The sequence below is a fragment of the Microcebus murinus genome, chromosome 11, assembly GCF_040939455.1.
Source record: "Microcebus murinus isolate Inina chromosome 11, M.murinus_Inina_mat1.0, whole genome shotgun sequence".
In the NCBI taxonomy this organism is placed as follows: Eukaryota; Metazoa; Chordata; class Mammalia; order Primates; family Cheirogaleidae; genus Microcebus; species Microcebus murinus.
The window spans coordinates 87,028,935-87,101,023 of record NC_134114.1 but is presented as its reverse complement, the minus strand read 5'-3'; the positions used below and the strand labels follow the sequence as shown (position 1 = coordinate 87,101,023).

Genomic DNA, 72,089 nt, shown 5'->3' with positions numbered 1-72,089 from the left:
TGGATGGGAGCAAAGTAAACAGAGAGGAAAGGGGAGGAATTTCAGGTAGAGGTCCCCCCTCCTCAGACCTGACATCTTGGAAAATGTGAGCATTGGGGAGGTTCCCTCAAGGAGCTGAAATTTAATTTGATTTGGGGATCTGTGGCTTAACCCTAAAGGGCCCAGCCCAACCCCAGAGTCAGTTTTATTCTTGCTGGAGAGTGGGAGGTGGCTGCAGTGCAAAGCCCACACATCTGCAGAAACATTTTCTTTGTAAACCAGCTCGCTATGACAACCATTGCATGTGTTCTGGGGTGGGGGCCAGCTGACTCAGGAATTAATCAAACCCTTTTATGCCCATTCTCATCAGCTTTCAAAGGGTCTTTACACAGAACACTCCTAAATGAGCAGCAAATGAATATTCATAGATATATTTTTACCACCAGTGATCCGGAAGGATGCCACTCTCAGAGCCATTTGCTGTTTCTTGGTAGAGTGGCCTGGCTTTGGCCTTTGTGCTTATTGCAGAGAAGAAAGAAATGAGTCAGCCTCTGACACTGAAGAAATAGAATGTCCGTCTCCTGTCTGCGATAAACTTGTCAAAGGCCAAGAAGCCCTGGGGAGAGCCAGAGGGTTGCCAACCAGAGCGCTTGTCTGCCATGCGCGGAACAGGCTGGCACGTGGACTCACCACAAATGACCCGGGTTACTCCCTATGCCCCACGTGACTCTGTTTCTCATAAACTTTTTATTCATTTGCCTTGTCGGATCCAACAGTCCTCAGCATTCTGTTTGGACACTGCCTTTCGGGAATAATAACTCCAACATTTAAAAGTAGGTTACGGCTTGTGAGGGGCTTCCCCCCACATTATCTGATCCCCTTGAAAGAAAGGAAGGGCAAGGATCATGGAGCCCATTGCACACGTGAGGGGGCTGAAGCTCAGCGAGGTTAATTCAGCCAGAGCAAGGCAGAGGCGCACTTAGAACACCTGAACCCCAACTTCCAGGCCAGCGAGCGTGTCCTCTGCTGCGCAGCCCACCTTCCCTCCCGCTGCAACCAGGGTCTGAGCCGTGAGCACTGCAGGTCTCATAAGCTCAAAAACTGTTCTTCTGAACCTCAAATAATGTTTGAGTTCTTCCTCTGAGGGTCAAGGCAGTTGTTCAAGTTCTTTCTGGAAAAGGTCTCCCACAGGGTGATCCTTCTGCAGAGCACTCTCTGAGACCCACAGTCACTGGAGCGGATTTGCCATCTTTGAGGCACATTCCAGTATGCTTCTTGGTGCCACTTAGTGGACCGTCTCCTGCCTCTTGCTTCTTTCTCACGTGGTGTCTTCAGGGCCGCCCTGGCACAGGGAACTGTCTACCCTCGAACATTTCCCTAACAGACAGGCACTCTCCTACGAGGCTCGTGAGGGGCCAAACGGGCCAGCTCTATGGAGGACAATTGGGTTACATTCCTCAAAATTACAAACACATTGACTTTTGAATTCCCAGCAATCTCACTTCTGGGAATTTTCTAATACATATACCTGTATGTGTGTGTGTGTGTGTGTGTGTGTGTGTATACACACACACACACATATATAATATGATGTATATATAAGGTTTTCACTGCAGCCCTGTTTTATAATAGTAAAGATTAAATATAATCTAAGGGATCATCTATAGGAAACCAGTTAAATAAATTGTAGTAGGCCCACATAAGGAAAGACTGTGCAGCTATAAAAATGAATAAGGAAATTCCCAGTACACTAACTGAGATTGCCAGGACATGTTAAGTGAAAAAACAAAATGCAAAACAGTATATATATTTGCTATATTTAGTGTAAGGGATGGGGAATGAGCATATATTTATATTTGCTTGTGTTTGCATAAAGAAACACTGGAGGAATACTCGAGGAACTAATAAAATGGTTACTTTTAAGAGGTAGAGAATGGGATGGATGGGGTGATGGTGAGGGAAAGAGGCTTTGACTTTTCAATGGGCAATTTTTATATCACTGAGTTTTGAAATATGTTAGTGTGTTATCTATTGAAGTAATTAAATCCCATCAACACTTGCCCCAGCCAGCCAGCCAAGGTGTGCCAACCTCTTGCTATGGAATTTCTACCTTGGAGGCTTCCTAGCATGCATTTGAATGGAATCTGTATTCTTAACTCTTGAGCCAAGGGTCAGGCAGCTCACTAAGTCATTGGAACATGCTGCCACCTGAAAGGACCAAGTCAGGTGAGAATGTATCACTCCAAGTCGAAGATATGAGAAAAGTAAGGAACCGTCCTGAGGCTGGGCAGGGGAGAGTGATTGCTTGGAAGACTGATAGGCTGCCCAGCTATTTGAATGACTTTGGGATTTTGTGGAATTCGGGGCCTCACATTTTGGAGCTCAGGTCAATTCCTATCTTCTTGCTATGCTCTGGCTTGGCCCAGGCCTGCGGTGCTGAGCTATGCCATTCTGAGAATCAGTAGACGTTCTCATGCCAGCTAAGCCACAGGTCCTGGCCTTGCCTGGAAAGAGGCCTGGCTTGACTTGGCTTCTAGGAGTAAAGTCTTGGCACCAACTGCTCTACCTCCCTATCAGGAGGATGCTGGAGACCTTAAACCACCCCCAGGGCAGAGAGCTTTCCCAGTCAGCAGCAACCAAGTGCATGCCTGCTCTGGCTCTGCTTAGAGGCGATGAAGTAGTTCAACCTTAACTCCCCTCTCTCCAAACAGCCTCTGCCCTTCTCAAACATGTTCCTCATTCCTTGTTATTGGTATGGTCATTTCAAGAAATCTTGCATGCCTTTATTTTACTAGACAAAATAAAAGTGCACCCTGCCTCACCCAGCAGAACTGGAAGGAAGCCCTGTCATTGTCACTGGTTCTCTGGCCCCACCTCCACTTCACTGCAGGGAGCGGGCAGGCGTGGGAGTGACTTTGTCATTCTTATGATTTTCCTAGAGCGGTGAGAATAAGATAGAAAAGAGCAGATTTTTCCTGCCAAGAAAAGACAGGCTTGCATTCCACAGCTCAGAACATCTCCAAGTTGGCTGCATTTGTTAGGAATTTTGAACCATGCCTTAGCACACCCTAAGCTCCCATGAACATTCAGTAGAGGTTCAGGGACTGAGTGAGGCAGGCAGGAAATTCTGGACCCTTCCTATAGGCACAATAGAAGCACACAAAGGAAGTGGGGGCTTGCTGAGCAAAGTGGCTTAATTTGGCCAATCTGCTCCACTCTGTTCATTTGCCTCTACCATGAGTGACAGAAAGGAAAATTTTAACTGGTTTGTTTTTTCCCTTTACCCAGATAGAAGAAGTATTTGTTTTGCTTCATCTTGCTTCTAGGGAAATGCCTAGATAGGTCAAAGGAAGACAAGATGACTTAATAGAGCCGAATTGAAAGTTTAGGCTCAGATCCAGGCCCCACCCACTGATGGTCTGTGGTCTATGGGGCTCGATATCCTACCTGTGGAATGGGTATAACGGATGTCTTTTGCATGTCTTAAAGATTATGAGAAGAAATGAGCTGGCTCTTCACGACTGCCCTCCTCCCCCTTCCACCCCCATCTTCTCTGTGGTACTGTCACCATGCTCCCTACAAACTCCTGTGTGAAAATACTTGCAGTCCATGCCTTTAAGAAGCTCACTGTTTACAACAGAAAGGAGGCAAAACACATATGCGTGTGCACTCACAAGAAGACACTGAGAATAAGCATACACTATCCTGACCACAAAAATAAAGTCACGTGGTAGGACAGTGAGTGCCTGGACTGAGGAGGGCTTGGGGGGTGGTACCTGAAAGGTGCATGGCAGGGGCCCTGGCCTCCCCAGCCAGGAAGAGCAGGGGGCTCTTGGTGGATGTGTAGGCCCTGGGAGGAGAGGGTCTGCGTGCCGAGCAACCTCCCACTCGTGCTAGCACTTAGCTAATCTGCCTCTGAAGCAAGGAGCCCAGCTGAGATGCACTTTCAGTCCCTCAGAGGCCGGGAACTCTATATGCCTGTATTATTTTTTATTATTGTCATTACTGTCACCAGGTAACCGCACGTGGGAACAGGGCCTTTGTCTGATTCTGCCAGAGGCTGCCCACCCACACCCACTGCCTGTGCAGATCGCTTCTCTTGCCAGAGGCCTCAGACAGGCCGGCCCGAGTCTGTGCCCAGCCCTTCCCTCCTGCACGTCGGGACAGCGACAGCGGCCAACGCAGGCAGCCTGCTACGGTGCGGAACATGCGGCCCTGAGGAACAAAATCGTTGACCCTCAGCTCCAGGGCCTGCTCAGCCACACAGATGAACACTCCTCATAGCAACTCGCACACGCCTATGAAGCAGCGTCCGGTGAATTTCCTGTCAGGAGCCAGGCTAAGGGAGATAGTTTTATCTAGAAAAGCCCCTTCTTGTTTAAAACTGTGGCACCTCACAAGGTGATAGCATCCCATGTCTTATTTTTATTAAGAACAATCCAGGAAACATGCTCCTGACACATCCTGATTCTGTTTCTCAAAAGTTCTGGAAGGATAGTGTAGTCACATGTAACCAATGTGCAGTTATGACATATATATTTTAAAATTTTCTCTCAGGAAAGACTGGCCGTGGGGAATGAATCAGTTTACAGTATAACCTGAGGAATTTGATGACACATTAATTGAACACACATTTCCACTTGAAGAACTGCCCCGTTTCACAGCTTGTCATCACGTGGCCCCACCCAGCAATTTACATTTCATATTCATCAGTAGTTTTTCTGCTATGACAAAGGGTCAAGGGGAGTTCAGTTTATTCACAGACCATACTATCTTATTCTGTTCTAGAGACTGAATCTTCAGTACATGAGGTAGCTAGATGGAAAGTGGGCAGATTCCATTAATCATCTGGAAGCTTCCCTGAAGTTCCTGAATATCTGCTTTATAAACAAAATATCGGTTGGGCACGGTGGCTCAAGCCTGTAATCCTAGCACTCTGGGAGGCCAAGACGGGTAGATCATTTGAGCTCGGGAGTTCGAGACCAGCCTGAGCAAGAGGGAGATGCCGTCTCTACTAAAAATAGAAAGAAATTAATTGGCCAACTAAAAATATATAGAAAAAATTAGCTGGGCATGGTGGCACATGCCTGTAGTCCCAGCTACTCAGGAGGCTGAGGCAGGAGGATTGCTTGAGCCCAGGACTTTGAGGTTGCTATGAGCTAGGCTGACGCCACGGCACTCTAGTCTGGGCAACAGAGTGAGACTCTGTCTCAAAAAAAGAAAAAAAAAAAGACAAAATAATATAAACAAAATATCTAGAGGTCTTCTGGAATTTTCACATTTTCACATAAAAACTCCTTCAGAATCAGTAAGTCTGAATTCTTGCTTAACTTGGGAAATTCCCTTTATCTCCCCATTATCCTAGGGCCTTTACACCCACCACATAGAAGTGCTGCTGGTGTTTGCTTTGGAGAGAGCCTTCCACTTGAGATGGCTTGACAATAGTTGCTCTTAACGTTTAGGCTCTAATCTGTTCTCTGAGGAGGGTGAGTATGAAAGCTTGTTTTTGTTTAGGATCTTGGCTTACTTTCACTTTAAACAATGGGGAAGAAAGGCAGAAGGAAATGAAATGAGGTCATGGGCAGTAATTGGTCTAGGAAATGGCTCCACAGGCCCCTTGTGAAATGGGCCTTCATTTGTCAGCCTGGGAGAGGGAGGTCAGTGAGAGATCTGGAATATTCCATAGCATGTCGTCATAGGAAGAGCCTGACTGGTGGGTGGGCTACAAAGGGAAGTTATGGTCCTGCGTGGTTTAGACCAGGAGTTCCAAACTCCAGTGCCCATAGGGACCAGGCTGGTAACTTAAATAGGGTAGGGAAGACTTGTGGCCAACTGGAGAGTTTAGACCCTATTGCAAAGGGCACCTGAATCAGCTCCAGCCACCTGTCATCCAAGGCTGTCCAGTGGGTCCAGAGATGCTAAATGTCATTGTTTTTCAAAATAAGCTGGAAATCCAGATTTTGCTATGCAATATTCCAATTTATTAAAGGTTGGGGAGCTAAATTAAAAATATTTAAAATTTTAGGAGGATCATTAAAGTATATTTGCAATCAATATATGGCCCTGGGGCTACCAGTTTTCTATCTCTAATTATAATATCTCTGGCTCAAGGCAGGTTGTTCTCTTCACATCTTTTTTTAAGTCTGCGAGTCCCTCATGCATTAGAGGTTTATTGAGATCTGCGTCCCACGCTATCCTGGGCTTGGAGTAAGGGTGGGAATAGAAGAATATAAGGCAATATTCTTGCTCTTTGTTTAAATTCAAAAGAGGAAGCAAGATTAACACACATTCCTTCTTTCCACAAAGGACGTACCTTTTATAAGCTAAGCAAGGCTTTATACTTGTGGATGTAGTTTATTGTCCTCTCAGATTATGAACTTTCCACCCTACAAGGGCTTTCAAGACAAATTAAAGTAATAATAGAAAATAAGAGATACATAAATTACAACAGAGAAATATGATAAAATGCCAAAATGGCAAAGAAAAGTCTGTAGATTCAAGGATAACTTTTCAAAGGGGTGGGGGGACGGTGCAGAGAAAAGAACCTGAGGAAAGGTGTGGAGAATGAGAAACCCAGGTGTGTTTAGGAAAGTCAGGGAGGCTCATTTGCTAGGTGGAATGAGGACAGTGAGGTGGCTCCTGCAAGAGAGAAGATGAGTACCGAGGAGCCTTCACCAGGGTGATGGCAGTGAGAACATAAAAGAAGGGGACTGTGTGAGAGACTGAGACACTATATTAGTGGAATGATAACTGCTTGGAAACCAGGTAGATGTAGGGGACAGGATAAGACAATGATCAGAAAATACTCCTAGTTTGAAGCCTGAGTTCTCAGAAAATCCTGTTTCATGTATGTGTGTGTGTGTGTGTGTGTGTGTCTAGAGCTTATGAGAAAGGTTGGACCTAGAGATATCCATTTTAGAGATATACATTCTTTATTAAAATGATGAAGGTTTAAGGTAAATAAAATTTCTAAGGAGACTGTGGTGGAGAAAAGAACCCAGCTGAAGAGAAAATTTTGAGGAGTACTTGTGTTTAGGTTGTTAAATAAAGATTATCCTACAAATAAAGGATCAAAAAAAAAAAAAAAAAAAAAAGCCAAGAAGGAATATGCACTAACAGCCTCAAATGCAGCTGAAGGCCAAGGACGAGAGAAGCTGATGACTAATCAGTAATCAAGAAATTTCCAGTGAGCAGCTTCAGTTAGGTGGAAGTGGAAAGCAGAAGTCAGAATTGGCTCAGTGTCAGGGGGTACTACTCCCTACAGGGAAAAGGTAAGTGGGAGGTCTTCAGTGGTCATCCCTGCTGCTGCAGACGCCAGCAGTCCTTGCTACAGGAAAGTCGCCCAGTCCTTACAGCCCCTAATTCAGTTTAGAGAGTTTTTAGGAGTTTATGAAGCTGCATTGCGTCAGAGTAGGTGTCCACATTGTACATCCTCCATCCCCACAACCTAAGGGGCTATGGCATGGCATCATCTTGAAACCAGACCCACTGCTGGAGTGTTTCCTGCCCTGGGGGCCAGGAAAGCCTGACTTTCTCCATCCCTGAAGCCCTACTGTCATTCTACTAAGTTCACATCGTGCTTACAGCACAGAGACCTTAGGTGCCCAAAGCCTAAGCCTGACAGAAAAAGTGAGACTCTGGTGTCTGGATTCACATGGCTTCCCACCTTTCCCTGGGAACAGATGGAACTGTATAGTGGGGGAGCTGACACACAACCCTGTATCCAGAAGAGGCTGCTGTATTGCTGGTTGGCATGTCCCAACGAACATCCCAGTGCCCCTGCTCCCAACAAAATCATGTCACCATCATCACAGACTCTTGCAGCCTAGGCCACTGAGGCAATCACAGACATCACTGAAGAAATTGCAAGAAGGCCATACTGCTGAGTTCATCCAGAACCAAAGCCAATGCACCATTACTCTCCCTATGAAAGCTACTCCATAAAATTGGAAACAGCAGCTATTCTGTTGGATGTGGAGATATCAACATAGGAAAGCAAGAAACATTTAAAAGCAAGAAAACATGACATTCTCAAAGGTGCACAATAAGTCTCCAATAATAGGTCCCAAAGGAAAGGATATTTATGAAATGCCTGAAAAGGAATTCAAAATAATCATCTTGAGGAAATCAGCAAGATACAAGAGAATGTAGACAAGCAGTTCAATGAAATCATGAAAACAATTCATGATCTGAATGAGAAATTCAACAAAGAGATAGATAGATATCATAAAAAAGAACCAAACAGAAATCATGGAGCTGAAGAATTCAATGAATGAAATAAGAAAAAACACAGTTGAGAGCTTCAACAACAGACTCAATCAAGCAAAAGAAATGATTTCTGAACTTGAAGACAGGTATTTTGAAATAACCCAAAGGAAAAAAAGAAATAAGACTAAAAAGGAATTAAGAAAGCCTATGAAAGTTATGAAACTTATGAGATAACATTAAGCAAACAGATTTTCATATTATAGGAGCATCAAAGGAAAATGAAATGGAGAAAGGCATAGAACATCTATTTAACAAAGTAATAGCTGAAAACTTCCCAAGTCTTAGGAGAGAAATGGGCATCCAGATCTAGGAGGCTGAAAGGTCACCAGTTAGATTCAACCACATGATAATCAAACTGTCAGAAGTCAAAGGCAAAGAGAGAATTCTAAAAACTACAAGAGAAAAGAGGCAAGTCACATATAAGGGAATCTATATTAGCTATCAGCAAATTTCTCAGCAGAAACCTTGCAGGCCAGAAAAGAATGGGATGATATATTCAAAGTGCTGGAAAAAGAAAACTGTCGGTCAAGAATACTATATCCAGCAAAGCTAGTCCTTAGAAATGAAGGAGAAATAAAGACCTTCCCAGACAAACAAAAGCTGAGGCAATTCATTGCAATTAGACCAGCCCTACAAGAAATGCTTAAAGAAGTGCTTTAACTGGAAATGAAAGGATGACAACTACCATCGTAAAAACATGTGAAAGTATACAACTCACTAGTAGAGGTAAATTTATAATCAAATTCAGAATACCCTAATGCTGTAATAGTCCTGTGTAAATCTTTCAATCCTTTAGTATGAAGATTTAAAGTCAAAAAGGTCAAAAACAACAACAGTTGCAATTAGTGGCTAAGGAACACACAGTAAATAAAGGTGTAAATTAAGGTAACAAAAATATAAATTGGAAGAGAGGGAGAATAAAAGATTAGAGTGTTTTATGTGACCAAATTTAAGTTATTAGATATTGCTGTAAAAGTATTTTTAAAATTTGGTCAACATTTATAATCAGTAGACTTTTAGTAAAGCAGATCAATCTTATGTTTTGAATGAAATTCTATCAAATTAGTTGGTATCTACTCTCCCCAGTAGCTGAGAGTCCCAAACAAAAGACCACCAGCAGGAAACCCACCTACAAAAATCCCTTGGGGCAGCCTTGCTGTCAGGGGTCAAATTGCAGGCACAGTTTCAATGACTCAACCACAATGTGAAGGCTTACAAGGTTTTAGAAGTTGCATACTCTGAAGGGTACACAGCATATACAGAGGCCACACACATACACACACAGGTCAGGGAACAAAGCAAACAGAGCTGGACCTGTGGGCCAATGCACTTATTGAGTCCATCATACAAACAGATTTCCTGTGGGGAGCTCTAATTGGTGTGTTTAAAGCAAGCAAGCACTGGTTCCATGCTATGACTGAGAGGTGGTCACTTTAAGTGTGTCAGCAAATGTCTGAATGGTCTATGTAAAAGAAGCAGTGAAAAGGTGGGAAACCTAGACTACTAGGCAGGAGAGATGCCTACAAAATGTAACTCTGGGGACTGGCTAGGGCCATTTGAGTGGGCTGTAATATTGGAAACTATGTTGAGGGTGACTGAGCCCTAATTTTGGTATGAGAAAGTCCAACTTACATTTAAAAATAGATGCCAAGGCAACATAAAATTATAAGCATTCACTACACCACCATAATGTGCATGGGCCTCATCCAATCGTTTGAAAGCCTTAGGAGAAAAGACTGAAGTTTCCTGAAGTAGAAGGAATTCTGCCTCAAGACTGCAGCACAGAAACTCTGCCTGAGTTTCCAGCCCACAGCCTTAGAGACTAGACTGCAAGATCAGACTGCCAGATCAATTCTTATCTGAAATGCAGGTCTTGGACTTGCCAGTCCCCACAGTTGCATATGCCAATTCCTTAAAATCGATCTCTTTCCCTCCCTCTCTTCCATGTGTGCATATATGTATAGTATATATATCTTTATCCTCTTGGTTCTATTTCTCTGGAAAACTCTGACTAATGGAAGCTCCTTAAAACTCCCAGAGGGGTTCAGGAGCCCTGAGAACAGAGGAGACTTTACCAAGTGTAAGACACTACAGAAGAGATAGTAAAGGAAGCAAGTGAAGGAGGAGTGGCAGAGACAACGGTGACCTAGCTCCTTTTACTCAACCTCATGCAAGTATTGCCATGTGGGAATGGGAGTTTCTGGTGTTATCAATGTGATTAATTTAGTGATGCCAAAAGCCAAGTTACTATGGGAAATCACTATAGGAAGGATTTCATAGAAGGAGTAGATTTTGAGCAACCCTATAGAAATGCACTCTATAGTGGAGTATAGGATTAACTGGGTTCAAAGCCATATAAAGTAGGCACAACACACCCTTTACACTCAAGGACCTCCCTTCACAAAGAAAAATAAATAAATCTCATGAGTTTGAGCCTCTCTGAAGCAAACAAATAAAGCCAACTATATTTCTTAGATAACCAAGAGGTATTTGTTATTTAATCATCACAATGTTTCTTTGTTTTACTGCGTAGGGAAGAAAGGAGGAGTGAAGAGGACTCACCTTGTCATTGACTCCACTTATGTCATGCTTTTGAATCCTGCTGGAGATATTTTTAGAAGCCTGGAAATGAATGGAGCTTCATGAAGACAAGGTAACTTCCTGAAACTTCAACGCAAGTTATTTCTGGCTTCCTACTTTCAAAGGGCAACAGGGCTCACAAAGCAGAGGCAAGAAGGAACAAACAACACAGGTGAAAAGCAAGGCCCTGCACTTGGGAGGCTGGCTTGCATGGCATGTGTGATTATGTGGCAGGAGGTATGGATGTGAATCACGAAATTGTATAGCAACTTCTTTCCCTGAGAACAAGGTTCAATCAAACAGACCAACCTATCATTTAAAGTGACATAAATGCTGGTTAATATTATTGAACCATAGAAAGCTCGACAGATTATGATTTTTTTCTTTCTTTCAAAAAAGCAGCTAATTGCTGAGGATATATTTCCCCCTGCTTTTCAATACATTCTGATGTTACAGTGAATTTGATGATTCATGTAATTGAACAAAAATATGTGTTATTACATAAGAGGAGGGAAATGATTAAGCTATCACTTGGGCGCCTCTCATTTCCTAGTTCATTATACAAAATGCAGTGCACGTTGAAGTTTTCTATTCTCTTAATAGTGAAAAATATCCTTTGGCTGAAATCGTTTCAGGTAAACCATTTTTACTAAGAATTCAGCACACACACAAAAAAACAACAATAATAATGCCCTAACTCTGGAAGCTTTCCTTGGAATATGCTGAGGGCCAGATGGCACTAGGAGCATCAATAAAAGGAAATAATTTCTAATGTAGCAAGTGAAATGCTTATGGCAGATGCTGTTAGCTGCAGGCCCTCATTGGCTACAGACGGGGTCTCTGGGAGGTGTGCTTAGCCAGGGCTCTTTTTTGACCCTGACAGTTTGCCCTTCTAGAAGATTGTGGAATGAAATACAATAGTGGTTCTCACCTTGGCTGCACATTGGAATCATCTGGGGAAATTTAAGATGTGTGCTGATGCCTGGGTCCCATCACCAGAAATTCTTATGTAATTTGTCTGAGTTATGGCCTAGAAATCAGTTATTTTTAAAATTCTCAAGCTATTTCTAACATGCAGCCAAGGTTGGAAGCCACGGCTCTGTTGGAGGACTTAGTAAGGCATGGATTACAGAATGCTAGAACTCAAAGAGAACTAATTCCTTGCTTTATAGTTGAGGCAACTGATAGAGAGACAAAGTGAATTGCTTAAAAATCACGTATCTTTTTAATAGCAGAGTGGTCACTAGAACCCATACCAATATTTTTTCTATAATACTGTACCACACAGGCTTGGATTGATTGGCTACAGAGAAATTAGGGACTTGAAAGTACTTGTGAGAATTGTCAAAATGTTGTATAAATACCATGTAAGTGGTAACCTACTACCTACACACAGGACTCACTACAAGGTCACAGTCAAAAATGTTGTTCTGGGTTGTCGGGTATCTACGTCTAAATGCAGTCAGTTCTCCCAGCTCATCTGCCTTTCAGCTTTATTTTGAAGATACAATGCTTTCCATGATAGACAGGCACCTACAAGGACTCATTAATGCCCTGTGTGTTGTGTAAGTACTGCCCTTTTGTGAGTTTCTTTCTCTTCACTCCACAAACTGCCATTGCATGGCCTTTGCTCAAAGGAAACCCCTGATTGTTGAGTGTACTACATCAGTCGATTGGTCCAACAAGCGGAGATGGGCACCTGCTAGAGGGGAGGATCTGTGCTAGCTGCTTAGAGCATGAAGGTGCATGACATGGTTGCTGCTTTAAGGCAATGTGTGATATAATGAGGGATAAGGTATCATCGTGAACATCTTTCTTTGCTTGCCCAGCATCTCTTGAAAAACCACACCTCTCTTATTCCCAGGTCCTATGTATGTGGGCAGCCCTATCTTCAGATTGAAGTCTGGGCGTAAACCCCAGGCTAAGAGCCTGAGACGAAGGAATGAGCAAGTGGTACAAGCTGAGCCCAACAGAGACAGCCCCAAACTTACTGGAGCTGTGCAGAAGAGGTTCCAGTCTGTGTGATGACTCTAAAACTCCAGCCCCCAGAGCATAGGAAGGGAGAGAGAGGAGCATTGCTCTGATGGCACTGTTGGAGCTTCTGGATCCAGCCTTGCCTGAAGGCCCCTGGACCTCCCAGGTACCTGATCCACAAGCTCCCACACCCTTTCATCCCTTGAAGTCATTTGGGTTTGATTTCTCTTCTTGTCAACTGAAAGAGCCTTAAGACTGGGTGATTTATTGTAGTCAATTTACACCACTTGAATAGTCTACTGTCATTCATCTTTGGGATGTCAAGCCCAGCTAAGGTTTGCGGCAAACAAGCCTAACATGAGTGCTGATAAATTGGCTGTGCTGCCGGACCTCTCTGGTGGGTATTTCAGGATCAATTTTGTTTTCAGGACCTAGCATAGAAACTGCTGGAAATTCTTGTTTGGTGATGTGTAGATTAATTTCGTTTTCACTGGTAACACCCCAATTTGATCACAAAAACTGTTTCCAACAAGACTTCCCACTCTCCTGTTAAATCAAATTCACCACCTGTCTGAATACTACCAGAGAGTTAAATTTGGGCAGCTTTTAATTCATTGCTTCTAATCTTTGGCTCTTAGCATATCTATATATGGGGTGTAGTTGAATATGCGACTTAGGACTTAAGTTAGCTTTTTAGTTCATAATTCTATATTTCAAACTGATTCATAATCCCAGATGTGTCACTGCTGGGATTACTGAATAGGCAAACACAGCCTATGCTAAGGGCACTAGAAAAGACAAGAAATAGTTTCAAAATATATTTGATATTTCCAAAAAAACTATGAAAATATTCATTGAAGGATATATTAGGACTTTGTTGTCTTTCTTACACTCATTTTGCGATCAGAATTGTGTTAATTTTCAACCGTGTATCAGCAGGGAATGAAAGATGCACCTGAAATCAGCTTCCGAAGGTTTTAATTTGTTTCTAAATGCCAAGTGACATAAAAGCAAGGACTAAGAGGAAGAAGGTATGTGAGTGTGGAAAATGAGGGTCCTAAGAGGAAACAGGGAAGGGACATAGACCCTTTAATCATTGGGTTATAAAACCCTTCACAGTAGAGAATGTTCCAGAGGTGTGCTAAGGTTTGTATGATTTTGTGCAGAAAGAGGAGACTCAGTCCTTTTGTAAACAGTTTGAGGTTTCAAAGACTCTTTGGCTCTCTAGTTTATTTAAAACATCCATCTCTTCAGGAATTGGCCCCTAGCACTCCTCAGTAAGTTATTTATGTGGTACTTGACCGCCGCTGCAGGTTTCTACCAAGCCACAGCTGTATAAACAAAGACTATTAACCTATTGGTTGGATTTAGTAGACACTTCAGTCTGTTTAAATCCACTGACATTTCAAATGACTGTGTCTCCAGATTCTTCGCAGAACAACCACTGACGGTGACAGGGCTGTTTCTAAATAGCCCCGAAGACAAACAATATGTGTGTTCTGAAGAATGACGACCAAAGAAATGGGGGCTGGCATTCTGTTTTCACTCAAAATCATAGAATTTTCAAAGGGGGATGGAGGACTCAGGATGGCTCAGAAAGGAAGGAGGTTTCGGACAGTCTTTACATTAGTGATGTGAGCACTTGTGTTTTCCACACGGAGCACATGATTATAGTAGCAAATAATGTATTGGCCAATTACGAAACGTTGTTTCCCTCCCTCTATGTTCTTTCTTAGATAAGCTTTTAGATGACTGTTTTGGCTTGGGTCTGCCCCCAGCCCCTGCCTGGGAGAAGGCTGGGTTTAGGTAGTTACTTGGGAATGGGCCCCAGGATGTGTCGCTGGTGGAGCGGGAACAGCGGGACGGGAAGGGAGAACAGCCAGTGCTAAGTGCATCACCACCCAGTGGGCACCTGGGGCTCTGTTCTTCCTGGAACCTAGAGCCGCTGAGTACAGTGGCTTCAGAACCTTCCCAGGGAGAGTCAAAGAGATGGGGTATTTATCCACCAACTCTCCCCTCCTTGCTTGAGGATTGCCTCTGGAGCTTTGAATCCTGGAAAAACTCCAAGGCAGAGAAGGTGAAAGTCTTTGTGCTTTAGATGAGACGCTGTCAGCTGACAAGGGGAGAGTCCACCATGCTGCAGGCGATGAGATCAAGGGAAGTGCAGGATAAGGCATCAACAGGGGTGGCCACACTGGCCATTTTTATATAGCTGAAAAACTCAGTTGTCGTGAGAAACTATGTTCGTTTTCTCTAGCAGGAAGAGGGGCTATTTGACTATTTCCTAAAAAGAAAAAAAAAAAAAAAAGAGTTCAGTGCAATGGTTTGGGACAGGTTTCCCAGTTGCACCCTCCAGTTGCATATGTTACATGACATATGAACAATATAGTAACAGAAGCATGAGAAAATGCTAAGTGAAATGCTAATACTCAGTGAAAATCAGATTATAAAACTGCACAATTTTCAGGAAGAAAAATTTTTATGTGGGAAAGAGAAAAGACTAGAAGGCAAATTAATATACCAACACATTACTGGTGTTTATCTCTGGGTGGTAAGATAATGGATAACTTTATCGCTTTTAATATCTTTCTTCATTTCCCAAATGTGCTACATTGAACATTTTTACCTTTTTTTTTTTTCTTAAAGTAGGCATGTGTTTTTGGTTTTCCTTTGCATAAACAGATTAAAAGGAAAGCTTGCTAGGTAGACAGGTGTACATGTGCCACAGCAGAGCAGGCTCTCTGTAAACAACTAGACACTCTTGAGCTTGCTGGTTTGAACACGAGAGGCCGGCCGTCACTCAGCTCTGTCTCTGCCATGCAGTTCCCCAGGGCATGGGGTGGGTGCTCACTGCAAGGTTGGCTCACAAGCCTGCTTCTGCATGAACTGGCGAGGCCCAGAGGGAATTCACGGAACAGTGTCTACCCCACAGGACTCCTGCAAGGGCAATCGCTGTTACCTGCTGGGTTCAGGGGGGACCACCGAGAAGGCAGTACCTGGGAGGGAAAGTCCAGGCATCCTTTTTTGGGTCACGCTGGGGAGCACATCCTGGTTCACGCTTCTATCCATTTATTGTCCTACGTTAGTAGCCATTTAAGCTAGTGGCCGCCACAAGACAGTGTATTCGGCCCCGTCTGAGAATAAGCACAGTGCTAAGAGAGAGGTAGGGGAATACCAGTAAGGTCATCCTTAAGGAGAAAATATTCCAGAGGGAAGGCAATGTCACCTATTAAAAAAGATTGTATAGAGAGAATGTGATTAAAGAGCAAGATAACATACAGACAAAATGCATGTTGGGATTTTGGGAGATGGCTGGAGAGGGGAGCTTTAGGGAAGAGTCACTGTGGCCTGGAGTGGTTGGAAAGGGTTTTCTAGAGAAGGGCTTTGGATGATGCGTCAACTGTACAGTGATGAAAATCCGTCTACTCCATAGCATTTAGTGTCTTGGGTCATGTATACCTGATTGCCTAGATTCTGGCCATGGTTCTGCCTCAGATTCCCTGTGTGCCATCATTTGGAGTATGTTTCCCAACCCATAAAATGCCAGTGCTCATAGACACCTGCCCCTCGGGTGTGTTGTGATGAACAGCTGATGGTAAACATCCTCGGAAACTTGGCGGTGCTGTTACTAAAGACTCACAAATGTCAGGTGACTAAATATAGAGGCAGGCTCCAGTGGGTTCCTGAGATGTAAAACACTGATAGTGATAGCAAACTCAGAGCACGCTTGACATGGTGTCCGGCACCAGCAAGTTGTTGCAGGAAGGATTTCTCTTCTGGGCTATGCTAGTTACAAGTTGAATATAGATGGATCAACTGAGAACTATTTATTGAATGCCTCCAGTGTGCTCAGGCCTAAGCTGGGTAATATTAGTGGAATTTAAAGCATTATTAATAACAAGAGTGTTGTTTGGGTGAGTTTGTGGCACACAACCCTGAACTGGAAGTTATAAATCCTCAGTGCAGACACTCAGCTAGATTTGTATCAGTGTTTGCATGGCCCCTCAGGAAGAACCCTGGGAGAGGTTCATTTTCCCTAAAAGGTCTAGTTCATCGCTGAATCTAATTCATCATGTCTTTGAGCACAGGACCCGCTTTTGCACTTACTTGTTCTGTTAATGCAAAACGAATTTGAGGCCGGGCGCGGTGGCTCACGCCTGTAATCCTAGCTCTCTGGGAGGCCGAGGTGGGCGGATCGTTTGAGCTCAGGAGTTCGAAACCAACCTGAGCAAGAGCGAGACCCCATCTCTACTATAAATAGAAAGAAATTAATTGGCCAACTAATATATATAGAAAAAATTAGCCGGGCATGGTGGCGCATGCCTGTAGTTCCAGCTACTCCGGAGGCTGAGGCAGCAGGATCGCTTGAGCCCAGGAGTTTGAGGTTGCTGTGAGCTAGGCTGATGCCATGGCACTCACTCTAGCCTGAGCAACAAAGTGAGACTCTGTCTCAAAAAAAAAAAACAAACAAAAAAAAAACAAACAAAACGAATTTGATGAATCAGGAAGTACTATACCACAGACGACCAAATAAAACAAAAACACAAGAGTACTGATCCCAATTTGCACAGAGATGCATTTTTCCTCATGCTGGGCTCTACCGACAGTGTGGCTGGACCGCCCCTGTGCACTGCACGGAGTAGATACCCATGGTGCCAGCTCTCCTGGCCTTCAGGACTGGGGAGACCCTCTGTCTACAGGAATGAGAAGGGGCTGGTGTTTACTTGACCAGTTCTGGACATCAGAAGGGGCTGTGTGGCTATTTTTGCACAGAATATGCCATTCTACACCAGGCTGAAAACCACCTGAGAAGAGGCCTTGCAGTAAACCTGGAGTAGGAAAACAATAAGCAAACAATAAAAGTGAAACCACGGGAACGCAGCAATAACATTTCCGTGCGGTGATATTTGCAGCACTTTTGCAAATATTGACTTACTAAGTACGAGGCTGAACAACAAACCTGGTTCATATTTGAACTAACCATATAAAGCAAGGGAAATGCGCCCTTAAGGAGGTTCCCGCCTGCTCTGGGATCAAGCCTAGAAATGAGCACTCCTTTATATGCAACCTGCAGTCTTCCCTTGCAGCGTCTCCCAGGCCCCATCTAGGTTCATCAGAGGCTCTCTCTCCCGGCTTATAGCAGCCTTTTCTCCCAGTGGCTGGAGAAATGATGAGGCAAGACCAGGCAAGTGATGACATGTGGCCTTATAAAAACAATTATTCTGTTTTAATATGGAACTGTAATGTTTGCTTTCCATTCTCCGTTTTCGTCTGCACTAAAAGGACTTACTGTGAAGTCCCCTGTCTTCCTGGCAGTTTGCTGATCAGGACCAAAACGGAAAGACAAACCAATATTTGATTTGTTAATCATCATACTATGAGTAGAGTAGACCAAACGATTATTGTAAAAGAACAGGAAAGAGGATAAGATTGAGAGAGAATGCGAGTGGAAGCTTAGAGGAAGCTCTCTGGTGAAGAGGAGGTCCTTTTGTAGCAGAAGTGATCTCTAGGTGTCTGGAGCAGGGAATGTGCCCCATATTTGGTTCAAGAGCTCAAGAAGCAGCCAATCTTCAAAGGAGATGGTTGCGTGATATGCCAGAGGGGATGAGGACACATGCTTTGGGCTTCCCCGTTCCAGCAGCAATTGCTGTGTCTGAAGCCTGGACAGGACACCCATTCTCAGGGTAACGTGTGTACATGTGCACACATGTGCATGTGTGTGCCACCTAGCAGGGTGGGGCTCCCAAATGGAAATCAGGTTGATTTATAAAAAATATATGTAGTCCTTCTCACATACTCAGGTAAAAGCAGCAGCTCTAAGCACACATATAACCCACACATATAACCCTGTTACAGAACCCCCATCTCGCATGCTCAGGAGCTAGTTCAGATTTCGCTGGCTGAAATTTATTTAATCTTGGGCAAGGGCTTCTTTAAGAAAAGGAAATAAAATTTAAATATAAACGTAGCTAGCAAGCTTTGGAAGAAGCCAGGACAGAAGTGAGGAAAGCTGAAACTTGAGCTTCGTTTGTTATATGGCGCATCCTCCTCTGCTGGCATTATTACATTTTGTCCTGGGTCAGCTGGGAGAAAAAGAGCCCTAACCAGCTCTTCTCCCACCATCATGGACATCTTCCCTTCTCTAGAGGGTGCTTCACATTTTCTGTCTTCAGCTTTCCACGCCATCTAAACCAAGGGAGGCTCTGAAAATAGGTTATTTACACAAAAATTTATTTGAAGGCTTATTCTATCCCAGAAGTCCCTTAATTACATTACTCAACCAGGTGTTTTCCTCTAATTTTTAAATAACCTTCTATTGCAGAATGAAAGGCTTTGCTACTTTGATTCACTCTCTCCCTGTCCAATCTCCCTCTTTCCCCTTCTACTGTGTTTCCCTGAAAATAAGACAGAGTCTTATATTTATTTTTCCTCAAGAAGACACCGTAGGGCTTATTTTCAGGGGATGTGTTATTTTTTTTTAAGTGCAGTACAACAATCTACATTTATTCAAATACAGTTAAGTCGCCTTCTTCTGGACCATCATCATAACTCTCTAAACCCTGAATTCCATCCTGAATTTCTTGCAACTCTATTTCCTTTAGAACCATTGGCCCCAACCTCTCATGTCAAGCAATAGAGCTCTCATGGGGCAGATGAGAAGGGCTGCTCGTCTTCTTTACCGCTCTGCAACGAAATGCATGGGTTGTGCAGATACACTGCTGCATAGCCACGCCCATCACTAGGTCTTATTTTCCGGGTAGGGCTTATAGTGAGCAAATGCTTAGAAATCTTGCTAGGGCTTATTTTATGGGTAGGTCTTATTTTGGGGGAAACACGGTATATGCAACCATTAAAAAAAAATTGGCCTCAGCAAATAGTCCAGAACTTTGGGAAGAGAGAGGAAGGGGACCTTGCTGGAATTATTTACCTGATCTTGAAGGGAAACTGATCTGCTCTCTTGAGGATGAGCAGCAAGGACGAGATGAATAGCTCTGAGTCTCTCTCATCTCGGGCACAATGGGTTTCTCAAGATCTGTTGACTTCCTCACAGCTGGAAGAAGACTCCAGTCCACATAAGTGGTGAGCATTTTCTGAATCATCACAATGAAAAGATAAAGAAAGATGAGGGCATCTGTGTGTGTGTGTGTGTGTGTGTGTGTGTGTCTTTTCCTGAGGAAGGCCCTGAGAGTCCAAGTTCACCAAGACGAAAGATTATTTCACTAAAGACATACAAAAGACTGAGCCATAGATTCTGAAGACAATTCCAAATGAAAAGTTGCAAATCATTCTGAGCATGGGGTTTCTACTACTCATTCAAACATTTGGTCTCATTTGAGAAATAAAATGTCATTGTTTTAAAGTTAGGCCTCACATATATTTTGAGAAAGATGCCACAAAATGTTTTATGGTATAGGGTTTTATGTATAAAATATTGTTTTCCTATGTTGACATTTTCTAATCTTTGCACTGGGCATAACGAATAAAGGAACAGCAGGATCTTGCAATAACAAAAGAAAAGCCTACATTTGTTTTCCACATTAGAACTTGCCTTTTTCTTGTTTCATTTTCTTAAAGAAAATCCCAATTCTTTAGAAGAAGATTAGGAGTCCAAGAAACAGGCTTGGCCAAAGGAGAAATAGCTTTATATAGGGAGTCAGGAGACTTGGGGTCTAGACCCCCTTCAGCCACTGGCCAGTCTGGGGACTTTATGTCCCTCAAATCTCTCTGCTTTTATATACTCAATAATGCAATGAGAAGTTGGGCTAGACCATTCCTCAGATCCTTCTCAGCTCCAGTGCTTGTTTAATGATTTCCCTCTGAGAATTCCAAAAGCCTTTACATAACTCACCCAGCTAAGAGTCCATGTAGGGTAAGCACTGGGGCCTCAGCTCTGCTCTCGTCACCAAAGAACTAGCCACGCTCAGAAAGCAATTTCAGCCAAAGGTAGTGTGGAAACAACTTGTTCTGACACAAAGTGGGGAGAGCTGATGGGATTCGTTATCGTGATGATACAAGCATTGGCATGGGGCTGCTGTCCAGCTTGGGGCTTGCCAGGAAACTGGCTTCTGATCAGAATCCTGGCATAATGAGAAGGTATGCTAGAGGGAGACTTAAATCCAAGGGTGAGCGGCTGTGCCACAAACATCGTCCAGCCTGTGGCCAGTCACTCAACTCTCTGGAACACTATTTCCATATATGTGTGAAGTGAAGGTAATAGGTCAGCCCTGCCTTGCTTGTGACTTTTGATAAGGCCAAACACATTTTGAAATGTAAAGGTTTGAAAATTGTAAAATGGCACATAAACAGGAGGATTGGGATAAGCTTTGCAGGTTGTTTCTGCCTCTGGCACCTTAGGGTCTGGGGAGGAAGCTGGGGCTGGGGAATTTTAGCACAGGTCTGGAGGGGGCAGGGAGGGTCTGGAGGGGGCAGGGAGGGTCTGGGCAGGGGGATGAAGGGAGGTGAGGTCAGGACCTAGAACCAGTGAACAGGGGAAGGGCCCCTTCCTAGCAGCCAGCTCCAGGCTGGGGTACCTGGAAGCTCTGAGCCTACAGCATCCATCTCCCCAGTCTACACTGCTCCCAATTCCAAAGGCTCTCTGTTTATTGATGGTGGCTTGGCCTTACTGCTAGAAAATTCCGTTGCAGTATTTCTTCTAAACAGAAAATGCCTGGCTATAGTACTACAGGGGCTGGTAGCCGAAGTTCCACCCAGGGGCTCTCTTCCCTGGTGACACAGCATGAGGACTGGCATGCTGCCCTGAAGGACAGACACCTCACAGGAGGAGGCTCAGACTAGTGAAGTAGGGACAGTTCTCAGATAACAACAAGGCCAGGTAGTAGGAATGATGATAATCATGGGTGCTACTCATGGAGCACCATGTGCCAGATGCTGAGCTAAATGGTTTAAACACATTTGCTATTTAACATTCACACCTACCCTACAAGCTTGTTACATTATTATCCCAGTGTAGAGAGGTCATGGCTCTCACCCTAAATTACTCATCTTTTTCTCATAACAGAATTGAGTTTGAACCTAGTTTGTTTGGACTCTAAATTCTATATTCAATCATTGTGCTATTCTGGTTTTCTTGGGTCCATAGATTCTTACCAAGTCAACCCAAGATTGTCCGGAGTTTAGTAGAATTCCAAAGTAGGACTCAAGCCAGTCTTGGGCAGTGAAGAGGCCAGGATACAACAGTGATCCCAAAAAGTGCCTGACTTGCTCTTTAATTAATACTTGACTAGGATAACAAAATAAAAATAGTAGCTTCTTTAGTGAGACGTAGTGTTACTTCCCTTTTGGCATCATTCTGCACCAGTCCAGAAAGAGTAAGAAGCCTTAGGTGGGACAGAAAATGATTTGCTGTTGACCATTTCGGCCAATAGTGTGGGCTGCTGGCTTGCACTGGCTCATGCCCACCTTCAAGAGTCAATTTTGTGCATCTCTTTCCAACTCCAGTTCGATGAAGTTAGGTTGGTAGCTTGCACTTTGCCAAGGTGGGCGTATTGACACCATGGAAAACGGCAAATGCTGCAGAGCAGAGCTTTATTTCCCTGCAGAGCTGGTCGTGGAACATTTACCTACGTACCACTGATTTCAGCACTATTTGTCATTTTGTTCAATAAATTGTAGGTCCCTACGAAGAGTTGTTTCTGAAATGTGGTGTCTAAAAGGAGGTCTTAATTCTACAAACATAGATGCTATATATGAATTAAGGAATCATTTTAACGTGTAGGCGAAGCTATTTGCTAAAAGCCGCTTAATGACCACACATGCTCTAGACAGTTGAGCAGGAGGGACTGGACCCTGTCGCAGGTCCTGGGGAGCGTCCTTCCCCCAGAGCTGCCATCTGTTCCTGCAAGAGAAAGGATCCGTGGTCAGTTTCCTTTGGCAAGGTCTGGTGGCCTGAATTGTGACAGAGAGACAGCACGTCTGTGCGAATGACCTTTTCCTTCTTGACATTTGAAAATAGCATACCAGAGATAACACGGATAAATGGATGAAAGCATGGAGCTGAACGAATTCACTTGAGGAAAATATTTCGTCAGATCACCTACCTCTTCAACTACATCTGCCTTCACCAGAAATGGCACCTTTAATGCTATCTGTAGTATTACTTCCCATATTTCCAGTGGAAACGGAAGCTAGGAATAGTACGGAGAAGCAGAACTGCAGGTTCCCCCCACACCTCGGTTTGCTGTTACTTCCAGAGGCTCCCTGCTAAGCTTTGTCTGAAATGGGGCAGAGCATGTGTTTTCGGCCTTCCCTGCCCCTTCCTTCCTGTGTCCTCTAGGTGCTCGTGGGGAGGAGGAGGTGAGCCCTGCCTGGCACCCAGTGGGGAGGTGGAACTGTGTCTTAGGCACTTACCCCACGTCCTTTAACTGGAGCTATGAGAGAGTAGCCCTAGACAATCTCTCCAGTTCAAAGATTCTGTGCCTAAATAATCAACATCCGGGCGGTCTGGGGAGCATGTCACTTTTCACGTCCTGCTCCTGAGTGGTGTGAGGGAGGACAGGGTTTCAACTTCCCGGCAGGCCCAAGACCTTTGTTCTTTCAAAGGCTACTTGTTTTCCTGATCTGGACTTAGCAGGCGGAAAGATACATAACCTCAGATTCCAGTAAAACAGCAGCCAGAGCGTTCATGAAAATAACAGGTGATTAAATGACTCCACTCTGTGCAGCCAATAGCTTGCACAATCCAGATATGATGGGGACAGGAAGGTGCGGGGACCGCTGCCTGGCGCAGTCCTGCGTCAGCTGGGCACTGCTCCTCCTCACGTGTGGGGGCTTATATAAGACGCGGGCACAGCATCCTCCCTGCCCGGCCAGTTCACAGGACACAGGATTAGCGGGCGAGAGCCAAGCTCTATTTCTGGAAGGCAGAAAGTTCAGCTGAAGGGTGGCCACTGGGATGATATTCACTTACTCCACTGAAAGAAGCAGAGAGACTCCCAGGGAGCAAATTATATTGGAAGACCATTTGTCCGACAGATAATCCAAGAACATTTGAGATCAGAGTAGGAGAAGAAAACAGAATGAACAAACTGGAAAAGTAACTATTCCTTCTGCTGCCGTGCCCTCCTTTAGCTGCTACACAGATTCCAAACTAGGACTTTAAAAGTATGGTTTCTCCAGCAAGTCTGATGAAATAAGAGTTTATAATGATCTTTGTTGCCCCCTAAACTTACGTTGGAATACACATTATACCTTAGCAAGTACAGCAAATTCTGATATTCAACACCCTGGGGAATCTCTATTAACCCAAATACCAGATCTCCATGCCAAGCTACACATTTGTCACTGTGTTCCTGTGCAGGAAGCGGCATTGTTATTGTGTCTATACTAATCTGTTTCATTCCCTCACAGGCGGTTAATTCCTTCAGGACAGACGGTGGTAGGAGGTATGGTGATAATTTAATATGGCTAATTAAAGAAAAATGATTTGAACTCATATGTCAGCGGTGGTGATGGTCGTGTGTGTGTGTGTGTGTGTGTGTGTGTGTGTGTGTGTGTGTGTGTGTGTGTGTGTTGGCAGAGTGGGTGAATGGACTCTATTGGAAATGGCAGTTCTAAAAGGGGGTAGGTCCAAAGATGGAAAGGGCAGAGCCATGCTGAGATCTAGGAACAGAGGCAAAAACTAGAAACCAAGACAAGTTGAAAGCAGAGACACTCAGGGATTTGAGCAAAGACGAATCCAGAAGACAGGAACCAAATTAGGAAAGGGTTGTCCTACAACAGGAGGAGATACAGAATATGAACCAGGAAACTACACTTTGACAAGACCCAGGACATTCCTGAAGCCCCAACATTAGCAAAGAGAATGCATGCATCAGAGACCAGGTCAATCCTGTTTGCAACAAGTAGGGGATTCTATCACGCAAATACTTCAATGCACCACTTGATATCCGATATGTATTCAGGTGGGCATCTATTGTTTGTGGAAGTCACATTTGGAAACTTCCTTCAGACATAAGTTTTTGAACCCAAGAAAACCAATATCATGAGTTCTTTGTCAATGCCTTTGTTTATCTATTTTACTCTTCCTCTTTAAGCAGAGGAGACCAAGAACAGATTTGTGCCAGGGAAAGGATGGGTTGATGCCTGGGATGCCCATTATGAGGCCACTGCAGTGGTCCAGGCAGAGATGATGGTGGCCCAGGCAAAGGTTAGTGGAGAGGAGGTTGGAAATGCAGGAAAAGGGGCAGATTTGAGTACTATTAGACTATTGCTTGCAAATTCAAATGCCTACAGGATTTTGTATGTGTTTTAAATTTTCTTAATAATCTTTTTAATGGTAAGAAAATGAGATAGAGGGGAAACCTACAACTTAAAAGAGACTTAAACATAGCTGCCAATTGCAATATAGGTATCTTATTTGGATTCAAGGTTCAAGCAACTTGCTATAAAGTTTGAGGTGTGGAAAGTCGATCCATGACTTTTTGTAATATTAAGGAATTATTTTAATATCATTTATTTTTATATATCATTTAATCATATATCATTATATATCATTAATGTAATAATGGCATTGTATTTTTTAAGACAGTCTTTATCTTTTAGGGATATGTACTGAGATACTTAGAGATGATATATGACTAGGATTTAATTCAACAAATATGGGGGAGTGGAAAGGGGTTGGTGGACACAAGTTTGGCTCTGAGTTGATATTTATTAAAGCTGGGTGATGGGTCCAGGCGGTTCATTATATTTGAAGCCAGGTTTTTCTTTGTGATAACAACTTCTAGTGTCATGTACCAGAAACTTTCCTATTGCACATCCAAATGCCCACATAGCAGGGAGATGAAACAGAGCCACAGAAGGTGGGAGTTGCAGAGCAACTTCTTTGTTTTAAATGTATATATCCAGCTCTCTCTGCTAAAAATTGAAAAAAAAAACATTTTGGAATTTATCAAGATGAGTAATGATGTTGTAGGAGAGGCTAATTGCCTCCCTTCTTTTCTTCCTTAGTAACTGAACCTTGTTTTGCAAGTTTCATTGCTACCCAAATGGAACATTCATTCCTCAACTTCCCTTATTATGATATTGCCATGTGATTTAATTCTAGCCAATGAAGTGTGTGCAAAAATATTATGTAGGACTTTCTAGAAGGCTCCTTAAAGGGAGCTAACTCATCTGGCATGTACCCCCTTTTTCTTCTCCTCTTACTCTTTCTTTCTGTCTGGAGTGCAGACGTGAGGTCTAGAGCTCCGGCAACCATTCTGGACTGTGAGGTGGTCTTGAGGATGAAAGCCACACATCTTATGAGGCAGAGCAGAAAGCTAGAAGGAACCCAGTGCTCTTTCTGGTAATTCTTGACAACTCTCTGCACTGCCTACCTCTGCACTTATTTTACCAAGTGAGAATAAAACCTTATGTGGTTAAGCCAAAATTAGGTTTTTAACTATATGCAAACAGGCTTAATGCTAATGAACACAGATAACTGACTATTCATTGTTAATAAAGCACTGTCTATTTGGTATTAGCTATAAAAAATTAAAGTATATAGAATCATTGACTCAGCAATCCCAGAATCAGGACTGCATCCTGCAGATATGCACACAAGAAATGGCATTATTTGCAGGAGCAAGCACTGTAAACGACCTAAGCAGTATCCATGGGGACTGGTTACATAGATGAGCCATTCAGTGGGCTGTCAGGAGGCAGCCATTCAAAGAATAAGACAGATCCATATGTACTGCTATGAAAGAGGCTCAGGTCTTATTAATAAGTGAAAAAAGGAAAATTATAGAAGAGCCTGTGAAGTTTGATGGCATTTATTTAAATTATTTATATATAATACTGTGTGTCAGACAATCCCTGGCTTATAATGATTCTACTTACAATGTTTCTAATTTACAATGGTGTGAAGGCAACACACAGTCAGTAGAAATCGTACTTTGAGTTTTGAATTGTGGCCTTTTCCTGGGCTAGTGATACGCAGCAAGACACTCTCTCGCGATGCCCGGCAGCAGCAGCCGTGCGAGCACGAGAGTAAACAGCCGGGATCCTATAGTGGGCTGTGCTGCCAGATGATTGTGCCCAACTGTAGACCAGTGTAAGTGTTCTGAGCATGCGTACGGCAGGCTAGGCTAAGCTATGATGTTCAGTAGATTAGGTGTATTAAGTGCATTTTCAATTTATGATATTTTCAATTTATAGTGCTTTTATGGGGATGTAACCCTATAGTAAGTTGAGGAGCATCTGTATAAACTTTTATGTTATACATATATATGTGTGTGTGTGTGTGTATGAGCACACTCACACACACACACACACACACACATACACACGCATGCACGTGCACATGCAGGCTTATTTTCTAGAAGGAAACAAAAACTGATAACCAAAGGGAGAGAGGGCCAGGGATTTGGTGCTGTTGGAGGGAGGCTTTTGTGCATGGATTTTTTTTATGGATTGAATTTTCTCTTGGTATCTATCCTTTCATGTATTAATAAATTATTTCCAGTAGCACACACTTGTTCAAGGCCTAAATTCATAGATTAATGGCGTAAAGATTTTGCATTCATTACATTTTCTTTAATATCACTCTCTTAATATTTAAGGTGCAGTCTGATTTCCAGCCTGTACAAATTTAAATGGTACAGTGAAGATATTGTTGGCCCCCTCCAGCCTCCTCTCCCTCTCCTCCCTCTCTTTCATTCCCATTTCTTCCTCCTGCCTCTCCCCCTCTTATAAATGTAAAATGTTACTGAACCTTCTAGGGCCTAGTCTTCCCAGGGTCCGTGCAGAGGATCAAGAGAGACCAGCACACAGAGAGGAGGCCTCCGCCAATGGCGAAGCTAGCTAGGGATTCTCCCTGCCAGCTCCAGGGTAGATACTGATATTCTGCCTGAACACAGAGTCCCGGAGAGCACTCGGTAGCCTCCCACTGGTTTTAGCCAGGTTGTATTTGTTTCTTGCAAATGAATGAGGACACATGTGCTCTGACAGGAGTTGGCGTATGTCCAGAAGTTTGTGTACTCAGGTTTCATATGAAGGCAAAGGTGTATTTTGACTATTTCCTGCAACATGAGAGGTCTGCTTAAGGGAGCGGGATGGAAATGCAGCAGGAGAATAGCAGGACAGCCTGTGCCATGAGGCAAGTACAGGACGGGTGACATTTGGTTCCAAAGGATGTCAGGGGTGCCTTGTAAAGCCAGGAAGAGAAGCTCGCTTGGTGCTTTCATTTTAGGTCAGCTATGTCTGTGGGAAGGAATCTTGATTGCTGGCTGTATACTTTAGTAATAAAATCTAAATCTTGGCAGCCCCATGGCCCAGAAGGATTACTGTAGATAATCAAGGAAACACATGTCTAAGGAGTGGCAAGTTCCAGGGTTGCTTCAGGGACGGGTTCTCATGTAGATCAGTGTGGGCTGATGAAGTCTAAGAGATAAAGACAGGTATATGTGGAAAATATGGGATCTAGGAATTTGTCACTAGAACAACTGTATTAGCCTGAATCATTTTTGTTATGAAATACATGTCCAACTCAAACTGGCTCAAAGAGAGAACCAAGACTTATTAATCTTTATAACTAGGAAGTTCAGTGGGTGATTCCAGGCACAGTTTGACCCAGGGCTTTAGATAGTACCTGAAGGATACTATCACTGCCTCTCAGTTCTGCTTTCCTCTGTATTAGTTTCATTCACAGGTAGGTATTTCCCATAAGGTGGTAAAGATGGCCACCAAGAGCTCCATCTACCAGCTTAGCAACCCCAGGTTAATGCATCTCTATCCCTACAGTCCAAAAATCTCAAGGCTGATTTCTATTGGCCCAGCGTGGGGCACTTGTCCATCTCTGAGCCAATCACTGCCCCTTTGCTATTCCAGACCCAGACCTAATACCCAGGCCAGGAACCAGAGTCACTTCAAACAAGGGGGAGAGGAGGGAGGAGTTCACAGGCAAATTAGTATGTTGATATCAGAATAAGAGAAAGGGTGGGGCAATTAAATGTCCACCATACCAGAGAAGACTTCCAAGCTTCAAACTTTTCCTATAAATGAAAGGGTGAAGAGGAACTATCGATATACCACACAGTGTATGATTCTTCTCTAAATGTTAGCTGTAAGAGGCTCCTAGACCACAACCCAAGGCTTTGGGGCTTACCCCAGAGTCTCTGGGTTTCTTGGGGTTATCCAAGTATTTGGGTTAAAAACAGATTGGGATTGGTACACATATCTATGTGCTTTTAGGAGTATTCTTCACGCCTGGATGAATTCCTGGAATTCCCCTAAGAGAGATAAGATAATTAAAAATTTTTCCTAAGGGCTCTGTAATTTCTCCTGCAACCTGAAGGAATTAGTCTGATTCATTTTTTGTTCCATTATTGCCTCTGTTTTTCACAGATGCATAAACTGAGGGTGTCAGAGCAGCCAGTAAATGGGGAGGTGGACCCAACTCGGGCGTTCTGGCCCCAAGTCAGGTGGGCTCCTCTGTACCCCGCTGTGGGTGGGTAGAGAGAGTCCAAGAACATTGGTTCTACCTTCCATAAATAGGAGGTTTGAAAAGAAGTCTTTGTGAAGTTGAGAAACGCTGTCTTTCGTCCTACACAGATTAAGAGTGGAATCTAAAGAGACTTTGAAAACTCAGTGGAAAATGCTGGATCAGAATGCAAATTAAGCGAGCAGACCAAGCAGGCACAGAGAACTTGCGGCACGGCCGGTGCTTTCCACCGTTTCAGAAGATGAGACCAGTGTGACAACAGTAAGCTTACCACAGAAACTGGCAGTTGCCGGATCTTCTTCTTACTGGAAAAAAGAATATTCTAGAATGTTTCAGAAAAAGCCATGAGGCTCAGACCTATTTCCAAACAAACAAGAGTAAGGAAGAATGGTGTAGTTTGGAAATGTGAAGAAGAAAGAGAAAAGCTTCTACCTTGGTGACAAGAAAAGCTCAGGCGCTGACCCATCTTCATCCATGTGCTCAAAAACTGACTCACGTCTAGTTCTTTAGCAATCCCAAAACTCCCCAAAGACTTTTTTGTACCCAGAGTCAGCATTCTCCCTTCTCTCCACTCCCCACACCATAGACAATTTATTTGAGCTAACTTGAGTGGGTTTCACACCTTGCTGCCAAAGAGGCTCTCACTAAAGCAACCTCTGAGGATTAACCTAGCAAAGGAAGACCCTACAAGGAAGGGAACTTGACCGTGTTCCACAACGGCTCCTGGAGCTCCAGGCCCCTTCAAGGAGGCCTCCACGCCAGCTTCGGCGGCCTCAGAACCCCCGTTGATGCGGATTCTTTCAGGCTTCTTCCCACCCACAGCATCTGGGCACAGCTAACTATATCATAGAAGACATCAAGCTATAAATGACTTTACTTGTTTCTTTTTACCCCCACATTCTTGCTCAAGTTGTCAACTCGTATGTTTGAGAGATATTTTTAAATGTTTGCTTGTTTTTTGCCAAATTGTGGTGACCTCACTCACTGGATCTGTTTATAGATGCCAGCAGAGGAAAATGTACTTCCTCGAGACCCTCCAAGACCTGCATGTTTTCAGGCCCTTACCCGAGGAAGTGGGTGTGCGGTATGTTTTACAGCCATCGCGAAGTTCTTTGCTCTTTTCTGTGAGTCAGAATCATGTGCTGTCTAAAATAGGTGGGACTGTGGGCAGGGCAGTCCAAACACAATAGCAATTTATTGAGTGTATTGCCAGGGAGAGTGTGACCTCTTGTCCAGAGCCTCAGGGAGGCTCCATTGGACTGTCTTTAAGGTCAGATTGAACATGCAAACTCTCTGAGTAGACTAGCTCAGCTCCGCCGTGGAAATCCGCAGATGCAGCTGCATGCTCTGTCTTAGGAGATGCGATCCAGTCGATTTTATCGTGTGTCTAAATAGTAAGGAAGCAGTCACATACCTGTGGCCCAGCTTCCCGGATAAACTGAACCAAGCATGTGGTTACCCAAGAATGCACAAGCTCACTAATGCAGCTCAAGACTGAGTGGGGCGTGTTTGGGATTTTTGTACTTTTAGAACACGTGGTTAGAGGTGAGACGCCCTCTCCCTCTACTATGGTTTGGGTATGGCTTGTTTGGCCCAGACAAACCTCATGTTGAAATTTGATCCCTGGCTTCTGAGGTGGGCTCCAAAGGGAGGTATTTTGGTCACAGGGGCGGATCCTCATGAATGGCTTGGTGCCATCCTCACCGTAAGCGGTGAGTCTTTGCTCTATTAGTTCCCATGAAAACTGATTGCTAAAAGGAGCCTGGCCCCTCCTCCCTTCTCTTGCTTCCTCTCTCCCATGGGATGCTGGCTCCCCTTCATTTTCCGCCAGGAGTGGAAGCTTCCTGAAACCCTCACCAGAAGGAGATGCTGGTGCTATGCTTCTTGTACAGTCTGCAGAACAACGAACCGAACAAACCTCTTTTCTTTACAAATTACCCAGCCTCAGGGATTCCTTTAGAGCAGCGCAAGTGAACTAAGATACCGCCCCCCACACCCGCTTGTGTAAAGGTGTTCTTTTGATGTTCACGTGAGTGTTTGCCCAAAAGCGTGCCCTGATTGGAGGACCAGTGGCCAAGTTCCAGATCTACTTCTGGCCCACAGTGCCCAGCTGGTGTCCAGCTTTAGAAAACCCAAAGGGTAATCACGTGGCTTCCAGCTAATACCTGTGATGGACGGGCCTCTGACATGAGAGCCACGTGATGATGAGCAAAGTCCAGGTACTCTGCAGCTGGGATGCCTCCGGGCACAGGAGTGGACACTCTTTCCAGAAGCAGCAGCAGCAGCAGTCCCCAGAGGGGAAGTCGTCGTCTAGAAGTCTTACAAAAGACGCGTGCAAGAAATTTAGCAATTTCCAAGAATGACATGTGGCAAGTGTCTATTAAGTCAGAGAAAACTTCTAGTGATTACTCATCTAGGAGTGGGGGCAGAAGCTGGACTGACGAGAACACTCGATTACCACCCAGCCTTGCACCGGGCAGACATGGCAGAAGCTTATCCTCCCTCCCCTCTCTCTTTTGGTTCCATTTTCTTGTCCTCCCTCCTGGCTTTCACACACCCACCTTACGCCGTGCCGTCACTCTCTCTGCCCTCTCACACCCCTCATTTTCCCCCTTGGAGGAGTATCAGCCACTATGTTAAGTCTTCCAAGACGATCCTGAGCCTAACTGTGAAATAGAAGACTGTGTCACCTTTTTGTGACTATCATCAGGGGAGGGGGGACCTGTGGGCAATAAGTAGGCTTTACTAATTCCTGGAAACCCCAAATCATGATTTAAGGTAAGCTCTACTTAAGGCAAAGAAAACAGCAAACAGCACATCCTATAGGCGCCCAGTGTTTGCCTATCCAAATGGAAGGACTGTGTCCCTGGAAGAGACTCAAACTGTCCTTATGCATGGCTGCTTTTTGTGACTGTTGGGTTTTTGTTGTTGTTGTTTTATTTTCCTTTTTTGTTGTCGTTTAAAAAATTCGATATTACCCCCCTCCGGTCTCCTGCTTCTGGTGCCCACAAATGTGGAAGCAGCGCTGGCCAGCACTTGGCATCTTGTTGAGACGGAGCAGTCACTTCTGCTTCCTAGCATGATTTCAGCCCCTGAGGGTCCCTGACTGTTGCATTTTGGGGGGATATTTTAAGTAACTAAATACCTACCAAAAAATTACAATGTATATAGTGCTGCATTGCTCAACGATGGGGATGCATTCTGAAAAATGCGTTGTTAGGCAATTTTGTCATTGTGTGAACATCACAGAGTGTACTTACACAAACCTAGATGGTATATAGCCTGCTACACACCTAGGCTGCATGGCGTGGCCTATTGCTTCCAGGCTACAAAACTGTACTGACTGTTACTATGCAGCACACTGTAGGCAATTGTAACATAGATCAGTAGGTGATAGAAATCTTTCGCTCCGTTATCATCTTATGAGACCACCGTCATATTTGTGATCTGTCATTGACCAAAATATAATTATGCAGCACGTGTCTGTAGCTGAAAACCTTCTGTGAGATTGCAGTTGTTATAGCCTGAATCTTACCTTGTCTTCACTTGTAGAAGCTAACTCTGGGCCCAAATTCCATATAAATACAGAAATGTCATCTGCTTACTATATTGGTTAATTTTTTTAACTTTTGAGAGTAATTTCACAGAAACTAGAAGAAGGAAGATTCTAGGATTATTAAATTTATCAAAGATTTATACAGGTTTGCAAATCTTTTTATTTTCTTATTTAATTTTAGAGATAGGGTCTCTCTCTGTCATCCAGGCTGGAGTACAGTGGCATGATCACAGCTCACTGCCACCTTGAACTCCTGAGCTCAAGAAATCCTCTTGCCGTGGCCTCCTGAGTAGCTAGGACTAAAGGCATGTGCCACTATGCCTGGCCAATTTTTAAAAAAAAAAAATTGTAAAGGTGAGATCTCACTATGTTGCCCAGGCTGGTCTTAAACTTCTGACCTCAAGCCATCCTCTCACCTTGGTCTCCCAAAGTGCTGGGATTACAGGTGTGAGCCACCATGCCTAGCCTGCAAATGATTTCTGAAATGAACACATTTGGAGATATACTACATGCAATGTTTCTACTAGTCACAGCCCCATGAAATGGCCAGTAGTGGATCTTGTCCTTATTAGATGAAAACTCCATTAAAACTTCATTTGCTTCAAAGTAATTTACCCTGTCCCCTTTACTGACCTAACTTAATAGTTCTTATCAATGTCCCAGTGATCAAGAGGCATGGTAGAAATTATTTTTCCATTTTTGATAAGGAGAAATAAAAACATTGATTAAGCAGAACTAGAGTTCTAAGTGTGAGTCTGTTTCCTTTCTCCTATCACAATTTCATCAATTTTCTTGCCAGTTCTAAAGATTTTCTTTTAATTTATTCCACCCTCTAATTTCATGCCCTGCCAAGTAATCAGTTTTCCATTCCCCTCCCAGAGAGTCTTTCTAGCCAGCATCCAACTTTACTTCCTCTTTGTTTCTTCTACTCCGTGACTTCTTCCCTCACTGATAGAATCATAGTTAGGTGGGCATTAGCCACCCACAAAACACTGGCTAAGTGGGTATTATGGACTGGATATTTGTGTCCCCACAAATTCATATGTTGAAATCTATGTTGGAGGTGGGGCTGTTGGGAGATGATTAGATCATGAGGGTGGAACCCTTATAAATGGGATTAGTGCCCTTTTAAGAAGAGGCCAATGAAGTAGGTAGATCTCTTTCTGCCATGTAAGGATACAATGACAAGTTGGCAGTCTATGACGCAGAAGAGAGCCTTCACCAGGACCTGCCCATGCTGGCACCCTGATCTCAAACTTCCAGCCTCCAGCACCATGAGAAATAAATTTTCATGATTTATAAGCCACTAAATCTATGGCGCTTAGTTATAGCAGCCCAAACTAAGACAGTGGGATATCTGATAAATTCCCAAAGCCAAAGCCTGTGATAGGAGAGAAGAAACAGACACACACTCAGTTTGCAGCCAAATTCTATATCTTTGTGGCCTGACATTCTCTTCATTAAACACACATTGTGATTGCCTATAAATAATCTTAGCCCCTTTGGAGTTAGTCACCAACATCATGAGTTCTGAATATTTTTTCCAGTTTCCTGACTTAAAATTTTTTTCAGCTTGTGAAAGAGAGGTAGCACTAACACAACATGATATTTGAAGTCCTGTAACACCCTGTCACAATCTTCTTTTTTTCTTCCTAATACCTACTCCCCATCTGTACTCTATTAACTCAATATTCATTCCTTCTCAATATAAGCTCCACCAAGTTTAAGACGCTTTTGTAAGCAATGATACCAGCCACTTAATTTATCCCTAAAGAACTGAGGGCCCTGGACATTTAACCATGTCAATGTAGTCATTTTTACATTATTAACTAAAGGAAATGGGTGCCCTTTAAAGATTTTTTAAGATTAGAAAACAAACGAAAGTCAAAAGGAGCCAAATCAGGACTGTAAGGTGGATGCCTAATGATTTCCCATTGAAACTCTCCCCAAATTGCCCTTGTTTGATGAGAAAAATGAGAAGGAGCATTGTCGTGGTGGAGAAGGACTCTCTGGTGAAGCTTTCCCAGGAGTTTTTCTGCTAAAGCTTTGGCTCACTTTCTCAAAACTTATAGTAAGCAGATGTTATCATTCTTTGGGCCTCTGGGAAGTAAACAAGCACGGTACCTTGAGCATCCCCAAAAACTATTGCTGTGACCTTTGTTTTTGACCACGTTTGCTTTGATTGGACCACTTTCCCCTCTTGGTAGCCATTGCTTTGATTGTGCTTTGTCATCAGGATCATACTGGTAAAGTTACATTTTATCTCCTGTTATAATTCTTTGAAGAATTGCTTCAGGATCTTGATCCCATTTGTTTAAAATTTCTATTGAAAGCTCTTCTCTTGTTTGCAGCTAATCCGGGTGCATCAATTTTGACACCCACTGAGTGAAAAGTTTGCATAACATTAATTTTTCAGTTATAATTGTGTAAACTGAAGCATTTGAGATATCTATGGTGTTGGCTATTTCAGCTGTTAATCATCAGTCATCTTCAATTAGGGCATGAACAAGATTAATTTTTTTCCTCAAATATTGATGTAGATGGTCTGCCACTGTGAGCTTCATCTTTAACATTGTCTCATCCCTTCTTAAAATGAGTTATCTATTTGTAGACAGCTGATTTCTTTGCAGCATTGTCCCCATAACGTTTTCATAAAAAAACCAATGGTTTCACCATTCTTCCATCCAAGGTTCACCATAAATTTGATGTTTATTCTTGCTTCAATTTTAGCAGAATTCATGTTGCTTTGATAGAGGCTATTTTCAAACTGTCTTATCCTTCTTAGTGCCTCAAACTAAATCCTTTCCAGTCATGTTATAATAATTTAGTACAAGTTTATTTTGATGGAAACAATTTTTGAAATCTATGCAGAATTTTTTCATAGTATACATTTTCCATAAACTTTTTGAAGACCCCTTGTGCAACAGAGATAGCAGGGAACTTGATCAATCAGATCAAGACCTAGCCATAAAGTAAAAGTTGTTTATTTAAGCAAGCTTCCAAAAATCTGTAACTAGAGTGGCATTTGATGAGAAATACAGATATAATAAAAAATGTTAATTATCCATGGCGATGACTAATGATAAAATAATGATAAACTATCCATTGCTTAAATATCTCTGTGTAGGAGGAAAAGTGTGATGAGGAGGGCAGAGCCTTTTGTGATGAAAGTTCCAGCTGGTGAGGCTGCCAGGTGGTTCTGAGCCTCTGCTGAACACTATTTTGAAAGCTGGTCCTCTCAGAGGTAGTCAGCTCTGGTATCTTAGGCTAATGGTTTGCCAAAGCTGGGGAGCTTTTAAAATATACCAAATGCAGCAATGCATGACCTGACCCCTGATTAACTAAATCAAAATGTCTGGGGTATCAGTATTCTATCTTAAAGCTTCCCCCATGGTTCTAACGTACAGCCAGAATTGAAAGCCAAAGCACTAGGAGATTGGGTGACTGTATTTTGAGGGTAGACAAGGACATTTCAGAATGGTGGACTGAGAATACCCTAGAGCATCTTCATTCCAGCAGCAAGGGCCTTGACTGATGATCCTCAATAAGAAGTGAAACTTCCAGTGAACCAGAAACTGGGATAAAGTTCCAAAGTATGGGGTGAAGACTGGATTGACCCAAAGACAGCCCAATCCAAGATCTGCACAGAGAAGTATTGCTAAAAAGGTGGAGACTGATCCCTCCACAAGAGTGGAAGACACTGGAAGCAGGAGAGTGTCAAGAACATTCAATATGTAGGTCCTTGGGGCACTGCAGCAGGACAGGCCAGGTAGTTCATCTTCCACTGATACCCTCCATCTGCCCTTAAGCCAAACATCAGTGACAAAGTGTCAGCCTCCTGGCAGGAGTTGTGGCCAGGGAGCCCAAATTAGACAGGCGTGGTCGTGGCACGAGGCTGGCCATTGCCAAGAGGTATCAGACCAGAACAACTAAGAAAAATCTCACCAGTGGCTTGTCTTCCTACTTTCCCTAAAAACAGGCCAGAGGGCAATCCAGAGCAGCAATTTTCTCAAGCAGATGACACCCACCATCAGAGAATGCAGTGTGATGGAACATCTCAACCATAAAGAAGATGACAGTCAAGATTACCACACATTTGAGGAAGACCAACACTGTGAAAGATGAAAAACTCAGCAAAATAAAGGAGTAAGATAAGTAACAGAGCAAACAAAGCAGGAATTAAGAGCAAGCATAAATGCATTTTTCTGATAGATGTGGGAGGATATAGCAGTTACAAACAAATCAGCTTGAGGCCATTGAGATTAATGCTTCTAATAAAAACTAAATAGGTAGATGAAACTGATATTTTTCTAAAATTTAATTTTATTGTAATAAAGACAAATGACTGTATACCTTATAATCTGGTGACTAGTGATGGTTTGTAAGTTTAGTAGTTTACATTTTTAGAATGCACATGATTTTAATATTCCAATAAGACATTATAGAAAGTATTTTAAAGAAGGAAATGTTTTCTGTAATCCTTTTAAAAAGACTTGGTCCACTTTGAAAACTCAACGAGTGAATAATAAAATCAAAAGAAAGAAAAATAAGTTTTTCCTCTAAATACATAAGAAACACTTGCTGGCATTTGTATATTAAGTGCCTGGAGTGAAAGTGGCCAGATTTTCAAAGGCAGTTAATAACAGCTTGTACATGGATTTGTGTCATTTGATTTAGCACTAGGTAAAGTAAGAGGAAATACACAATTCAAGATGAAGTTGTTTCTCCTCCATCTCGCAAATTGCCTCACTGCATATTCGTAACCTCACTAAGGAATCTAAAATAATGATTTTAAAATAGCTGCTCAGGTTATACACACAGTCAGAATTTTTCCCCTTCAAATAGGGTATCAGTGAATACTAACAGGCATCAACTTCTTTGAGAGTTATTTTAAAAACTTCTTCCATAAGTGCAATTACTTGCCCGGTACATTTTAATCTGTCATACAAAGGCTTTTTATTGCTACACCTATTACTAATTATGACTGCTATGTTTCTCAAGGAAATTTTCTCCCTGGTGTGCCTGATCTATTTCTATTTCCTAATGCCAACATATGTTTATTTTATGTAGTGCCATAGTGTTCCCTTATTTGTGCTGCTGCTTTTTTAAAAAACTTTAATTTGTTACTCATCAAAGCACATTGTATATTTGGATCAAAAGGAGAGCTGGCAAGAGCACATTTCTTTACCTGAGTAACATGTGAAAACACAGCTTCAATTACGTTTGCAATTGAAGAAAATTCATTCAACTTTAGTGCTTATCCAAGAACTTATAATGTCAATATCTAATGTATGTTATATCACTCAGTCCACATGTATTTTCAAAAGAAAGCAAGTCACATCAAAGTAATATTTTCCTAAACGCTATTTGATACATTTTTACAGCAAATTGAAAATTCTGAGTATGAAAACTGAAGCTATGTTTAACAATAAAACAAATATATCTTCTATAGCCAATTTATAGGTTTCTTATTTAAAGGCAGCAATAAATTTGCATTCTGCAACTGACCTGTAAATCCAGTTGTTTTTCTCTGGAATTTTATAGATACAGTGTTTCCTGCGCTATCTTTTTTGGCATCAGGCTATGCCAAAGTCTTTGATGAGATGCTTTCCCTGAATTAGTATAATGTAATTTTTCACTTATCCTGAAAAATATGGCAACCTTATCAATCACTTACTCATACTGAACAAAAGTTATATTACTACTAATTATTATTTTAATTTTACTCTGAAAGAATTTTTAAAAGTTTAGACATTTCCAATGTTTTTGAATTGCACACCCATAGAAGATAACTAGATGAAACACATTAGACAATTTCACAAGATAAATCTTAGTATCTGACTCATTTGGTACATCATTAGTAACCAGAATAAAATCAGTAGAAATAAAAGTAATATGATTTTCAAAGAATTTATACATGCTGGATTCTTAGAACAAGGAGCTTCTAAATGAAAAGAAGGAGGCGGTTCAGCTCATCTTGCTAATTACAGGCATTTTTCCTCATGGAGTAACTGATGGTTTCTAGTTTATTTATGGAACTTTTGTTTGTAGAAAGCACATACATAGGGCCAGATCTTGTTGGTTTCTGTTACAGAGAATGTTTCCAACATGCTTTTGGGTTTTTTGGGTAATATTCCAGGGTCCTTTGCATTTGGGCTTCCTAATCTTTCAGCTGCTTAATAAGGGCAGATCATCAACACGGAACAGTTTGGGAGGGTTGAATTGGAGGTTGTTGGCTTGGCCTCTGGCTAGATGAATCCAGCTAACAGTGAGAAGTTACTTGATGACATGAAGGGCACGTGCAGGTTCATCGCCAGGTGTGTCTGATGATCAGGGCGTCAGCCTGTGGAAGTGCCCTAGGGAAACCAGCCGGCGGCCAGTGAGACTGGGTGAGATTGCTCAGCTCATGGAGGGTCAGTGAAGCCATGGCTGCATCTGGAATGAGCTCCCTCTGGTCAGTGAAAGTCTTGGCCAGCACACAGATTTCTGTGTCCCTCAGCATAGTCCCTGAGCAGGTCCTCGCCGTAAAGATGTTCAGTTCGAAGGGTTTGATGGTGTGCAAAGACACGGTGTACTTGTTGGAGCTCAGGTCGGGGGACCACAACATGCAGTATTCTCCGGACCTGGACCTGGCTGGCGCGTCCCTGGGGCCAAGTGGCCAGGGGGCCAGCTGCAGCTCCTTGAGGACACGTGCCCCAGATGGTGCATCCAGCAGGCGACACTCATATTTAAAAATGGATACTACTGAAGAGCAAATCCATGAGTTGGAAGATGAAGCCAAAGAATTTTCCCAGAATGCAATACAAAGGGCTGAAGAGATGCTATGTATGAAAGGACGATTAAGAGACACAAAGTGTAGATTTCAAGAGTGCACAAGTAGAAAATGGAAAGCATGGAGAAACAATATTTAAAGAAATAGTTACAGAACAGACAAGAATTTCTTAGAGTTAAATAGTATGAGTCTGCAGGAATCGACAAATATCTTCGTCAGTGGAACAGTATAGAGCAATTAGAAGCAAATATTGACAAAGGTGTGAGTCAGTAAATAGGTATTCACACTGCACCAGTGAGGTGTAACCAGAACAGCTAGTTTGGTAGGTGATTTTGCAACAGATATTAATTGTTTTTAATTACTTGTTAGTATCCTCTTTAAACTCTCTCACATAACAAGGAAGTTCATATGCAATTTTCACTGCAGCCTTATTTATAACAGCAAAAATTTGTTAACAATCTAAATGTTCACTAACAGAATAGCTAAATGAACTTTAGCCATACTGTGGTATATTGTGCAGTGCCTAAAAAGAGGGAGGCAGATCTCTATGTACTGACATACAAAACCTTACGGAATGACAGTATAACATGAAATATGTTAAAATATATTTATTAATATGAAGTGAACTGGAAAGCCAATGAAAGGTTTTGAGCAGTCTGTTCTTGGCTCTTGGAGTGCTCTTGGCCAAAGAATGACCAGATGTACCAAAAGCAAGTCAAGTGTGAAACAAAGTTTATTGAGGAAGGACAAGATAGATTTACAGAGCAAGAGCAAGATATAGGTTCACAGAGCAAGAGCAAGATACATTTGCCACAGACAACAAATGGACCCCGTGTCATAACAAAAAGGTGCCTTGGTTATGGTCTGGCGTCCTGTTTTCATAGTGTCTAGGCTGGACCCTCCTCACATTTCAAACATCACCATTGAACCACTTTGATGGACAGTTGGGAGTTATAACCTGAGTTTTACAACACATATGGATTTCCCATGAGCTGCTCTGCAAGCCCACTTGGGGGGTGAACCACAATGTGGATTTAAGTTAATGGCATGATAATTAGCCCAAGATTGTTCTAGGTCTCCTTCCAGACCCTGTTGTACCCCTGCATTCTTTTGCAGTTGGCGTGCTGAGTTCTGATTGGCAGACTGGTAGGGTGTTCCCTCCTCCCTCAGGTGTGGCAGGTCCTGGGGGGGGGGGTGGCACCTTTGTCCCCAGGAGGAATCAGAGATCCTCACTGTCTACCTAACAGAAAGACATGGCCAGATTTTTTGTTTTTAAAAGATTGCTGTGTTTGCAAGAGTGGAAGCAGGAGGACCTGTTAGGAGGCTATTTGAACAGACCACCAGAGAGGTGAGAAAGCACTATTTTAATTTTAATTTTTTCAGTTTTCGGTGAGATTGGGCATCTTTTCATTTGTTTATGGACCATGTGCACTTTATTTCGATGCAGAAATTTTATGTTGGCAATTTCTTGCTGATTGCTTTCTTGGGAAAAATGCTGTGGGTTCAGTTTACTCCACAAGCCATGAAATAGATCCTTAGTTCTGTCTTGGGTGGTCCCATTGCACTGCCTTACTACACATCAGGCCATGCATCATATGGGGCCCATGTGTGTAGAGGCTGTTTTGAGACTGCTGAGCCACCAACCATGCTTCCACTTCATTCTCTACCCATTCTTGAACCATCTTATTTCTTAAAAAGATCCGTAAAAATAATGTGATGGTTTGTTCTCATTCTATAAACAAGAGAGAAAGCTATTTTCAGAATAACTATTTTGGGAGTATTTGTTGGGGCAGAGTGGAAATGCTGCTCTAATTTCTCAGACTTTTTTTTTTTTTATCATTTCTGCTATTTTGAGTCTTTAAATTAGTCTTACAATCTTTCTTATTGTTGTATTCAAAACAGTTGCACTGAATATATAAGAACATTTAAAAGGCATACGGACATTTAATAGAAATTTGGCCCATATCCTCTAGCAAAAGAAAAAAATGATGTTATAACTTGAAACCATATTTTGCATAATACCAATTGCTTTACATACATAATAAAGAAGCACACTGTTAGTGTCTTTTAGGATATCTCATTATATACACAAGAAGTGATCCTGTTAAGGCCTTTCTATTCTCCTGGAATAGATTTTAGACTTCTAGTATATTCGACCTTTAATTGAGATATCTAATTTGGTACCAGACTCTGATCCCAGAATATTCCAGATAGAGTATCTGTGAAAAGTTGGAAGTATTTGCTTGGCCCAGGTATGAGCAGGAGAAGGTGTGCTCTGGGACAGCTTGTAGCAGCTGTGGCTGATGTTGGCCTACTGGTACATGTCAGGCTCTTAAAACACACTGGTTCATTTCTGAGGTCACCTCACTCCATTCTCCTTTTCCCAAACCTATGTCACATAAGCCATTTGAGACAAATGGCTCTGCAGCTTGTTCTTACTAGCATCTGGCAAGAGATTCTTTGACAAAGAACATAAAAACCAGTGGCCAAGTAATATCATTTAATACATTTAATCTCATTTAGCAGACATGTCCAATGCCAACCACATGTGATTGTGGAAATTTATGGAAACTTTCTAGGTATGTTCTTCACAGTAACAGAAGGCAAAAAGCATAACAGTAAAGGAAAAACAGCAGGAATTCCTTAGAACAGCCTGTTTTCTACAATATTAATCATTTTGTGGGGAAAATTTTCACGTTAATTATTGCCCATCTCCTAAGGGAGATGTTTATAGCATCTAAGGGGACAGAACTAAAAGCCACAAGGAAGGTAACAGGCTTGATAATCATTCATTCATTGATTCAGCAAACTTTAATTGGGCATTTAACTATGTGACTAGTTGTTCCAAGCCCAGAAACACAGCCTATGAGGAAGAATAAAACCTAAGTGTCTGTCCCATGATAGTGACCATTTAGTGGGTATTATGGGCTAGTGTTTCCCAAAGTGTGCCAATTGCTTTTCTGGGAAATGTGAGATGATTTTAGGTCTCCGTAAGAGAATATTCTCAAGTCCCACCCTAGGGTGTGATAAGTGTGTTTTATTTTAGTTTTTAAACTTTTTTTAGTATAGAAATGTTCAAAAGATACATAAAATTAGAGAAAAGTATAAGCCCGGATACCCATCATCCAGTTTCAACAATGATTAGCATTTTACCAATCTTGTTCTTTCTATCTTATATTTTTTCTGTAGTATTTTAAATAATTACACATTTTAATTTTAACAGTAATGGACACACTTAATGTGTATAAGAAAAAATATATAACCAACACATCAAACCTATAACTTTACAGCATTATTGCTTTGGACAAAACTAAACTATGAATTTAATTTTTAAGATTATTATACAGATATGGAAAAGTTCAAAAAGGCAGTACACAAATAGCAAAAGGTCATGAACTATATTATTAGAGGCAACAAGAGATTGGGTGTTAGTAGGCATTCCCTTCATCTTACCTCCCTTAGTGAGGTCAGAACACTTAGAACAAATTCTTTTTTCTGTAGAAAATGCTTAGTACCATGCCTGGCACTTAATAAGTACCTACAAAATAGAAGCTGGTGTTTTTGGAAGGCATCTTTGATTCCAGAGAACTGATTCTGGCTAACATTCATTAAACCCTTAACTGTGAGTGGCCACTGTGGTGAGAGATTTACAGATATTATCTCCTTCTTTACAGCCAGACAATCATGAGAGGTTATTTTCCCCATTTTTAGAATTAAAAAATGGAGGCTCAGAGAAATTAAGTAACTGAAGACCACAAAGGTAGTAAGTGGTGGAGCTAGCACCCAGATTCAAGCCCATCTTCCTCCAAAGCCCAGGTCATTTCTCCACTGGGCTCCCCAGAAAGCCAGGACCCACGTCCTGACCATGGGAGGCAGCTGGGGAAAGACCTAGACACGTGGAGTTTGGATCCCTGGTGTAAACCTGATTCTTCTGTTTGCTAATGTTGTCACTTTGAACATTTCACTTCACTTTTTCTGAGCCTCTGTTTCTTATATTAATACATAAAGTGGGGGTGATAGTATTATCCAATTTGCAAGCACGAAGTGAAGTCATGGCAGGCCCCAGGTTGCGGACAACCCAACTTCCAGCACTCTGTACCTATGAACGGGCTCCCAAGGCTCCCCATAAGGATAATTTATAATTAAATAATTAAATTAACAATTCAGAAACTAGTTCCTTCCATGCATGTAAACAAACCCGCGTGGCATAAGCGGTTTGTTGGCTCAGCATCTTCACACTGGCGGCTGGTCTCATAGATAGATGGAGAAGTAGCTGATAGAAACACAAGAATGTGAAGAATAGCAAGATCCAGAGCCGAGAGCGTTTATGACAAAAGAATTAGCTGAAGCCTTTCATCTCATTGAAGCAGGATTTGCTAAGCTTGAGGAGCGAAATCCTAACACAGAACAGTTTCCAAAGGTTTACAATGCAGTTGTTACAAGGCCATTTATGATGAAAAAAAGAAAAAGGCTATGTGAACAACCCTAGATACCTTTTTCAAGAAACTGACTTCAGTAGTATGTTCCAATTCCCCAGCAGCCACTCCGTCCTCTCCTGCACCATCTCCATCATCTTCCAATTAATGTCAGCTACCTTCTTGCCTTGCAAATGCCCCTTCCAGTAAGCAAGACATTGATGCAACATTAGGTAGTGTTAACTTTTAATATTCTTCTTTGAAATTTCCCCTATCTTCTATTTAGACTTTTTGTATGAGTTTGTTCTTATGTTTGTTTGAATTAAAAAAAAGAGCACAATAGTTTTTGTAACTTATCATTGCAGTATAGGGATAGTATTATTATTACAGTATTACTGTATTGCTATTACCGCATATGAGCCATTATAGCATTATTATTATCGTCGTACATGCGCTGTTCATCAGGGATCCGAGTTACATACCCGGGTTACAAATCCCACCTAAAGACATTCTCAGGAATATATCTTGTTCCTCTGTAACCCAGGGACTGCCTGTAATGTATATGGATATCTGGCATTGTAGGCACTAAATAAATGTTTGCACTATATTCACACACTGCTAATAGAACATGTGATCTTGAGCAACACCCTTCTCTCTCTAGGTCTTGGTGTCCTCAACTAAAAAGATGATGGGGTCAACCTCATTATCTGTAGGGTCCTTCTAGGGACAACATTCCACAATTGTAGTCTGATTGCACCACAATAAATATTACTGACTCTGAAGTTAGTGGAAATAACTAGATACACTTCCATTCAGTGTGATTTTATTTACAATTATTTGTAATTGTCTAGTCTGGATTCCTAATAAAGCAGAGCTTGACAGTGCTATGTTGCTACTACTTGGGAGCTTAATCCCATGGACTGGAACTGAGAGATAGGGGAGTGAGGCAGGGAAGGAGAGAGACAAATGTGAGCAGGCATAACTGAGCTGGTTGCCACTAAGTGCTACTGATTACTTTATCTTATACGACCATCCTCTGAGAAGCAACATTGCCAAGCAGTCTGTTTGAAGTGAAAAAACAACAGATTCATCTATCAGTTTCCATTTCCCATTTGGCAACATTTTGACCGTGAGATATAAATTATGAGTTATGCAACTCTGGGATGTGAAGCGGGGTCCCTTGCATCCCATACCTTGGGGGTTAACAGGGAAGCCCAGGATGGGAAGTGAGACACTTGTGGCATGGGCATGAGGCTGGGCTCTGGGAGGGTGTGACTGGAAGAAGTCGGAGCTGGTCGCCAAAGCAGCAGTTGGAACAAGAGACAGGTAAGGCAGAGGGGACCTGAAGAGATACAGATATGTGATGTGTTTACTTATAACCAATCAACTTCCAGAGTCTGACAAGGCTTACATATAAATAAGGATGATGATGAAAGACAAAATAATTTATAGCAATACCAACAACAACAAAGTATCTCTGTTTCCTTATTCTTAAAAGGGAAGATAATAATAGTACTTACCTATGGTGTTGTTGCAGTGATAGAATGAATTTTAAAATTTTATATTTGTAAAGAATTTAAAATACATGTGTCCTATAAAAGCCATTATGTACATTTGTGTTTAAAAGAAATACCAGCCACATGATCTTAGATGGTTCTTAGAGCATTAAATTTGCCTCTAAGCTTTCAAGCAGTTAAGGAAAAAAGAAAAATATGACAGGTTTCATAATTTACATTAACTGATCCAAGTGAGCCTGGCAATTCTGAAAAAAAGCCAAGCATTTACCTGACATGAAAACCTAAAGGGAATTGATCCCAACAGACATTAAAAACAGAATAAAAAATGTTTCCAAAATGGTTTAAGCAAGATCTACAGAAGAATTATTCATATGGCTAACTCTTTCATTGATACTGCATCAGAGACACTATTTCTACTGAAAGCTAAGATAAAGGCATTCAGATGTATAGCTTTCTGTTTGTTATCCTGAATCAGTAGTTCTCAATGGGCAATTTTGCTCCCCCAGGGGACATTTGCCAATGTCTGGTGACTTTATGGTTGTCACAGCTGGTGGTGGTGGGGCATGCTCCTGGCATCTAGTGGATAGGGGCCAGGGCTACTTCTAACACTGCACAGGACATACCTATACTGAAGAAACTATTTGTTATTTATCTGGAATTCAAATTTAACCAAAAATCCTATATTTTAATTTGCTAATTCTAGCAACTCTAGCTGCCAACGTTTCTATAATGCACAGGACAGCCACCTGTAACAAAGACTAGTCTGGCCCCAAATGTGGCTAGTACTGAAGTTGAGAAACCCTGCCCTAAATGAAGTATATGTACCTTTGCATACTTTCCTAGAGGAATGGAGAAAGAATGTGAACATTAAAATAGCCAGATTTTTCCTCAAGATTAGTTGGTTGAAAATTAATTTCAGGCCAAAACCTCTAGCCTCAGACAACTTAGTCATATATGTACTTAGTCATATATATATATATATATATATATATATATATATATATATATATATATGAGTGTATATATATATATGTGAGTGTATATATATATATATATATATATATATATATACTCAAGCTGATAGAACCTTGAATCCTGAGCAAACAGGTGGCAAAGTAGACATTCTATAGGAAGCTTCTTGAAAATCCCCTCATATCTCCTGACTACTAATAATTTGACACTTGCCACCTACTGCCTCCTTGGGTTGCTTGGAGAGATTATTACATGCAGCTAGTCCAGAAATATTTGAGACTGGCATTGAACAGGTGATGTGAATGATGAAGAGAGAGATTAAATGGAGACAGCAGTAATCACAGGGCTTCCATTGGAGTTGCAGAGGCAATAGCCAGGGGCAGATACGGTTGGAAGGTACTCTAAATCCCATCTTCCTGTCGGGTTAAGTGAAGGCTGGTGGGTTAGCTGAATGACAAGCTGTGACAGAGAGCAGGTGAAGTACGTTTTTCAGAAGAGGGGCCCATCTCTCAACTGGGCCGAGAGGGTGGGCACTTACTGGGTTCTAGGGAGATCTGGTCTTTCCAAGGAGAGAGACTTGGTAGGAAACACCACTGCTGGGGGCAGCATTTTAATTTTAATCCCCTTTCCTCCCTTTACTTCTCTGGCAGGCCCACATTATACTGCCTCTTTGGCTTTATTAGACACTTCTTCATGCAGTAGGAACAAAATAATCCCCCTCTGATATATTAACAAAGAAAATATTCTCTAAGTAGAGCTGGCAAAGGTCACAATTTAAATCCCTCCTGAAAATATCAATGAGTTAACTTTCACCTCCACCTGCCTCCCACGCCTGGAATGAGACGAGTTATCTTCAGTCATTGGCTGGAGGGTACACTTTGCATGCAGAGGTTGCCTCACTAACTATGAAATGGCACAGAAAAAAAATGAGAAAAATCAGCTGATAGTTACTCTCCTCAGCTAAACAGTTTGTTTAAGAAGGCGGAAAATACTCTCTACTCGGGGCTGGCTCATCTGAGGTTGCATAAATACCTGTATTATTCTTAGTCTACATCAATCTTCTGGGGCCTTCCCTTAACTATTTCTTAGCTGTGGGCAGATGGTCCTGCACTTCCGACTCCATGCCATGGTAGGGAAAATGAAAGGCAGGCCCAGTCTTCCTGTGAGGTAATGTAATAACAGATGTTCACACTAGTGACCCTAATTCACCCAGAAAGGATTCAATTACTCTTGTGTCCCCTGTTCAGAGGGCAGTGAATATTGTCATCTGCTTTTGAAAGCTTGCCATCAACAAATAGCTGCAAATAACAACATTTTTTTTTGTGATTGAAGGGTTAGTTTCAATTCTCTAAAAAATTAACTCTATGGTACACTTTCTTCTACATCAGGGCTAGGAAACAAGGCCCCACTGTACTTTCATAATATGCTGCAGTCCTCAAAGGCCCAGAGGATTTCCCATTGATTTTATTTTGAGTTGGAGGGTTCTCGATGACATACATTTTGCTTAAAAACCAAACTTTTTAAATGAAGTAACGTTAGATTTACAGAAAATTTACCAAAATAGAACAGACAGTTTTTATATACCTGTCATCCAGTTTCTCCTATTATTAACATCTTATATAATCAAGCTACATTTGTACCAAGCAGACTCCTAAAGCTTTAGTTCCTGGATGGCATTTCTTAACCTACAGTGAACCAGAGGAAAACCCACTGCCCTGAAGGGAAGAACTCAGTCCTGGCAGGATCCACCACCTGCTAGCTAAAGAGCCCTAGGGTTTTAAATAAACATCAGAGTTAGCCAGACAACAGTCACCATGGGCTTTGGGTAACACTGGGCTGGCTTCAGGTGTGACCTAGCACTGGTGACCATGAGGGAATGCCCACATTACTCCTCCAACCCCAGCAGCCCAGCACAGAGAGTGAGGTAAGAGTAAGAGAATTTGCCTGTCAATCCAGGGAATTCTCCAGTATCTTACCCAAGTCCACCAAGGCAGTACCACCAGAAGTCTCCAAGAGTCACAGCATTATTGGGCTTTTTGGGCACACCCAGTGCTGATATGGCTGCAATGACCAAAGACTTAGATCTCAACACTCAATTTCCTTGAAATATCTGGAAAGGCTTCTCAAGAAGGATGGGTTGAAGCAAGCCCAGACAGTGAAGATTGAAATAAACCTAACTCTTCAATGCCAAGACATCAAGCATCATGAACATCTAGGAAGACATACCATCACCAAATGAACTAAATAAGGTACCTGATGCCAACTAAATAAGGTCACCAATCCTGGAGTGATAGAGATATGTGACCTTTCAGAGAAAGAATTCAAAATAGTTGTCCTGAAGAAGTTCTATGAACTTCAAGACAACACAGAGGAGGAATTCAGAAATCAGAGAAATTTAACAAAGAGCCTGAAATAATTTTAAAAACCCAAGCAGAAATTCTGGAGCTTAAGAATTCAATTGACAAATTGAGAAATGTGTTAGAGTTTCTCAACAGTGGAATTGACCAAGCAGAAGAAAGAACTAGCTTGAAGAAAGGCTATTTGAAAATAAACAGAAGAGAAAAAAGAATGAAGCATACCTTCAAGGTCTAGAAAATAGCCTCAAAAGAGCAAATCTAAGAGTTATTGGCCTTAAAGAGGAGGCAGAGAGTGAGATTGGGGTAGAAAGATTATTCAAAGAAATAGCAACAGCAAACTTTTCAAACCTTTCAAAAAAAGATGTCAATATTCAGGTACAAGAAGGTCATAGAACACCAAGCAGATTTAATCCAAACAAGACTACTTCAAGGCATTTAAAAATCAAGCTTCAAAAGGTCACAGATAAGGAAAAGATCTTAAGGGAAGCAAGAAAAAAGAAAAAAAATAACATTTAAAGGAACTTAAATATGTCTAGTATCAGACTTCTCAGTGGAAATCTTACTGGTCAGGAGAAAGTGGCATGATGTATTCAAAGTGCTGAAGGAATAAAACCTTAACCCTAGAATATTATATCCTGCATAAATATCCTTCAAACACTAAGGAGAAATAAAGGCTCCCAAATAAGAGCTTAGGGATTTCATCAACACCAGACCTACCCAGAAGAAATGCTAAAACAAGCTTCTTCAATCTGAAAGAAAAGGGCGTTAATGAACAATAAGAAATCTTTTGAAGGTATGTGATTCACTGGTAACAGTAAGTACACAAATACAGACTACTCTATTGCTATAATTTTGGTGTATAAACCATTTATTAATATATCTTGAGTAGAATAAAAGACAAACCTATCAAAAATGACTATAACAACTTTTTGAAAGATAGTATAAAAGGATATGAATGGACACAACAAAAAATTAAAAAGTAGGTGGGGGATGAGTTAAAGGGTGGAAGTTCTGTTAGATTTCTCTTTGCTTGTTTATTTGTTAGTAAGCAGAATTGTCATTTTATAAAAGAATTGGTTATAAAATGTGTATTGCAAACCTCCTGGTAACCTGAAATCAAAAAACCTACAACAGATAAATAAGAAATTAAAAAACAAATAACAACATGGCAGTAATAAGTCCTTACCTATCAGTAATAATATTGAATGTAAATGGACTACACTGTCCAATGAAAAAACATGACGTGGATAAAAAAAAAAGAACCAACTATATGTTGTCTGCAAGAAAGACACTTCACCTATAAAGATAAACATAGACTGAAAATAAAAGGATGGAAAAAGATATTCCATGCAAATGGAAACCAAAAAAGAGTAGGAGTAGCTATATTTCTATCAGATAAAATATACTTTAAGACAAAAACTATAAAAAGAGAAAAATAAGGTCATTATATATTGATAAAGAGTCAATTCTGGCAAAGGATATAAAAATTCTAAATGTATATGCACCCAATACTGAAGCATTCAGATATATAAAGCAAATATTATCAAAGCTAAGAGAGAGACCCCAATATAATAATCATTGGAGATTTCAGAACTCCATTTTCAGCATTGGACATACCATCCAAACAGAAAATCAACAGAGAAACATTGGTCTTAACCTATACTATAGACCAAATGGACCTATTAGATATTTATAGAATGTTTCATCCAACAGCTGCAGAATACATGTTTTTCTCCTCAGCTCATGAATCATTGTCACAGATAGACCATAGATTAGGCCACAAAACAAATCTTAAAAAGTTCAAAAACATTGAAATAATACCAAGTATTTTGTCTGAGCACAATGGAATAAAACTAGAAATTGTTAACAAAAGGAGCATTGGAAACTATATAAACCCATGGAAATTATTATAACATGCTCCTGAATGACCATTGGGTCAATGAAGAGATTAAGAAGGAAATTTAAGAGTTTCTTAAAACAAATGAAAATGAAATACAGCATATCAAAACATACAGGATACAGCAAAAGCAGTAATAAAAGGAAAGTTTATAGGAATAAATGCCTACTTCAAAAAGTAGAAAAGCTTCAAATAACCTAACAATGCTTCTGAAAAAACTAAAAAAAGAAGAGCAAACTAAACCCAAAATTAGTAGAAAAAAATAATAAAGATCAGAGCAGAAATTAATGAAATTGAAATGAAAAATAATACAAAAGATCAATGAACAAAAAGTTGGTTTTTAAAAGATAAACAAAATTGGCAAAGAAGAAAAGAGAGAAGACCCAAATAAATAAAATCAGAGATGAAAAAGGAGATTCTATAATTGACACTGCAGAAATCCAAGGGATCATTAAAAATTACTATGAGCAGCTATATGACAATAAATTGGAAAACCTAGAAGAAATGGATGGATAAATTCCTAGATACATACAACCTACCAAGATTCAACCAGGAAGAAATCCAAAACCCCAATAAACCAATGACAAGCAACAAGATAGAAGCAGTAATGAAGTCTTCCATCAAGAAAAAGCGTAGGACCCAATGGCTTCACTGCTGAATTCGACCAAGCATTCAAAGAAGAACTAGTATCAATCCAACTTAAGCTATCCCAAAATCATTCTATGAGACCTGTATCACCCTAATACCAACACCAGACAGACACAATAAAAAAAAGAAAACTATAGGTCAACATTTCCGATGAACATAGATGTAAAAATCCTCCACTAAATACTGGTTAACCAAATTCAACAACACATTAAAAAGATTATTCATCATGATCAAGTGCAATTCATCCCAGGGATGCAAGGCTGGTTCAACACACACAAATCAATCAATGTGATACACCGTATGAACAGATGAGAGGCAAAACGATATGAAGGACAAAAACCATATGATCATTTCAATTGATGCTGAAAAAGCATTCAATAAAATTCAACATCCCTTCATTATAAAAACTCTTTAAAAACTAGGAATAGAAAGAACTTCCCTCAACATGATAAAAGCCATATATGACAGATCCACACCTAGTATCATATTAAATGGGGAAAAACTGAAAGCCTTTCTTCTAAGATCTGGAACTATACAAGGATGTCCACTTTTACCACTGTTATTCAACATAGTACTGGAAGTTCTAGCTAGAGCAATCAGACAAGAGAAAGAAATAAAGGGCATCCAAAGCAGAAAAGAAGTGAAAATATCCTTGTTTGCAGATGATATGCTCTTATATCTAGAGAAACCTAAATACTCCACAAATAAACAATTAGAACTTATAAACAAATTCAGTAAAATTACAGGATACAAAATCAACATACAAAAATCAGTAGCATTTCCATATGCCAACAGTAAACAATCTGAAGAAGAAACTAAAAAAGTAAGCCCATTTATAATAGCTACAAATAAAATAAACTGAACCAAAAAAATAAAAGATCTCTATAATGAAAACTATCAATACTGATGAAAGAAATTGAAAATGACACCAAAAAATGGAAAGATATTCCATGCTCATGGATTAGAAGAATCAATATCATTAAAATGCCCGAACTACCCAAAGCAATATAAAGATTCAGTGGAATCCTCATCAAAATACCAATGACATTCTTTACCTAAATAGAAAAGATAATCCTAAAATTTATATGGAACCACAAAAGACAAGAATCAACTGGAGGAATCACATAACCGGACTTCAAATTATACTACAGAGCTATAGTAACCAAAACAGCATTGTACTGGCATAAAACCAGGCACATACACCAGTAGAACAGAGAATCCAGAAATAAATTCACACATCTGTAATGAATTTATCTTCAACAACGGTGCCAAGAACTTAGAGTGGGAAAAAGGCAGTCTCTTTAATGAATGGTACTGGGAAAACTTTATATCCATATGAAGAAAAATGAAAGTACATCCTTACCTCTTGCCATATACAAAAATCCAAATGGATTAAAGTCTTAAATCTAAGACCTGAAACTATGAAACTACTAAAAGAAAAGAAAACATTGGGGAAATGCTTTAGGACACTGATCTGGGCAAAGACTTCTTAAGTAATACCCTCAAAGCACAGGCAACCAAAGCAAAATCGGACAAATGGGATCACATCAAGCTAAAAAGCTTCTTCACCTCAGTGAAAATGGCTTTTATCAAAAAGATAGGCAATAATGAATGTGGGTATGGATGTGGAGAAAGAGGAGCCCTTTTACACTGTTGATGGGAATGTAAATTAGTGCAACCCCTATGAGGAACAGTATGGAGGTTCCTTAAAAGCTAGAATAGAACTACTATTCTAGAAAGCTAGAATAGAATAGTTCTAAAATAGAACTACCATATGACCTTGCAATCCCACTTCTGGGTATATATCCAAAGGAGAGGAATTCAGTATATATTGGCACTCCCACATTTATTGCTGCACTATTCACAAAAGCCAAGATTTGGAAACAACCTAAGTGCCCATTGATGAATGAATGGATAAAGAAATTGTGGTACATATATACAATGGAATTTTATAGAGCCACAAAAAGAATGAAATCCTTCCATTTGTAACAACATGAATGAAACTGGAGAACATTAAGTGAAATAAGCCAAGACAGAAAGACACATCTCACATGTTCTTACTCATATGTGGGAGCTAAATATTAAAAACAATTGATTTCATTGAGGCAGGGAGTAGAATGATGGATAGCAGAGGCTGGGAAAGGTAGTGGGGATTGGGGGATAATGTGGGGATGGTTAATGGGTACAAAAATATATTTAGATAATTAAATAGAATGAACAATATTTGATAGCACAACAAAATGACTATATTCAACAGTAAGCTAAGGTATACTTTAAAATAACTAAAAAAGTGGAATTAGAATGTTCCTAACACAAAGAAATGATAAATGCTTGAGGTGATGGATACCCTAATTACTCTGATTTGATTAATTCATATCATAAGCCTGTATCAGAACATCATATGTATCCTATAAAGATATGTAGCAGAATCATTTTTAAATGAAATAAAACCATAACTTTTTTTTTTTTTGCAATGCACAAAGGCTCTTGCAACGTTGCACAAAAAATACTTTTGTGAGGACACCTTTCCAGCACCAACCTCAGACTGGTATCACCCTTGTTATTAGTGATCCTTGTAGCCAGGGATAGTTATCTCAAAACAATTATGTAATCCTCCTCATTTTCCCTTTAAAAATCTTTGTCTTCCTTTACCTCCCTGAATACACACGTAGTTTAATGTTGCCATTGCAATGCCTTGTTTCCTGATACATATTTTCTTTTAGAGAGATTCTCTGTCATTTGGGTTGACACCTGCCTGTAGTCTTGCCCCTTCCAATCTATCTTCCACTCTGTAGGCTGGAGAAACCAAATTGATTTACTCCCCCACTGACCTTACGTCAAGATTTACAATGCCTCCAGATCTCTTTTGCTTATGTCTCTAGACTCACTTCCTACCCTCTTTGCCTCAAGCTTCATTTCCTTTTTTTACTTTCCCAAATATACCATGCTCACCTCACATGGGAGGCCTTCACACATACTCTTCCCTCTGCTTAAAATACACCCTCATCAAGCTTTAATCAGCTTTAATACTCCTTTCTGCCAGAACTCTACCAAAGACTCTTGCCTTGGCCAAACTTTAGACAGGGTCCTCTGCGACCTCTTTTGGAGTCTGCCTTGTCCCTGGTCCCTGTCCTTGGCTTGCTGAGGCCTGTTTAGCAAGAATCTTGCTAAGTGAGTTTAGTGAGATTCCCCCACCTTTGATATCTGACCACCCTTGATATCTCATCACGTTCATTCCTCACCCATGAGGTCTAAGTCTTTGGCCTGCCTTTATCAAGAACTCTGTTAGGACAGTTTAGCAAGATCCCAACCTTTGATGTCCCTCTTGGTAATTTTCCATCCACTGACCCCTCACCCTGCTTGTCAGCAATAAATCCCCAGCTGTCTTTGCTGCATTCAGAACTGAGCTCAGCTCTGCGGGGAGATCTCTTTCCTTTACCGCAGGAGTTAACTGCAGACAGTGTGCCTTTACTGTCTTTAACTCCTGTCCAACTTTGTTCTTTGACAATTCTCCATCCCGTAGGCCAGGCCTCCCGACATACACCTCCTCCACTCCCCTGTGATTCTCATAATACTTTATTGTAACTTCTGTAATTGTGAGTGTGTGTGTGTTTAGTAAACTTCAAGCTTCCTGAGAGCAAGCTTTGGGTCTCATTTGCCATGGTATCCCCAGCATAGCGTACAACTTGGCACACGTAGGACCCAATCAATGTTCGTGGAGTAATGGAATGAATTTCCAGGGTTCCTCACTTGCCTGTATGGAATGTTCCAGCAACAATGGGCAATATTAACCATCAGAAGGTAGTTTGGTGAGCCTGCGGCATAGATGGATTGAGTCTGTATCTGATTTCATACTAGTTGAGCAGCTCTCCAACTCCTTCCTGGGTCTGGTCTGCCCTGGAGCAGAAGCTCTGAGAGGATTTTCTCTAGCAATGGCTCCAGGTAGAATCAGCTATTGCCTAACTTACTTCACTTACTCAGGCCTACTCTCTCACCACAAATGCCTGAAATTCATTATTGTGCTCTCTGTATTTGTTTACTTGTCTCTCTATATATTTTTGAACTGCCACAAAAAATAGACTAGACCTAAAATCAAATTTAGTGCTCAGGCACAAAAAGGTGATTTATAAATTCCCCATTTAATGTAACCATTCCTTATTTTGCATCTGTTTCTTTGCTTATATATTTCAATTCTTGGAAAGTAATTGGTTTTGATGCATTTTAACACATGTTAAAGAGTTTCACATATATATTAAGTTTGATTGGGGGCTCTCTGCTACCTTGAAACAGAGAAGTGGCCAATTTCCAAATGGAAGCATCTTTATTTTCTAATGTATTTTAATAAAGTTTGGAATATGGGTAGTGGCAAACAAGATAGTAATTACATTAAGTAAAAATTATCCTTTGTTATTCAAATAGGTTGGAAACAGAAGACTGTCATTACTTTTACTACTAAAAGACCAAAGGGACCACCTATAAGTCCTCCACAGACCACCAGGGTTGCACTTCCAAGGGAGAAAGGTCTCACTGAAACCCTTCATCCTGATGAGGTGCTGTCATGGTTTTGAAGGTTTATGGAAAAGAGAACTCTATAACCTTCCTGGCAAACACTCCTACATAAGAAATGCTGACTCAGAGAAACCTGAGTCTATTGATTTTTCACTTAAATTCCTCATTCTGCAGGTAAAACCTAATTCCTTTTGCCTTTTAGCAGTGGAGAAAATAAAACAGAAGCTTAAAGAGGTTGCTTGCCCATAATTTCATCTAATAAATGGTAAACTTAAGATTTGAACCTAGGCCTGATTCTAAAGAACTCCCTCCTCTGTTCTTAACCAATGGACTGCCTTGCTTGGTTAATGAGATTGTTCAGTAATCCAAGTAATTTAGTTCCCTAACTAGCTTGGATTAAGTGTAACACCCACTGTTCACCATAATCCTGTGTGACTATAGCTCTATGTCCAGGGGTGCAGGCCAGTGAGGGAGCTCACAGGCTGCCTTTGGAAACACTAGAGATGGGAATAGAAGACTGCAATGTGCTATAGCCCAGCGTGCTCATGAGCAAGCTAGAACGCTCTGTCAATGAGCATCCCAAGCCTTTGGTACAGTTTTATACTTATTATTATCCCACAAAACTCTGACATTTGAAATGTGGTAAAGGCTAATCTCAGCTCAAGACTAGTAACTCTATCTTAGATCCATTGTCTGTAAAAGGAGGATAATAATAGTCCCCCCGTCATAGCTCTAGTGAGGATCAGTGCCATATTATTACATGTAAAGTGATTGGACAGAGCCTAGTAGATAGTAAGCTCTCAGTAAAGATTGTCATGAAGATGATGTTAAAATTGTTGCTATTCTTATTGTTTGTTGTTGTTATTGTTATGAGAACAAAGTGTTTAATCACAGCCATAGCCAATTAAGTACTGACTAGAGCTATAGTCACATAGGTTTATGGTGAACAGTGGACGTTGCTTTTAATCCAAGCTAATTAGGGAACTGAATTAACCGGTTTACTGAACAATCTCATTAACCAGGCAAGGCAGTCCATTGGTTAAGAATAGAGGAGGGTGTGCTTTAGACTCAGGCCTCGATTCAAATTTTAAATCTGCCATTTATTAGATGAGATTAGGGGCTAGCAACCCCTTTAAGCTTCAGTTTTCTCCTACACTAGACCCTCTGTAGTGAGGTTCCTGATGGTTAGTGACCCAGCTGCGTAGAGGAAGAGGAAGCTCTAGCAGTTGCTGCTAAAACACATACACACTTTCACAGGTACCTGGATACCCTGAGAACTTTGTGCATTCATTTTAGCTTTTCTGAGAATTATGTCTTCTATTTTGTAAAATTTTAATATTTACTAGTAAAATATTAGATATAACTCTTGTCCCCCAAATCTGACTTTGGGGTACTACTATTTATACCATATAATTCTCAAGTTTCTCTTTTTGATTATAGCTATTAATTATTCACATCCAGAGATTGTTTTTTTATTCGTCTTATACCTATTCTCAGAGTTTTGACCATTCTTGTCCTTAAGTGTTTTTTCTCTTTCTTCATGTTGTACAGTTTTATTTGCTTCATGTAAAGATCTATTTGATCTTTAATCAGCATTACCATTTCTTACATACTGTCTTTTACACTTCTTAGAGCTTAAAAACTTTTAAGTATATAAATACACAAACTGTACAAAATTATTTGCTTACTATAACGCCTCCAAAAATGTAAAAAAATCCTATAAGCACTTTACAGACATATTTTATTAGCTTCAAGATATCGAACACCTGTTTATACTTACAATTGTAGAAACTGTATCTTATTTTTAAATATGAGGCAAAGCTCAGAAATGCATAACATCATTATGACATGTCACCTGACGTTGTCAACAGTTCATTAATTAACAGGCATAGTTTTTACATGATCTTTAGATGCCTGCACATTCATTCACTCACTGGAGCGGGGTCACATGAAGAACTCTCACGGGTGAGTCAGCAGGACTATACTTGTATTCTTTATTGTCGCATTAGCCCACAGATAAGCCGATGGAGTTCCCCTTCCCGCTGCACACACACATGCACACACGCCCACATGCCCAGGGCTGTCCTCTAGAGACTTTCTCCTTTGAGACCACACTTCACGTTCATCTTGATCAGATTTCATCTCTATGTAAAGGAAGGACTGTGAAAATGTCACGGGACTATGTCATCAGGCCTGTGCCTGCACCTCCTGCCAACACCCCCTCCCCCAGGAGCCCTATATTTGTGAGTGTGTGTACTTGCTTGAGTTGCATAGAATAGAAAATATCTAAAGGGAGTTTGTTACGAAGAGAAAGAAGACATTTCAGTTCTTACTAGCAATCTGGATACTGCTGAATGTAAGGCCACTTCTGTTCCTGTCCTCTTCTCTCTCTGAGAGAAAGCACTGTCATGGAAAAATACGTCGTGACCAAGCACGTGGACTCATGCAAATACAAGGAAGTCACTGAGAGGTCAAAGCCCTCGTTTAGAAAGATTGAATGGTACCTGCTAACAGGACCTTCTGAGCACCCTGCCAGCTCATGCCTCCTAATTTCGTATACCTGCCCAGGGCCAGCTGCCCACGTGGAAGGTTCTGATGTCCACACAATGAGTCAACAGATAAATATTGCCCTCAGAGGCCAGTAAAAACTCCACCTCGTTCAGCTTCTTCCGGCTGCTGGGTAGCAGGAAGTAGACTAACTAATGCTGATGCTTCCTTATCATTTAGGTTAGAAAAATAAAAGATATCGGGAAGTCAAAGGTTTTTCTAAAAGCCAAAGGTCCTACATGAGCCACGGTTGAATTTATAGAAAATTTTGCTTTGGCGATTGAAGTGAAAAGAGATTGATTTCTGAGGTCTAACTGTGAGTCAGCAAACCACCACAGGCACTAGATCAAAGGAATGCACACTTGTCCATGTGAAGTCAGCAAGTGGAAACAGCTGCTCTGTGCAGATTTATCTAGACTGATCACAGAAGCAGAAAAGAAACTAGGTTTATGTCAGGACATGGACCAGGGCCCAGGGTGACTTTTTTCTAGGAAATGGCTATAGTGCCAGCAACCCTTTAGCACAAGTATAGGAACAACTAATACAATGTCAAGCTCTATCTGAAACAATTTTTTAAAAATCCATAAGATTGTTTACTCTGTTACTGGAAAAATAGAGACACTCTTTCTTCCTTCACTGGGAGTAACTGATCGCAGGCAAGGAAAGAGTGCTGGATTCCTAAAGGTTCTCTGAGGGCATCTACCACAGTTCTCCACTTTTGTGTCCCCCAGACAGAGAACATTAGACAGGGGACTAGATGGGGACTTTCAAAGTCAAGGTTCTCAAATTTGACCACAAATCTCATTCTACATATTTTCCTCGAAGTTCCTTTCTTAGGCTATACAGTCTTTTCTTGAGCCATTTTTAAAGTGAATTTTAACTACACCTATATAGAATTTTTTTCTGTTTCTTCCCATCTACTCAATGTCTTTGACTCAGATCCCCACCTTGGGAGATGGGAGTGTAAAACAGTAGTATTGATTCTTATATTTTTGGAAATGGACCACTTTGCCGCAACATTTATTCTTCTAGAATCCATTTTGGAAATAACTACCATTAGGTACTCTATCGGATAGCTTTTGCTACATCATGAACTACCTCAAAACTTGTGGCATAAAACGACAGCTATTTATGTAGCTGACAATTTTGTGGATCAGCAATTTGGACTGAGCTGAGCTGGGCAGTTCTGCTGGTCTTGACTAGCCTCAGCCATGAGTCTGCTGGGTTGGTTGGGAACCGTAGGGTGGCCTCAGTATGGTTGGCTTGTTGCTGCTCCATGTGGCCTCCTCACCTTCCAGCAGGTTACCCCAGGCTTTTCCACATCGTGGCTGGGCAAGGACCCGAGAGAGAACAGGAGTGTTCAAGCCCTCTTCAAGGCTGACCTTGGAACCGACACATTCCACCACATTCCACTGGCCAAGTCACAAGGTCAGCCCAGATTCAGGACCAGCCTACCTCTTGACAGGAAGAGATGCAAAATCACATCACCAAAGGCTTGGATACAGGGCATCGTTTCATCATAGTCATTTTTGCAATCTATCATACTGACGATGAAGGAAAAGTATATTCAAATAATTTTATCACACGTGAATTTTCCATGGAAGAAAACTGCACTGATAAGTTGCATGGTTTTGTATCTTGTATGAAATAGCAGTAAGGAATCATTCTTGCTAATACTGATACTGTGAAAACAAGAAATACAGGGGCCAACTCTCAGTTTGTTAGTCTGGCTTCCTAGATTTTACACACAATAAATGGAAGGCCCTGCCCCTTCATATAATAACTTTCATTTTGCAATAGTTTGTATAGATTCTTGTTGCAGGCTGGATTCTCTGGGAGGTAGACTCTGAGATGGAGCTGGTATGAAGGATGTTCATTAGGGATTGTCCCCGGGATTGACACCTGAGGCAGAGGAGGAGGGGGAGCAAAGGGGAGGGTTGAGTTGTCCTGCAGGTCCATAGCTTCAGTTGACCCCATGGGAGCTCTGGATTTAAAATTGCCTGTCAGAGTTTAACCAGATTGGGCCAGTGTGGCTGGGCCCTCATAACCAAGCCCCCCGCCCCCCAACAGTCACTGGATGTGAACCTCCTTTGGGGAGGACACAACCTTGGGCAAGGTGGCTTTCTGCAGCTGAGGCAATCCCTGCAGTTGCCAACATACGAAGACTGTCTGCTAACAGCAACTCTGGAGCTGACAGCCCTTTCTTCCAGATCCATCACGATGCGAATAGAATTGTGGTGAGATTCTAGCTGCATATGACTGATTTCATCTGTAGGAGAAGCTGCATGATACATCATGTGATGATATTTATTGACTGTTGTTTTCCTTGGAGGCTTTCTAATAGCTTCATGAAGGATATCTGACTCATGGTGCTGTTGCCCTCGTTGTGCTGCTGGGGCTGAGCAGTAGGAGTGAGCTAGCTGCGGGATTCATCGCCCCTCCACGCAAGTCTGTTTCGTGTGTGTTTCAGGCCAACAGTTCCTGGCTGGGTGGATGGGGATGTCGGCTCTTTCTCCCTCTTCTGTCTGGATGACAAATTGCCTTCATTGTTTGGAGCAAGTGAATTTGGGCTAAGAGGGGACACGGCCTAGCAGTTGAACCCACCGCTAAGGTAGTCATACATATCAAAAGTCTAAGCTTACAAAATAGATCTATTGGCACTGATCATGTTGCAATCATATTTTTCTTCTCGTCATGAAGGGATGAAACATACTCCCCTGGCGAACCCACAATAGGATTTGATTTTCAAAAATTTGATTTATATGCAAACTTTCAGTCACCTGCTACATTTAGAGCTGGATTAATAAATCCTTAGTTGCACTTTTTTTTTCCGACTATGGGACTCCCCATGAAAAAGCCCTAAAATGGTGTTTGTAAAGTTTGACCAGCCATAATGAGAGGCATTATTGTTTAGTGGTTAAGAGGCCAAGTTCTGGTATCAGACAGACTTGGAGTCCTGTCTCTGATGCTTTTCAGATGTGTGTTCTTGAGCAAATCAGTCAATCTCCCGAAGCCTCAGTTTTCTCATCTGTCCAATGGGGATGGTAACAGCTGCCCCCTCCTAGAATTACTGTGAGGATTCAGTGAGGCGAGGCCCACACAGAGCCTGGCATAGGCCTTGGCACCATAAATGTTAGCACCACCTCTGTAGGATGGTGATGGCAACGATGGTGCAGCATTTGCCCTTTGCCCTTTGCCACATCCCCACAAACACCCACTCCTGTTTATGGTCACCTGCCAGTTCTTAATTCTGGGGCAGGAGATCTGAAGCAATAGGTAGTGTGTAGATATAAAAAGATATAGAGGAAAGAAATATAGTTTTGAAAATACGTCTTAAACTGATTCACCTTTCAAAATAGCGAAATAGCATAGAATGATAAATTCTAGAAGAAATACATTTTTTAAATGGCTATGGCTGTTGCAGGGACACCTGAGAGCAGAGACGCTAAGGGAACAGAGGGAAGGGCGAGCTCACGGGGTGTTGGCCGCCACAGAAGTGCATCGCTTGGGTTCAGGAATTGGGGCAGGGAGCCAGCAAACAGAACCAAGAGCCCAAGGCTTGTGGGCCTGTGGGAAGGACACAAACCCACAGGCTTCTCCTGCCAGGTCCAGGATTGGCTGCCAACAGTGACAGATTGAGAGGGCTGACAATGCACAAGGCAAATGGAGAAGGTTTCTAAATATAAGGACTTTTGACGTTGTCAGTGAAACCTCAGCTGTTCTATAATGAGGTTTAACCTTTGTCCGCTCTGGAACAAGATTTCACAAGAGTTTGGTTCACTCTTGCTTGGGCTCATGTCACAACAGTTTGTCACAGAGAGGGACACTGCTGGATTTACAAACTGTAAATATAAAGGTGAATATAATTTTCAAAGTGTGGCTTAGGTATGAGCTTACTATTCTATAATGGAAGAGAATATCTCTGTCTTTGGCCGTAGTGATTAATTAATGCACTTCTAGATTTGGTAAACTCTTAGCATGAGAGGGAACTGGTGTGTTCTGATTAATCACTCTGCCTTATTGAGCTATTTATTGTTGTCATACTCAGATTACCAACTTTCAAAGAACTGGAATTCAACGAAATGCATTAGCACTGAAGCTGTTACAATTTATCCTTTCTTTGGCAATTTAGAAGAGCTTTAGGATCTTTTAGGACCTCATCGTTGTCATTATCACTGTGCGGTTCTACAGGTTTAGGAAGGTGTACGCAACTGGGCCCACCATACGCCCAGGAGCTGTCCTGTGAATATGTCCCTAGTATCTGCTTCTGGACTTCGGTGCTATTTTCTCATTAAAGTACATGCCCTGGTGGCTGCAAGTGGTTTAGCCAGAAGACAACCAGCTGCGTTAAATTCTGTACGAATGCATGTGTGTGGGTTTCTGTGAGAGCTCACTACCAATTAGGGATTTGAAAACTCACAGAGTGTTTAATCTTGTGAGGCTTGTTTGAATTTCAGGAAAGAAGATGTTGGGGTTTGATGATACTGTCACACTATCTGCCTTAGTGAGTCTGTGTTCTCCTCAAAACAGAATAAATCTGTGTTCCCTAGTGTAAACAATAAATAATGTCCACAGAATATGCTTCACAATATTGGTTAAGGCTGTGTCTACAATCTGCTGTTTATACTCCCGGCACTTTTTCTTGGTGACAAATAAGCTTAATACAGGGAAGAAGCTGCCACAGAGCCTGAGCAGCCCACAGAGGGACGTCACAATTCACCAGATACACAGTTGTTTGCTGAATTTTCAAATCAATCACAACAGGCCACCAGCACTAAAAGTCTTCAGAGCAATTCATGAATATTATAAATTTGAATTTACTTAATAAGCAATTACTGGATGAGGGTACTGAACTAGCTAGCATCTAGGCACAATCTTCAAAATATTTTTTTAAGAAAAGCAAAATATGCACAAGATTTGTTCTATTGGTCCTGTTTGATGGGCATTTAAAATATTTACATGAAAAGATTCCTATTGCAACTTCAAACTGTGGTAACTTGGAATAACAGCAAATCCTTGAGATGGGCAGAACTCTCTAGTGAACTATAACCAAATGAATCACCTCTTCCAGAATCACAAAGCAGTGCTGGAGACAAGAATCCTTCATTTACATTTCACTCCTTATAGTCAGGTTGAACATATTTGGCTGCCAACCCATCTTAGATCCACAGCTTAAGCACCTTACGCAGATTACTTCATTAAATCACAGGTACAAATTGGGTTATAATTATTGTGTTTTATGATGAGGAAGCTGGGACACAAAGAGAATAAGTCATTTACCCAAAATCACAGAGCTAGTCAGTGGTCAAATCCTGCCCAGCATGGCTCCCAAAACTGTATTCAATACCACATTGTTCTGCTGCTCTAAAGAAACATACTCTGTTTCAATGGGATCATTTTATATATGATTTGCTTAATGGAGAAGCATTAACTTTAACTATATTTAAATATTAGAAGAAAAGAGAACTGTAGTAAACTTGGGCTGCCATGTATAGTTGTATAGATGAGCACTGCCCCAATCATAGGAGGTTCTGTCCGTGTTACTGGCCCTATAGAGGGCACCTCTTAAAGCTGGGCAGTGCACAACATATACTAGCATCTATACCAGTGTCTATACCAGTGGTGTCTATACCAGCATGCCAACATATATCTGCCATGTCCCTGAGTAACCTGAAAGATTGATGAAATTTGTGTAAATGTTTCTCACCACAAGAGACATTATTTTCTAAATTATCCCTATGAAGTTAGAAAAGTAGATTATAGCAAAAGAAAGGCAAGGGAGAAGAAGAGATTATATAAACCATTAAGAGACTGGCACATTTATTTTTTATCTATATCCTTCAAATTTGACAGACTGAATTAATTCATTTTGCCATGAGATATATGGTAATTAGAATTGTCACCTATTCTCCCACGTCTCCTCCCTTTAGCTCCTGGTTGTTTTTTTTTTTTTTTAGTCATATTATTATTTTTACATGGTCAGGATTTATACTATTTGCAGCCTATTAGGGATTGTAATTCCCAGTTGCTTAGGTCCAATACCACATCTAAATAGACCACTAGACCTTATATTGTGGCCTTTCCATTTTTTAATTTGTATAGGTTAGTTTCTTAATTTGCCCAAAAATTATCAGTGAGTATAATTTTGTGATTTTGGTTTTCTAAAAAATTTTTAAGACTTTTTTTTATTTCAAAAAAATTCAGGGGGTACAAGTGTTTTTTTCTTAGATGTATGGATTGTATCATGCTGAAGGCAGGACTTTCAGTGTACCAGTCACCAGAATAGTGTACATTGTACTCAATACGTACACTATTTTTATACATTTTATACATATTTTATACATATTGGAGGGAATTTTATCCCTCACCCCCCTCCTACCCTCCACCCTTCTTAGTTTTCAATGTTCATTGTACCACTTTATGACCATATGTATTCCTCTTTCAGCTCCCACTTATAAGTGAGAACATGTGTTATATGTTTTTTTCATTTCTAAGATACTTCACTTAGGGATAATGGTCTCTAGTTCCATCCAAGTTGCTGCAAAAGACATTATTTTATTCTTTTTATGGCTGAGTAGTACTCCATGGTGTGTGTGTGGGTGTATCACACTTTTTTTTATCCACCTACCATCAGTTGATAGGTACTTAGGTTGATTCCATATATTTGTGATTGTGAATTATGCTGTGATAAAACATTTAGGCATAGGTATCTTTTTTATAAAATGACTTATTTTCCTTTGGGTAGTTACCCAGTAGTGGGATTGCTAGGTCAAATGGTAGGTCTACTTTAGTTTATTGAGGAATCTCCATACAGTTTTCCATAATTGTACTAGTTTACATCCCCATCAATAGTAGATAAGCATTTCCTTTTCACTGCATCTGTGCCAACATCTATTGTTTTTTGACTTTTTAATAATAGCCATTCTGGCAGAGGTAAGGCTTAATTTACATTTCCCTGATAATTAGTGATGTTGAGCATTTGTTTATATGTTTGTTGGCTGTTTGTCTATCTTCTTTTGAAAAAACTCTGTTTATGTCTTTTGCCCACTTTTTGATGGGGTTATTTGGGTTTTTTCTTGCTGATTTGTTTGAGTTCTTTGTATAATAGATTCTGAATGTTAGCTCTTTGTCAGATATATAGTTTTTGAATATTTTTCCAATTCTGTAGATTGTCCCTTTATTCTTTTGATGATTTCTTTTGCTGTGCAGAAACTTTTTGGCTTAATGAAGTCCCGTTTATTTATTTTTGTTGTTGCTGTATTTTCTTTTGGTGACTTAGTCCTAAATTCTTTGCCTAGGCCAATGTCCAGAAGAGTTTTCCCTAAGTTTTCTTCAAGAAATTTTATGGTTCCAGGCCTTACATTTAAGTCTTTAATCCATCTTGAATTAATTTTTGTATATTATAAAAGATAGGGATCTAGTTTCATTCTTCTGCGTGTAGCTATCCAATTCTCCCAGCAGCATTTATTGAATAGGGCCTCCTATCCCAAGTGAATGTTTTTGTCTGCTTTGTCAAAAATCAATTGGTCATAGCTATATAGTTTTTTCTATAAAACTAGGTTCTCTACTCTGTTGCATTGGTCTATGTGTCTACCTTTATACCAGTACCATGTTATTTTGGTTACTGTAGCCTTGGAGTATAATTTGGGTATAATTTGAAGTCAGGCAATATAACTAAAGTCAGATTTGTTCTCTTTGCTTAGGATTGCTTTAGTTATCCAGGCTCTTTTTTGGTTCCATGTGAAGGTTATTTTTTCTAGAGCTGTAAAAAAATGTCTTTGGTATTTTGATGGGAATTGCATTGAGTCATAAATCATTTTGGGTAGTATGGACATTTTAACAATATTGATTCTTCTAATCCATAAGCATGGGATATTTTTCTATTTGTTTGTGTTATCTGTGATTTCTTTCAATGGTGTTTTATAGTTATCCTTGTAGAGAACTTTCAACTCCTTGGGAAATTATGTCTTAGGTATTTTATTTTCTTTGTAGCTGTTGTAAATGGCATTCAGTTCTTTATTTGACTCTCAGCTTGACTGTTATTAGTATATAGAAATACTACTGGTGATACATTGATTTTTTTAACCTGAGGCTTTCCCGAATTTTTAAAATCAATTTTAGTAGTCTTTTGGTGGGATCTTTAGGTTTTTCTAGATATAAGATCATATCATCAGCAAACAGAAATAGTTTGACCTCCTCTTTCCCAATTTGGATGTCCTTTATTTCTTTCTCTTGCCTGATTGCTCTGGCTAGGACTTCTAGTACTATGTTGAATAGAAGTGATGACAGTGGGCATCCTCGTCTTATTTCAGTTCCTACGGAGAATGCTTTCAACTTTTCCCCATTCCGTATGATATTGACTGTGGGTTTGTCATACATGGCTTTTGTGATTTTGAGGTATGTTCTTTCTATGCCTAGTTTGTTGAGGGTTTTTATCATGACGAGGTACTAGATTTTATCAATTTTTTCTGCATCTATTGGGATGATCATATGGTTTTTGTTTTTAATTCTGTTTATTTAGTGAATCACAGTTATTCATTCACATATATTGAAACATCCTTGCACCCCTGGCATGAAATCTACTTGATCATGGTGAATAACATTTTGGACATATTGGATTCAGTTTACTAGTATTTTGTTAAGGATTTTTGCATCTGTGCTCACGAAAGATATTTGTCTGTAATCTTCTTTCTTTGTGTGTCCTTTCCTGGCTTTGGGATCAGTGTAATACTGGCTTCCTAGAATGAGTTAGGGAGGATTCCATCCTTCTCAATGTTATCAAACAGTTTCAATAAGATAGGTGCCATCTCTTCTTTGTAGGCCTGGCAGAATTTGGCTATGAATCCATCTGGTCCTGGGCTTCTTTTAGCTGTTGTTGGGAGATATCTTTATTACTGTTTCAAACTTGCTACTTATTATTTATCTTTTCAGGATTGTATTTCTTCCTGATTCAAGCTTGGGAAGTTGTGTGTTTTCAAAAATTTATCCATTTCCTCTAGATTTTCTAGTTTGTGTATATAGAGGTTTTTATAGTAGTCACAGATGATCTTTTGTATTTCTGTGATGTCATTTTTAATGTCTCCATTTTCATTACTGATTGAGCTCATTTTGAGTCTTTTATCTTCTATTTCTGGTCAATCTAGTTAGTGGTCTATTAATTATGTTAACCTTTTCAAAGAAACAATTTTTGTTTCATTGGTCCTTTGAATTGTTTTTTGGTTTCCATTTCATTTAGTTCTGCTCTGATGTTTGTTATTTCTTCTCTTCTGCTAGCTTTGGGTTTGGTTTGTTCTTATTTTTCTAGTTCCTTGATGTGTGATATTAGCTTGTTAATTTGTGATCTTTTTGGTTTTTGGATGTAGACATTTAAGGCTATGAACATCCTTCTTAGCCTTGCTTTTGCTGTATCCCAGAGATTTTAGAAGGTTATATCATCCTTGTCATTCAATTAGAAAAATCTTTTGAATTCCTTCTTAATATCATGATTGACCAAAGCATTATTCAAGAGGAGATAAATTAAATTCCACATGTTTGTGTAGTTTTGAGAATTCCTCTTGGAATTGATTTCTAGTTTTATTCCACTGTGGTCTGAAAAGATACATAGTATAATTTTAATTTTTCTGAATTTTCTGAGACTTGTTTTGTGGCCTAAGATATGATCTATCTTGAGAAATATTTCATATGCTTATGAGAAGAATATATATTCTGCAGTTTGAAGGTAGAATGTTCTGTAAATGTCTGTTAAGCCAATTTGTTCTAGAGTCTTGTTTAAGTCCAGTTTTTTTTGTTGATTTTATGCCTCAATGATCTGTCTAGTCTGTGGAGTGTTGAAGTCCCCAGCTATTATGATGTTGCTGTTTATTTCTTTGCTTAAATCTAGTAAAATTTGTTAATGAATCTGGGAGCACCTGTGTTAGATGCATATATATTTAGGATTATTATATCCTCTTGTTGAGTTGATCCCTTCAACATTATATAATGACCATGTTTGTCTTTTTTTTTTTTTTTTACCATTGTTGATTTAAAGTCTATTTTATCTGATATGGGACTAGCTACTCCTGCTCACTTTTGGTTTCTATTTGCATGGAATATTTTTTTTCTACACTTTACCTTGAGTCTATGAGAATCTTTGTGAGTTAAATGGGTTTCTTCAGGACAGCATATATTTGCGTTGTGTTTTTTTATCCATTCAGCCAATCTATATTGTAAGTGGAGCGTTAAGACTGTTTACATACAATGTTAGCATTGATGTCTGAGATACTGTTCTGTTCATCATGTTGATTGTTACCAGAGTGCTTCGTTTTCTCCCTTGTATTGCTATTTTATAAGAACTGTGAGCTTTAATTGTCAAGTGTTTTTACACTGGTGGATATCAATTGCTCTGTTTCATGTATAGAGCACTTTTAAGCTTTTCCTGTAGGGCAGGTCTGGTGGTAACATATTCCTTTAATATTTGCTTGTCTGGGAATTACTTTATTTCTCCTTCTATTATGAAACTTAGTTTTGCAGGATACAGAATTCTTGGCTGACAGTTATTCTGTTTAAGAAGACTAAAAATGGGACTCTAATCCCTTCTGGCTTGTAAGATTTCTGCTGAGAGGTCTGCCATCAGTTTGATGGTTTTTCCTTTGCAAGTTACTTATTACTTTTGTCTCGCAGCTTGTCAGATTTTCCCCTTCACTTTGTTTTTGGCCACACTGATGATTATGTGCCTTGGTGATGTCTTATTTGCCATGAATTTTAAATGTTCAACGATCTTCTTATGTCTAGACACTTAAGTCTATAGCGATACCAGGGAAGTTTACTTCAATTATTCCCTCAGGTTTTATAATCTTTTTGCTTTTTCTTCTTCTCCCTTGGGTATATCTATGATTCCTATAGTTGTTTGCTTTACACAGTCTCATATTTCTCAGAGAGATTATTCATTCCTCTTAATTATTTTTTACATTTTTGACTGACTGGGTTAATTCAAAAGCCTTATCTTTAAGCTCTGAAATTCTTTTTTCTGTTTGGTCTAGTCTGTAGTTAAAACTCTCTACTGTATTTTGAAATTTCCTAAGTTACTTTTTCATTTCTTAAAGTCCTGTTATATCTTTTCTTATGTTATTTCATTTATAATTTTTCATTCACATTCTGAATTATTTGTTTAATTTCTTTGTGTTGGTTTTCAACTTTCTCATCAGTCCCATTGGTCTTACTTGTCATCCATATTCTGAATTACGTATCTGACATCTCAATAATTTCCTGTGGGTTGGATTCCATTGCTGGAGAACTATTGTCATCCTTTGGGTGTGTCAAAACAACCTGTTTTTTTATGTTTTCAGAGTTCTGATTCCTTCTCATCTGAAGCCTCTTCTCTCAGCTTAAGACAGATAGATATATGGTATACTTGTTCTCCTCTGCTGAGAACTCTGTTGCTCAGTGTAGACAGGGAGAGGTTTCTGGATGGCATGCTTGAGTTCTACTCCAGAAGATTGACCCAATAGGAGAGGGATGGATGCATTGTGAGCCCTTAACACTGCTGTTCTCCTGTGTCTCACATTCCCCTATGGCTGTCATGGGTGGTTGGTACCCTGTTGCCTGAGTGATTGCCCTACCCATGTCTATCAGCAGCAGAGGGAAATCAGCATGTGGTGGCCCAAGTATTCACTCAGCCTAGGTCCCCTAGTGGTGGTGTGAAGGTGTGTGGCACTTACTTATGGGACATGGGAGAGCACTGAGCCTTCTTCATCTCTTTCTGGCCCAGCAGGGGCAATGGGAAGGTGGCAGCCATAGTTATGAAACCTGGGTAAAATGCAGGGCTCTGGGGATGGGAGCTCAAAATTACACCAACTGTAGCACCCAGGGTTAAAAGTTAGCAGGACCCTGCTGTGCCTTCTTTCCAGACCAATGCTACCTTAGTCTCCAGTCAGCTCCCTATGTCAGTCCAGTGCCCTTCTTCAGTGGAGGGTCCCTCCTACATCCCAGATTGTGATATCTGTGGGTAAAATGTGGAGCCTCAGGATTCTCTCCTCTGTCCCTTCCCCACGTGTGGGTACCTTCCCCATGTACCTCCAGTCCTGCCAAAAGGGTTTCCCTACTTCCCTCTCCTTCACTTTGGGAATCTGCTATCACCTTTCTGTTGATTCCCAATGCTCTCTCTTAGACAATCGATCTGAAGGTGAATATCCACTGGCCACTTTTGATCCTCTCTGGGAGAGAAGCTTGTGTAGAGTGCTTCTAGTCTGCCAGCTTGGCCACCCTCCAATTTTGTGATTTTGTTTGAGAACTTCTGTGGGATGGATTCTAAGTGTTGGGTAACAGGGTGTAAGCATTTTAAAATTTCAGATGCACTGTCAAATTGGCCTCTAAAAAGACCAGATCAATTTACACATTCACCGGCAGTCTATGAGAATATCTTTATTCTTATGCCCTCAGCAACTTTTTGCTTATTTGAAGAATTATAAAGCATGTCCTACTGCAGAACCCAAGTCAGAGATAATTACTATTGTTTCTTATATACTTTCCATGACATTTTGCTGATATACAACAATATATATACACATGCATATTTTAACATAAAAGGATCCATACAACTGTTCTCCATCTTACTTTTCTCTCCATTAATGATCTTATAGAAAATTCCATATTAGCACATATCCATCTAATTTTTGAGATATACTATAAATATATACATATATTCTATTATATAGGTGTTTTAATATATAGATGACCATTATATAGATGTTCCAATATTTAATATTCTACTAATAGACTTTTAGGCTATTCCAGGTTGTTATTTTAAACAATGTTACAGTTAATATCTTATATCTATGTCTTTGCACACTTGTATGAATATGTCTATTGAGTAAATTCCTGTAAGTGAAATTTCTGAATGGAAAGGTATGTGCATTTAATGTTTTGATTAATATTGCCAAAATGGCCTCCAAAGAGGTTGCCCAACCAGCAATGCATGATTCTGCCTGTTTTCCTACAGCCTCTGCAAAAGAGTGTACTATCACATATTGGAACCCTGTCAATCTAGACAGTGAAAAATGATTCCTCAGTTTAATTTTAATGTCCATTTGTCTTACTATTTTTTTAAAGTGTTAATGAGCACTTTTTTTTTTATTTCAGCACATTACAGGGGTACAAATGTTTAGGTTGCATATATTGCCTTTGCCCAACCCAAGTCAGAGAATAAGCACTTTTTTAAAATTTTTAATGTTTTTTATTTTAGCATATTATGGGGGTACACATTTAAGGTAACGTATATTGCCTCTGACCCCTCCTCCCCCTCCCATCTGTCCAATGCCTGATAAATGTTATTCCTATATGTCCATTTAGGTGTTGATCAGTGAAACCAATTTGCTGGTGAGTACATGTCGTGCTTATTTTTCCATTCTTGGGATACTTCACTTAGTAGAGTGGGTTCCAGCTCTATCCAGGAAAATACAAGAGCTTCTAGATCACTGTTGTTTCTTTTTTTTTCTTTTTCTTATTTATTTATTTATTTCAAGGAAATATGAGAGTACAAACATTTTGGTTGCATTTTAAATCTTCGCCTCTCCCTAGCAAGAGGTATGCCCTTCCCCTCCACAATGCTCACCACATCCCTCAGATGTGGGTCTACCTCCTGCCCAAATCCCTAGTGAACACCACCACCATTTGAGGA

The 72,089-nt window shown here is 40.7% G+C and overlaps 1 long non-coding RNA gene across 1 annotated transcript; it reads right to left on the bottom strand.

The window, feature by feature from the left end:
• Positions 1–41,219: 41,219 nt before the first annotated feature.
• LOC142873755 (uncharacterized) lies at positions 41,220–58,280 on the bottom strand. Its single transcript, XR_012921722.1, has 3 exons — positions 58,222–58,280; positions 44,067–44,188; positions 41,220–41,305 (listed from the first exon to the last, which is right to left on the bottom strand). It is a non-coding gene; the product is annotated as an uncharacterized LOC142873755 (long non-coding RNA).
• Positions 58,281–72,089: the final 13,809 nt, after the last annotated feature.